The sequence below is a fragment of the Salvelinus fontinalis genome, chromosome 42, assembly GCF_029448725.1.
Source record: "Salvelinus fontinalis isolate EN_2023a chromosome 42, ASM2944872v1, whole genome shotgun sequence".
In the NCBI taxonomy this organism is placed as follows: domain Eukaryota; kingdom Metazoa; phylum Chordata; class Actinopteri; order Salmoniformes; family Salmonidae; genus Salvelinus; species Salvelinus fontinalis.
The window spans coordinates 14,941,636-15,013,724 of record NC_074706.1 but is presented as its reverse complement, the minus strand read 5'-3'; the positions used below and the strand labels follow the sequence as shown (position 1 = coordinate 15,013,724).

Genomic DNA, 72,089 nt, shown 5'->3' with positions numbered 1-72,089 from the left:
TTATTGTCTATGTCTAGTTGCCTGTGTCTGCACTTTTGTATGATAGCTTCACGTTCGTTTTGTTATTTTGTATAGTTTGTTTAGTGTTCATCTTCATACATAAATAGAAGACGTATTCATATCACGCTGCGCCTTGGTCCTCCTCTCTTCCACATTACGACGATTGTGACACTGACAGCATTTTAGCAACATGAAATCGTATTAAAACTTGTTTATATACACCCCCAGGAAGAATATGACGCTTAAAAAAGAAAATTCTGATAGTGACCACTGTCACACCCTGATCTGTTTCACCTGTCTTTGTGCTTGTCTTCACCCCCCTCCAGGTGTCGCCCATCTTCCCCATTATCCCCAGTGTATTTATACCTGTGTTCTATGTTTGTCTGTTGCCAGTTTGTTTTGTTCATTCATACCTAGCAGCGTTTTTCCCTGCTCCTCCCTGTTTTCCTGCTCCTGTTTTCTAGTCCGTCCCGGTTTTGACCGTTCTGCCTGCCCTGACCCTGAGATTGCCTGCCATTTTGTACCTTACCCCACCGTTTTGGATTATTGACCTCTGCCTGCACTGACCCTGAGACTGCCTGCCGTTCTGGACCCTTTATACCTTCTCCGGATTATTGACCCCTGCAATCCTTGACCTGTTGTTTGCCTGCCCCTGTTAGGAATAAACATTTGTTTCTTCAACGCTGTCTGCATCTGGGTCTTACCTTAAACGTGTTATCCACTTAGACATGGTTATTTTAACGTTTTCATAAATTCCTAGAATGTTTGGGAAGTGCCTATACTAAGGCATTTGTGAAAATTCTATAGCGATATAGAGTTGGAAAGTGTACGTGCACTTGGACAATTAATAGACACTGCAGTAAATAAAACCCGAATAATAACATCTGTCTTGTCCAGGACCGGAGTCTACACAGACCGGTGCACTATAGCCAATCAGAGCTACAGTAGACCTTTATACCTTTGTACAAACATGCCATTTTCCACACAGGCCTGCCATCATTCACCCCTACCGTTGTCTGCGGTGGTCTGCGAATCCACATCTTTCTGGCTACCTTCATTACAAAATGCTTACAAAATGAAGAACAGTTTCTAAAACTGCATATCTAAAGCTCTGGTCTGTCCTAGGAGTGAGGGTAAACGTAGGCACGTTCTCTGCTATACACTTTATGTTTTTATTATTATTTGGGGTATAGGAGAGGGTCACTTGTTTTTTCCCCCCAAGTGTTCATGGAGGTTCGGTTAAAAATATAGTTTATTGCCTCCCGAGTGGCGCAGCGGTCTAAGGCACTGCATTGCAGTGTTGCGGCGTCACTACAGCCTGGAGTTCGATCCCAGGCTGTGTCATTACTGGCCGTGACCGGGAGTCTCATAGGACGGTGCACAATTGGCCCAGCGTTGTCTGGGTTAGGGGAGGGTTTGGCCAGGGGGGCTTTACTTGGCTCATCGCGGCTCCTTGTGGTGGGCCGGGTGCCTACAGGCTGACTTGGGTCATCAGTTGAACGGTGTTTTCTCTGACACATTGGTGTGGCTGGCTTCTGGGTTAAGCGAGTGGAGGACGCATGACACTACCTTCGCCTCTCCTGAGGCCGTTGGGGATTTGCAGCAATGAGACAAGATCGTAATCACAAAAAGGGGGTGAAAATTAAATATATACATATACAGTACCAGTCAAAAGTTTATACACACCTACTTATTCAAGGTTTTTTCTTTCTTTTAACTATTTTCTACATTGTAGAATAATAGTGAAGACATCAACACTATAAAATAACACACATGGAATAATGTAGAAACCAAAAAAGTGTTAAACAAATCAAAATATATTCTATATGTAACGGTTTTCTTCCTGGGATGAAGGAGAGGACCAAAATGCAGCGCGGCTAGTGTTCAACATGTTTAATGAACAAAAGAGACGATAACGTGAACACTATACAAAATACAAAAACAACAAATGTGAAAACCGAGACAGTCCTATCTGGTGCAGAACACAAAGACAGAAGACAACCACCCACAAACCCCAACACAAAACAAGCCACCTAAATATGATTCCCAATCAGACACAACACAAAACACCTGCCTCTGATTGAGAACCATATTAGGCCAAACATAGAAACAGACAAACTAGACACACAACATAGAATGCCCACCCAGCTCACGTCCTGACCAACACTAAAACAAGTAAAACACACAAGAACTATGGTCAGAACGTGACACTATATTTGAGATTCTTCAAAGTAGCCATCCTTTACTTTGAGAGCTTTGCACACTCTTGGCATTCTCTCAACCAGAATGAGAGAATGCGGTAGTCACCTGGAATGCATATCCTTGTTAAAAGTACATTTTGTGGAATGTACAGTCCCTTACTGCTGAGCTACTGTAGGGCTGTTTGAAGTGATTGTCTCTACCTCGCCAATCTGTAGCAGCTTGGCACAGCTGTGTGTGTGTTACAGCTGTGCCTGAATTGGCTGGGCTTCCTTTATTTGTTCTCGTTTTAATCCAAGTTAAAGCCATCCACGCCCGCCCGCCCGCCCACCCACCCACCCACCCACACACACACACACACACACACACACACACACACACACACACACACACACACACACACACACACACACACACACACACACACACACACACACACACACACACACACACACACACACACACACACACACACACACACACAATTTGATCAATTTGAGGTGAACTTTGCCTCTGGTCTGTCTTATGTTGGCAATGAGCTGACCGTCAACATCACAGGGTTTGTATCCCAAATGGCACTATTCCCTATGTAGTGCACTACGTTTGACCAGGGTCAATAGGGTCCTGGTCAACAGAAGTGCACTATTAGTAAATTGGGTGCCATTTGGAACGCAAGCAGTGTCAATTTGTGGCCGTTGCATTTCGGAACTCAGCCAACTTCAGCAAATGATGGCTTGGAGTTCTAGTGAATAAAATCTTATGTCCAAGTTGTTGTAAGAGAGAATGGAGAATACTAACTGTGCCCTCTTCCTCATAACATAACGTAACACAAACTTAATAAGACATTTTTCTTCATAAAAGGGAAATATTAGAAAGTTTAATCCTCATGTTTGTTAGAACAATTCCAGTAGGCAGAACAGGTTGAAGTTACATTATTATAACCAGATTACAACTGGTTATACAACTGGTTATACAACTGGCTGTAATGTCATTTCAACTAGCTTTGCTCACTGCGTTTAAGAGACAATTGAATTTTAGACTGAAATAGAATAGCTTTGGTTTGTGCTTTTCTACTCCAGTTGGAATTTTGAGATATGCCAGCCTGTTCATCGTCAATGGGAGATTTGCGCAAGCAAATCGTATTAGGCAAGCAGATCTAAAGTAAGTCTTTGTTCCTCTGTTATTATCTGTCATGATTTTTGACCTACTTTTGTCGTTCTTACTGTATTGTACTGCCTTTTGACGGCTTGTCATCAAAGCCTACAGAATAGTCAATGATAACTCTGCCCTCAAATCATTTTAGAATTGCGATGACTCTTGTATCCCTCAACTTGGCAACCATGAAAAACACTTTATAATGACAAATAGTTACACATCGTACATGGTTTTGTTGATATTGATCTGTTCATCAATGATAAACCATAATGCAAGTCCTTTGTACTGCAAAACGTTATTCTGGAGTATAAAGGACCCCATATGGGCATTGGTCAAAAGTAGTGCACCATAGTGTGAATAGAGTGCCATTTGGGACGTACACTGATGTTCCCTGGTACGAGGATCACACTCTAAAAAGGCCCTTCCTGCCTGTCAACCAATGCTAATTACACAATAACAAACAGCCATCAAACACTGGCTCTCCGTCTGGTTCATTTCCATCCTTCCATGCGCCCTGATGGAGTTGGAAAAATGCCCAGGATTCACATCGGTTGGTGCTGGAGAATCGCTCGATGGGGCGTGTAAAATCCAGTTGTAGCCGGCTGACTGACTCCTCTTCCACCAAGTTCCTGTGCGTGGTCCAACCAACCCCCCCTTCCTCCACCCCACCCATGAAAAGGCACTTTCTTTCAGTCTTTTGTGTGTTGCGTGAGCATTTGAAAAGGAGGGAGGGAGGGATGGAGAGAACACAGTGTGTATCCAAACCGGGCCCGACGCACAATGCGTCGTCTATATATCCCACTGGAGACACAAACAGAGAGGCTATTGTACTGAATCAAAGGCTCGACCAATCCCAAGCCAGCAATCCTCTCTCTCTGTTCCTATTTATTCAGTGCAAATTCCCGTGCCAATCACGTAACACCGGCTAGCCCCACTTCCACGGACCAGACATGCATCCTGTGTACAATAATGAAGACAGCAAGGAAGCATTTGGTGCAAGAGGAAGGAAATAGGAAGGAGGAAAGACGAAGGAGATGTGTCACCAGTTAATTGCGTAACTGCTTCAATAAAATAATGGGCACAGGATGTTTCTAATGGTTTGAATATTGCTGTGGGAATACTCCAAAGCTCTATACGTAGTCCCTTACTATTTTAGCTGGGAATCCCCCAAGGCTCTGCACTGGGTCCCTTACTATTTTAGCTGATCTGAAATGAGACTAGGATACCCAGGCTCTATCTCATGTCAAACTGCTGATTGCATGAATAGTGATTCTCTACTACTGTATTACTGTGTATTACATCCTGCCCTTAGGCCCCTTTGATTAACTCACAGGTTGTGTCAGTCACGCAAATGGTTGTCCAAACAGTTAGAAGACAGGCTTCAAGCTTACATATCTGACAAAGATCATCCACACACCATGTCATTATATGATGGATCAAGTGTAGGACAGTCAGTCCGCCTCAGCAATCAAATAGTTGTAACACTCATGACTGGACATTACGACAGTGTACCACAGAGCACGGTATTATAACGTGATAGAGCCTTCATAAAAACCTTATCTTTCAATCATACTACAGTATACTGTTGTAGGCATGATGTTTCACTATAATTATCTCCTTGGAATTCCAATGCAATTTCCGACTAAGCCACGAGGTAAAATTATTTAGATTTAGCCTGAGTAACTAATTAACATATTTTTCCAACCATCTTAAACTTTAATACTCTTTGGGGGTAATGTAGAAAGCTGAATGTAGAATGCTGTTTTCCCATATGTAGACCCCATAGAGTGTATATAGGTTAGGTAACGGCTTTCTTCCTGGGATGAATGAGAGGACCAAAATGCAGCGCAGTTAGTGTTCAACATGTTTAATCAACAGAATAAACGGTGAACATTAACCAATAGCAAAATAACGAAACGTGAAAGCCGAAACAGTCCTATCTGGTGCAGAACACAAACACAGAGACAGGAAACAACCACCCACAATCCCCAACACAAAACAAGCCACCTTTATATGATTCTCAATCAGGGACAACGATTGACAGCTGTCTCTGATTGAGAACCACATTAGGCTGAACACAGAAACAGACGAACTAGACACACAACATAGAATACCCACCCCAACTCACGCCCTGACCAACTAAACACATACAAAACAAGAGAAAACAGGTCAGGAACGTGACAGGTTATTTTAATAAGTTGCCGTCATACTGTATGGCTGCCGTCTTAAGGGCACGAAATGTATCCTCTATCATTTCCTATGATCAACACAATCTTTTTAACATCAGATCAGCAGTTACTAACCTCAGCTTCAACTTTGACTTTGACTCATCTGCGGAGCTGTATAAAGCCATAAGCAAACAATAAAATGCTCATCGAGAAACAGCGCTCCGAGTGGCCGGGGACTATAATGCATGGAAACTTAAATCTCTTTTACCTAATGTCTAACAACATGTCACATGTGCAACCAGAGGGAAAAAACTCAAGACCTGACAGGTGGGGCTTGCAGGTGTCCACATCCCCAACAAACTATCATGGTCCAAACACGTCAAGAAAGTCATGAAGAGGGCACGACAACACCTTTTCCCCCTCAGGAGACTGAAAAGATTTGGCATGGGTCCCCAGATCCTCAAAAGGTTCTACAGCTGCACCATCGAGAGCATCCTTACCTGTTGCATCACCGCCTGGCATGGCAACTGCTCAGCATCCAACCATAAGTTGCTACAGATGATAATGCGTACGGCCCAGTACATCACTGGAGCCAAGCTTCTTGCCATCCAGGACCTATATAATAGGTGGTGTCAGAAGAAGGCCCAAAAAATGGTCAAAGACTCCAGTCACCCAAGTCATAGACTGTTCCGTCTGCTACCGCACGGCAAGTGGTACTGGAGCGTCAAGTCTAGTTCCAAAAGGCTCCTTAACTTAGGGCGCATGAACCGCTAGCGGGACACCTACGACAATCCAGTGAAATTGCAGAGCGCGAAATTCAAAATACAAAAATCGTAATATTAAACATTCATGAAAATACAAGTGTATTACATCATTTAAAAGCTTAACTTCTTGTTAACCCAACTGCGTTGTCAGATTTCAAAAAGGCTTTACGGCAAAAGCATACCATGCAATTATCTGAGGACAGCGCCCCACATTAAAATACTTTTCTGGCCTCCCGGGTGGCGCAGTGGTCTAGAGCACTGCATCGCAGTGCTAACTGCGCCACCAGAGTCTCTGGGTTCGCCCCCAGGCTCTGTCGCAGCCGGCCGCGACCGGGAGGTCCGTGGGGCGACGCACAATTGGGCTAGCGTCGTCCGGGTTAGGGAGGGTTTGGCCGGTAGGGATTTCCTTGTCTCATCGCGCTCCAGCGACTCCTGTGGCGGGCTGGGCGCAGTGCGTGCTAACCAAGGGGGCCAGGTGCACGGTTTTTCCTCCGACACATTGGTGCGGCTGGCTTCCGGGTTGGAGGCGCGCTGTGTTAAAGAAGCAGTGCGGCTTGGTTGGGTTGTGCTTCGGAGGACGCATGACTTTCGACCTTCGTCTCTCCCGAGCCCGTACGGGAGTTGTAGCGATGAGACAAGATAGTAATTACTAGCGATTGGATACCACGAAAATTGGGGAGAAAAGGGGATAAAATTTATTTAAAAAAAAAAAATTATATATATATACATATACTTTTCTACCAGCACAGGCGTCACAAAATCACAACTAGCGGTTAAATAAATCACTTACCTTTGAAGATCTTCCTCTGTTTCCAATCCCAAGGGTCCCAGCTACACAATGAATGGTTGTCTTGCTCGATAAAGTCCTTCTTTATATCCAACAAAGTCAGTTTAGTTGGCGTCAATGATCTCAGTAATCCACTCGTTCAACATAGCATACAAACGAATCCAAAAAGTTACCGGTAAAGTTCGTCCAAACAAGTCAAACGATGTTTCTAATTAATCCTCCGGTACTCTAATATCTAAATAAATGATAATATTTAAGATGGAGAATAGTATGTTCATTAGCGAGGATAAATAACGAAGAGCGCTCACCTCATTCACACGCGCAACAATAGTACTTTTCTAATGAGAGACACCTTTGAAAAACTACAAATACTTGTTCATTTTTCAAGAAACAAGCCTGAAACCCTGTCTAAAGACTGTTGACATCTAGTGGAAACCACAGGAACTGCAATCTGGGTCCTATCTATTTGTATATCCCATAGGCTAGCATTGAAATGGCCTGTGACCTCAAAAGTAAAGAATTCCAGATGGATTTTCCTCTGGTTTTTGCCTGCCATATCAGTTCTGTTATACTCACATACATTATTTTAACAGTTTTAGAAACGTCAGAGTGTTTTCCATCCAATGCTCCCAATTATATGGATAACCTAGCTTCTGGGCCTGAGTAACAGGCAGTTTATTTTGGGCACGTCAGTCATCCGAACTTCTAAACACTGGCCTGGATGCCGAAGAAACAGATTCTACTCCCAGGCCGCAAGACTGCTGAACATTTACATTTACATTTAAGTCATTTAGCAGACGCTCTTATCCAGAGCGACTTACAAATTGGTGCATTCCCCTTATGACATCCAGTGGAACAGCCACTGAACAATTAATCAAATAGCCATCCGGACTATTTGCAATGAACCACCATCACCTCTTAACTCTATTTTCTTAAAACTGCATTGATGATTAAGGGCTTGTAAGTAAGCATTTCACGGTAAGGTTGTATTTGGCGCATGTGACAAATAACATTTGATTTCATTTGATCTACCGTGGGTTCTTTGTGTACCTCCAATCAAATCTTCAGGATACCCAAGAGGAAACGCTGGCGACAAAAAGGCCAGAGAGCAGGTGTCCTGGTGAGACTAAAGGCCTTCCCACACTGTGCAACGCTACCAAATTAATATCAACCAGACTGTACAAGTTGCTTCAGTTTTGCCAACACATTCTGTGATTGGCTTGCAAGGCTACATCAGCCGACGTAGCCTACGCCAACTGCAGCTGTATTTGATCTTTGCATGTGCATGCACCAGCAGCGCAAGCCTCCCAAGTGACTTAGGAAAAACTGAAATTTTGCATTAGAAATAGTTTTCACATACAAACTTTATATGTGTCACACCCTGATCTTTCACCTGTCTTTGTGCTGGGGGTGGGTACACACCCCCATCCACATAGACGGGGCTGCAGTGTCCACACGGTTCCTCAGTGTCCACTAGGTCCTCTCACACAAGCACAGTAGTGAAGAAGGCACGGCAGTGCCTCTTCTCCCTCAGGAGGCTGAAACGATTTGGCATGGCCCCTCATCCTTCAGAACTTTTACAGCTGCACCATCAAGAGCATATTCACTGTCTTGTATGGCAACTGCACCACTTTCGACTGGAAGACCCTACAGAGGATGGTGCAGACGGCCCAATGCATCACTGGATGTGAGCTCCCAGCCATCCAGGACGTACATGCCAGGCGGTGTCTGAGAAAGGCCCCAAAAATTGCCAAAGACTCCAGCCACCGAGACATGGACTGTTCTCCATGCTCCCTACTGGCAGGCGGTGCCGGTGCATCAAGGCTCAGATCAACAGACTCCTAAACAGCTTCTATCCCCTGGCCATATGGCTGTTGAATGGCTAACAACTACTGCTCCCCCAGCACATCTACGCTGCTGCTAACATGATTATTGATTCGATTTATTACTGCCACTATGCTGCTGTTCATTGATAATTGATTGTGATTAGCATTAGTGTATATCTATTTATCCTACTACTGGTCACTGTTACTCCTGTTAATACCATTAGTATATTACCATAAGTATATATATATATTCCTGCTACCAGTCACATTTCAGGCCTGTTTACATGCATATCTGCCTTTCACGCCTACACTGACCCTCTTGCACACACACTCACACTCACACTAGCTTCTATCTCAAGGCCCATCAGACTGTTAAATAGCCACATTAGAGGCTTCTGCCCTATATACATAGACTTGAAATCACTGTCCACTTTAATAATGGAACGCAAGTCGGTTTTTTAATGTTTACATATTTTGCATTACTCATCTCATATGTATATACTGTATTATATCCTATTCTACTGTATCTTAGTCTATGCTGCTCTGACATTGCTCGTCCAAATATTTATATTTTCTTAATGCCATTCCTTTACTTTAGATTTGTGTGTATTGTGTGGTGTGTGTTGTTGTGAAATTGTTAGATATTACTGCACTGTCGGAGCTAGAAACACACCCACCCACCCACCACTTATGCTGCTGCCATACTCTTTACTATTATTATTATTGTTGTTATTATTATTATTTATCCTGCTACCCGTCACTTTCTCCTAATCTATGCCCACATGTACATACAGTATATACATACTCCAGCATCCCTGCACATTGTACATTTGGTACTGGCACTGACCCTGTATATAATGTAGCTTCCTTCCTTATTGATTTTTTCTCATGTTTTTGTATTTATTTATTCTTAGTAATTATACTTTTTTGATGTTGAATACTGCACTGTTGGGTAGGACTTGCAAGTTAAGCATTTCACTGTCTTTGTGCATGTGACACATAAAACTTGAACTATAGACTGTATATAAATAGGTAGCCACTGGTTTGGTGCCTGAGGTAATGAGGTTAGAAAGTGATGAAGTGTCCCTTTAAACAGACCATGGAAAAATGTAGACATGACAATGTGCTTTCCTGCTGATGTGGCGTGATGGAACCTCTACATTTTCCTTCACTGTAGCTTCACTATTTGAACACAGGAACATGATGTCCCAGTTACTCGCATGCCGTTATCCTCCTATCTTCCTATTCTGCCATGATCTACGAGTACTGTATCTTCAAGAGATAAGCAACAGCTCCATATGATTTTTTCCCCCTGGACTTGGTGTCACTGGTTATATACTGTAACATGAATATGAAAAGTCAAAAATGTACTTGCAATCGCATATTGACTCTTTAACAGAAAGATTTACCACAGAAAATGGAAGAGTTTCAACGGTCCTTTGTAGCTCAGTTGGAAGAGCATGGCTCTTGTAACACCAGGGTAGTGTTTTGCCCATACGTAAAATGTATGCACGTACGTAAAATGTATGCACGTACGTAAAATGTATGCACGTACGTAAAATGTATGCACGTACGTAAAATGTATGCACGTACGTAAAATGTATGCACATACGTAAAATGTATGCACATACGTAAAATGTATGCACATACGTAAAATGTATGCACACATGACTGTAGTTTGCTTTGGAAAACATACTTCTGATAAATGGTACGTCTTCTATTTTTATTTAAATGCTGTGAGAATTTTGATATTTCAGGATATCTTTGGCTCCAAAAAATGTCATTTAAGTCAATTATACAGGTTAAAGGAATGACAACTTAAGTGTGGTATAGTTCCTATCTACAAATGTTAGCAGCATTATAGCACAAGGGTGGGTAATGATATCAAAATCATTCAAGTTTTGCTGATGTGAAAGAAGGGTATTTTAAAACGGGCATGGTTTATGGCTATAAATAGAACACTTGAGCTATGATTATACTCAGCTATGTTTGGGGCATAAGTACAGGCATGAAAATGAAAGCTGTGTGAAAGTCTGAATGTCTGGAATGTACAAGCAAATCTTTTTGTTTCCTTCTGAAGCCTGACCAGAGAGTCTGCTTTCATCACATGACCCTGAATAAACCATAGGATTTATATCGAGTTTAGATTTTGCTGGTGTGTGTGTGTGTGTGTGTGTGTGTGTGTGTGTGTGTGTGTGTGTGTGTGTGTGTGTGTGTGTGTGTGTGTGTGTTCAAAACCACAGCTTTTGGACTCTCCTCTGTCAGCCTTGTTTGACAATCTGTGCCCCCTGTTACCACTGTCCACTACCCCTTTCTTCTTCCAGATCTACAGGAGACTTATCATGTGGTCATCATGTTGTTCCCTTCCCTCCTATACTACCCCATGAAACACACTTGACCTTTACAAAACCCAGTGCATGTACCCACTCTTTTAAGAAAACTCAGTGGCCAACCACTCAAACGGAGCCATACATGGGGATAAGTGTTCCGACACAGGGCTTTTGTGCAGATTTTGTTCAAGAAACGGCATCTATCATTTCGGACCACATTGTGTGAATGTTGTTTCTGGTTATTTTCTTTTGGTCTATTGGTACACAGACAAGGGGCTAGTACAGTCCACCTTCAGCCCCTTGCGAAAAACCCCATAGAAATAAAAATGGCATCCGCCAACCTGTACCGAGACAATTTTCAATAATATGATTTTTTTATTGAAGCCTTTGTTAGAAAATGGCGCAACTGATTTTCTTCAGAAACGAATCGTCTCGTTTGATAATAGCACACTTGGCTGTCACATTACATTTGAAGAAGTATTCAATTCTCACAGATTGTACCCTTTTGAAATTAAATTGTCCCTCTGAACGCATCCAGTGTTCTGACGAATGTCATCCGAGAAGAACAAAACAGGTTCAAATCATTCATTTTCATCCCAGACATTTCAATTTTCTTGTCTAACAGTGATTGTCGTTTGTTACAAGCTGCACAAATTGACGTTATCAAACACAATTGCATATACAGCTTCTAGATCTGCATTTTTTGGCTCCTATGAGCTATTTCTGTGGGTGACGGTGGACTGTTTCAACGCCTATGTTCTGGTCTCTGCCGTTTGCGCAGAACCACGAACAGATGAACACAGAAGGACAATAGATCACAAGTAACAAGACCAAAAATCTGTAGGAGAAGTGTAGTTAGCTTCTGCTCTGAGGCTGAACCTTCGCCATAATCAGAGGCCATGATGAGAGAGAAATCAAGAGAGGGAAACAGATTGAAGAAGAGGAAGAAAGAGGAAAAGAAAGGAAGAAAGAGGAAAAGAGAGTGATATAGCACGTGAATGACTGACACTTCTCAAGTCCCATTCTAGTTTTCAATGTTCAAAATCTGCTTTCCAAAATAAAAAAATAAAACCTTCTCTGCTCACAGTCAGCCTGTCTGCATGAGCTTCTTTTCACTACGAAAACAATGGAAATCAACTGTCATACCTGTGATGAATACTACCCCTTTAAATAAATATGTCTCCATTCTATGATAAACTCTGAACACAGGGACAAAACGAGGGCAGGATGGGAGTCGACCTGAGGGACCTGTTGGATGAAACCCACTGATTATTGGCTAATTCTCAGACAAATGCTGATGACGTCTCCATGGAAGTTCACCCTCTGATTTTAGTTTCCCCCCAAGTCTCCCTGTTGATTTATGCGCTATGACCTGCAGACAAAACAATTAGAAGAAGGGGCCTTTAGAAATGTTAAAGTGTCTATTAGCATAGGGCCCGTCCCCTACTGCCTGAAGGCCCCAAAGGGGAGTTTTCTTCTCATTCTCAGACACATGTACACACGCACACACACCCTAACCCTAAACATAATCCTAACCCCAAACCTAACCCTAATTCTACCTTAACCCTAAACATTCTAGAAATAGCATTTGACCTTGCTGGGACTAACAAAAGGTCCCCCAGTTGGTAAAAGTATAGTTAAACATGTACACACACACGCACGCACACACACACACACACACACACACACACACACACACACACACACACACACACACACACACACACACACACACACACACACACACACACACACACACACACACACACACACACACACACACACACACACACACACACACACACACACACACACACACACACACACACACACACACACACACACCTGTTTACCACAAATCAACTATTTTTAGGCCATGATGAATGCCGAACAAATTGAGTACACATGCAGTATTTCAACAGTACACAGTGCTACAATAGTTGTATTTTAGGAAATCTTCAAAAGCATTGGGTTATTATTATCAGGGCTGAGGACAATTCCTTTTTAATTGAGTCAATTCAAGAAGTAATCAGAAAATCTAAGTCCACATTTTCTACAATGCTTCTCTATAAGAAAACAGTGGAATAGGATTGTCAGGTTTCTGCCTGAATTGACTATATTGAAATCAAAATATGTAATTCATTGGTTTAATATGTTGGTAATCCGTTTTCTATAGCAATAAGGCACCTTGAGGGTTTGTGGTATATGGCCAATATACCACAGCTAAGGGCTGTTTCCAGGAACCTACAGAGGAAACACGTTGTTAAAGGGTCAGTATGCACAGGGCACACCAAAACAAACAACTCCCCTACTGCCTGAGGGGTTTCCGTGGAAAGTTGTGAACATAAAAGGACTGGTTTCCAGTGATGCTCATGTAGAAGACCCTGTAACACAAAGGCCCCTCATTTTAAATAGGTGTTGGAGCACTAAAAAAACAGACAGAGATGTACACTCCCCCTATGTACTGTACTTATTTGGAGAGTGAAGCTAAAACGTAATTTGTCTGTCACGCCCTGGCCTTTGTTATCTTTGTTTTCTGTAATAGTTTGGTTAGGTCAGGGTGTGACAGGGGGGATGTTTGTGTGTTTTTGTCTCGTCTTGGGTGGTTGTATGGTATGGGGGGTTTAGGTAGAGTAGATGGGTTTGTGTTTGAGTGTAGGTGTCTAGGTATGTCTATGGTTGCCTGAATGGTTCTCAATCAGAGACAGCTGTCATTCATTGTCTCTGGTTGGGAGCCATATTTAAGGCAGCCATAGGCAGTAGGCTTTTGTGGGTAGTTGTCTATGTTGCATGTTAGCACTTAGTCTTTCATAGCTTCACGTTCGTCTGTTTGTTGTTTTGTTTTCGTCTTCAAATAAAAGAAGATGTATTTTTCACACGCTGCGCCTTGGTCCACTCATTGTCCTCAAGATGATCGTGACATTGTCCCTAGCCTATACTCAAGCATTTTGGATTTGAGAGAAAATGTTTTATATGAGGCGACAGTACAGAATTTCACCTCTATTTGAGGCTATTTGAGGGTACCCTTTATTTGAGAGTATTTTCATACATATCTGTTTTACCGTTTAGAAATGAAAGCACTGTATGTACTGTATCTAGTCCTCCTAATTGAAGGTGTCGTAAGTATTTTGGAGTCACTTTTATTGGAAATAAGAATAGAATATGCTTCTGAACACTTTTACGTTGACGTGGATGCTACCATGATTACATACAGTATAATCATGAATGAATCGTGAATAATGATGAGTGAGAAAGTTACAGAGGAACAAAGATCATACCCCCAAGCAACAACAGCTCAGCTGGTAGTGGTAGGCTACACAAGCTCACAAAATGGGACCGCCGTGTAAAAATCATCTGTCCTCAGTTGCAACACTTACTACTGAGTTCCAAACTGCCTCTAGAAGCAACGTTAGCACAATAACTGTTTGTCGGGAGCTTCACAAGCCTAAGATCCCCATGCACAATGCCAAGTGTTGTCTGGAGTGGTGTAAAGCTCATCTCCATTGGACTCTGGAGCAGTAGAAATGCGTTCTCTGCAGTGTTGATCTTGGGTTTGGCAGATGCCAGGACAACACCACCTTCCCGAATGTATAGTGCCAACTGTAAAGTTTGGTGGTGGAGGAATAATGGTCTAGGGCTGTTTTTCATGGTTTGGGCTAGGCCCCTTAGTTCCAGTGAAGGGAAATCTTAACTTTACAGCAGACATTTACATTCTAGATGATTCTGTGCTTCCAACTTTGTTGCAACAGTTTGGGGAAGGCCTTTTCCTGTTTCAGCATGACAATTCCCTCGTGCACAAAGTGAGGTCCATACAGAAATGATTTGTCGAGATCGGTGTGGAAGAACTTAACTGGCCTGCACAGAGCCCTGACCTTAACCCCATCAAACACCTTTGGGATGAATTGGAATGCCGACTGCGAGCCAGGCCTAATAGCCCAACATCAGTGCCCGACCTCACTAATGCTCATGTGCCTGAATGAAAGCAATGTTCCAACATCTAGTGGAAAGCCTTCCCAGAAGAGTGCATGCTGTTATAGCAGCAAAAGGGGGAATAACTCCATATTAATGCCCATGATTTTGGAATGAGACGTTCGACGAGCAGGTGTCCACATACTTTGGGCCATGTAGTTTATTAGGTACACCACCCTGTTTCACGGAAATGGATTGCTCCTACAGATGGTGAGAAACGTTGCTGTAGATTTTTATATAAAACAGGCAGACGGGCAATGAGGCATTCAGTTACTGTTTGATTGAACGTTAGAATTGGCAAAAGAAGTGACCTAAGCGACATGGACCCATCCTGCCTGGTGTCAACAGTACAGGCTGGTGGTGGTGGTGTACCGCCATCCAATCTGCAGCAACTGCATGATACCATCGCGTCAGCATGGACTATCATCCCTGTGGAACGTTTTCGACTTGTGGAATCCATGCCCCAAATAATTATATATATATATATATATCTATATATATATATATAGAGTATACCAAACATTAGGAACACCTTCCTAATATTGTGTTGCAAGGCTTAAAAATCTTTCTTTAACCTGTCTCCTCCCCTTCGTCTACACTGATTGAAGTGGATTTAACAAGTGATATCAATAAGGGATCATAGACTTACCAGGTGAATCCAGGTGAAAGCTATGTCATGAAAAGAGGAGGTGTCTTCTGCAAACATCTGCAAACATCTGCAAATATCTGTATGCGACTAGTAAAATTTGATTTGTTTTTTATTTTATTTAATTCCTTCCTTATTCCAGGATTCTTCCAACCAGGATGGACTTCTATGGACAAGTCAGGGTTGCTTATATTAATTAAGCCCCAATGCAGTCTTTTTTATTGTATTTTTTTTAATCATCACTCTACGTCTAATAAATCACTGTGTGTGTTTATTTTTACGAAAATAACTCCAAATATATTTCAATTGCCATTGAAACGCTCAGTCTGATCGTGTGGGTGTGTTGATGCCGTTGCAAATATATTTACATACACAGCCCTGATTGGCGGATAGGATTGTCTGGACAAGCCTAGAGCATACCCGCATACCACTTCAAAGTAAGAGGATACATATTATACAAATAAAAGATGACTGGTGATTGGTCAGAATAATCAGGTCGTGATGTCATGGTCTAGGCCAAAAACTCCATGATCAGTGCTATCCGGGATCCTTGGGACATCCGTACCTTAACCATAACCATAACCACCTTACCCTTACCGTACCATTGTAAATATCAACTTCAATGGGGGGAGGGAAGTCCTAAGGATCCCAAATAACAAGGACCAAAACGCCATCCCACCTGAACAGGTTGAATTTTTAGCCGTTTTTTTTTTCTCTCCAAAAGCTCTTAAACTAAAAGCGCATTATCATAATTTCCCCAATTTCAGAATGTTATTGTGATCTCATAGCGCGGAAATACCATAACAATAAAAAAAATGAAATCACGTTTTTGCACTGCTCCTTTAAGCAGGGAGGCAGCGGCAACAGGGAACTGGCTGCTTCTGGTTTATAGGCACATATAAATACAAAGCGGAGCCGGGTACGAGGAAAACACAAAGGAAAAGAGGAGAATTCTCACGTTTAAAACTGAAGACTAACGGAGTCAGGTAATGAGCGCCTCCTGAAATCAAGCTTGTTTCCTAGAAGGTAAAACATCTAAAACGACATTTGTCGCAGGTTATAATATTCATCAACATTGTGGACAGCAAAGAAGTAAACAGCCGAGCTGCAGATGTCAGTAGGCTACGGTGTGTACTTGTTGTAGGCAAGTGTATTTATGCCAAATGTTGAATTATGTGCCGCTGTATTAGGCCAATAAAATATAACGCAAATGATCGTAATTATATTATTCACATCGCTTTGTAAAATTATGCGTTTAGATGTTCAAAACATTATGGCTATAGCCTAAGTTCCATTCTATGTAAAATGTGTATTCTATTGTATTTTCTATTCCGCTTTGACTAGATATTTCTCCCCATCGAATGGTTACAGTGAATCAGGATATCTCACAGGAAAATAACTAGTCGTTCTTCTTTGTTTCCAACTGTGGTCTGTGTTGCCACTTTGACTATTACGTGGCAGAGGATGAGATACACATAGCCGTGCATAGCCTGTCTGGAACTCAAGGCTACTTTCTCTGTGGTCAGCAAATTGAACTTGAGATCATTTCAATTACATTTTCTCTCTCTTTCCGTCTCTATCTTGCCTGTATATATCCCTCTTAATTTGTTATGAATCTAATAGAATATTAATGGAATGGAATATAATTTGATTCAATTGACTTGTTTTACAATGTTATTGTAATTCGATTAAATCCCAGCCCCTTATCTGTAACCCAACGAATAAGAAAATAGATGGAAAGAAATAACTACATCTGTACTTGCGAAATTCCACTAGTTTATGCATGAATAATTACCAGCATATGCACATTGCCTGAAGGTGTAATACCCTTGTTCTAGAAATCAAGTGAAGTATTATCATTATGTAAGGTAAATAATATGATCTGCCTGGACTCAATGCTGTCAGGGGGTATCCACATATCTTCACCATTCAGAATTACCGCTCTTTGTTTTTAACCTTTTCAAAAGGCACTACTGTCCATTGTGCAACCACCTGACTTGATAATCTCCCTTCCTGTCCCTGCCCTTTTTGCTTGTGAATGAGTTTATTGCAACCTGGGTCTTCACTAAGCACCAAATGTAAGAAAACAGACTGAAATAGGGAGGGGACTAATCTGAATTTGTCCAATAAGAAACACTCATTTTAGTTTTCGGTTGCAAAGTGTTTTGGTATGGTGTACACTAATGAATACTGCTGTGAAGGAGCGCATTCCAACCTGTTCCCCTGGCGGGCGGTACCCGTTTAACTGCTGCTTACCTTTGGCATTGCCACTCTAGTCCTAGGAGCACCACACTCCTGTTTATACGGCTCCAGAATGGATGACACCCAAGCATCAGTTCTAGCACTGCCAGCCAGAGGCCGTCCCCAAGCCCTAGCATCCCAGCTCTGGAACACTGGAGCTGGGAGAGAGGTGTGGAATTTCTGGGGCCTGTCTGGCACGGGGCCCGGGCCCCTAAGGCTAGAGTGCTCTTGTCCTTTTTGATGTCTGCGGTTTTGAGGAAGTGAGATGTCATGTTGCCACGCTAGCAAGCACTGTAGTGCACACTAGGGGTTTGATCCAGACCAGAGATGTTCCAGGGTTGTCGGATATGGCATGAAAGCAGCTGTGGACTGGACTGAAGTGCAGATGAGGAGGAGATGGATGGAGGAATGGTGTGTGTGTGTGTGTTTTAGGAAGGCTGGTATTTGGGAAGGAAAAGGGTGTTGTGGTGGCCTTACAACTCAACAATTGACGGGCAGACTTATTTTTTAACCTTACAGTCCTTTTTATGCCCTGGCCTGCCCCTGGAAAGAGAACTCGAGCGACGTCAGTCAATTGTAGGCTAGGTTGCTCATTTTCTAGGTCACACGTTGTAGAGTTCCCCACCCCGGGTCCAGCCCCCCTTAATCTGCATGCTGCGGCATGACGGGTGAGAGAGGAGTGGTGACATGTGGCGAGTGCGTTAACCAGCCAGGGATAATAGAATCACAGCGGATCTATGTCTAGGTCCAAGGAGAGAGGTGTGTGTGGGTGTGTACATGCACACGTGTGTGTGTGTGACAGAGAGTGTATGTGACCTGGGAAACAGCAACCCCATTCTGTGATCCTCTCTCTGCAAATCATACAGCTGTTTTGTAGTAAAATCATAGTATTACTGTAATAGAACTACAGTCGGCTGCTTTACTGTATATGCAACACTGTAAATACACTGTTCTGGGACGTTCAATATCTTTTTGCTCTCCTGTGATTCAGAAAGTAAGGCTGCGTGTGCGTGTTATGCCATTTTTTACACAGTGATTTATGGTAGTGCTTGCATACGGATCACAAATTGCTTCCCAAGTAAATGTGGATGCAGAAATACAGCTTTGGAGAAGCATATATCACGAGCAGGCTTTTCTGTCATTGCCTTCCTTTGTGATTGTAATCTTTCTTCAGAATCACTGATGGAATCCAGGGCTCACTAACAGTTTGTCCCAAATGGCACCCTATTCTCAATACAGTGCACTACTTTTGACCAGGGCCCTAGGTAGTGCGCAATTTGGGACTCTCTGTGTCCCATTTATTACATAGTCACAGGCCCTTCTAGCCTCTGGGAAAGGGGGATACTTAGTCGGTTGCACACTGTATGCATTCAACTGAAATGTGTATTCCGTATTTAAGGCCACCTCTCTGAATCAGAGGTGCGGGGGGGGGGGTGGGGGGCTGGCTTAATCAATGTCCACGGCACTCAAGGGAGCAGTTGTTGTTGGGGGTTAACTGCCTTGCTCAAGGGCAGAACTGCAGATTTTTCCACCCTTCCGCCTCAGGGTTTTGAACCAGCGACCTCTGAACCGCTATGCCTCTGTAGAGTGCCTGTAGTCTTAAGGATGAGTATGGGTACTTTGCTTGTTTAGACGTGTCACCGTGTGTTGTGGGTATGGGGAAGGAACAAAGGGAAATGTTGCTTGCTTAACCTTTTTCCTTGTATTTCCTCTCACTTGATGAGAAGCGGCCCTAACACCGATTGAGGACTCTGCCTTAACACTAATAACAAAAAAGATATCCACATCTTGTCATTATTTTAAGACTGTCGGTATCTCACCATTTTGATGGCCAAATGACAGCCTAACCCAGGACCCTTTCCTGGGTGGACATTTTGGTTTTTTGCCCTAGGACTACACAGCTGTATCAAGTAATCAAAGCATGATGATGAGTTGGTTATTTGGAAAAATTAGAAAAAAGCGGAAATAGTAGTGTTTGTTAATTTTGAGGCGTCTTAGCCAGTATACACTTCCTCAGAATAGTCCGAATTAATCAGGAGATCTTAGTGGCCAATTTTTTTTTTTTTATCTAACTAAGATATTTGATGCCGTAGTTATCAATGAAAAGATGTGCATGAAAATGAATCGTCTCTCGCCTCCCGGGTGGGGCAGTGGTCTAGGGCACTGCATCGCAGTGCTAACTGCGCCACCAGAGTCTCTGGGTTCGCGCCCAGGCTCTGTCGCAGCCGGCCGCGACCGGGAGGTCCGTGGGGCGACGCACAATTGGCATAGCGTCGTCCGGGGTAGGGAGGGTTTGGCCGGTAGGGATATCCTTGTCTCATCGCGCTCCAGCGACTCCTGTGGCGGGCCGGGCGCAGTGCGCGCCAACCAAGGGGGGCCAGGTACACGGTGTTTCCTCCGACACATTGGTGCGGCTGGCTTCCGGGTTGGAGGCGCGCTGTGTTAAGAAGCAGTACGGCTGGTTGGGTTGTGCTTCGGAGGACGCATGGCTTTCGACCTTCGTCTCTCCCGTGCCCGTACGGGAGTTGTAGCGATGAGACAGGGTAGTAATTACTAGCGATTGGATACCACGAAAATTGGGGAGAAAATGGGATAAAAAAAAAAGAAGAAGAAAAAAAAAAAGAAGAAAAAAAAATGAATCGTCTCTCGTTGAATGACGACAAAGACTTTATTGAAGAATCCCTACTGTTGACCGATCACCGACGAACGGGGGCGTAGACTTCGGCTCCAACCTCCCGCTGGCCTCTAGACAAAATGCCGTGTCAAAAACGAAGAAAAATGTCACAATGTCGTCATAATATATGCACAAACTCTTCTGAGCTGTTTCGGCTGGGAAGCGTTGCGGACGCCTTTGCCTTATCTTCCTTGGGTGAGCTCCACTGTGGGTCCTCCTCCCGGATCAACGGAAAATGTCTCTGTGACCTACAATAAGGTCACTGAGACATCACACCCCGCTGTATCCTCACAGAGGCCCACGGTGTGCTCGTGGCTTTTCTTACATGTGTCTGCCTGAACTTAGCAAGAGGTCCATTTCATCCCCCATTACCTCTCATTTCAATTACATTAAAACAACTTATTTTTGTATATATTTTTTTGTCCATGAAGCAAGCTGCACTACAAATGAGAAAAGCATAAGTGTTGGTGTGTGTCAACATTTCAAATAGATTAATATGTGACAGAAGGAAGGATTGAAAAAGACAATCGTGAGCAGTAAAAATACATTTTCATTGTTTCCTCAGCCCGCAGGCACTTAGTCAGCCGACTCTTAACTCCACCATCGTCTCAGTTCTGAGGTGACCCGGGGATGCCTATTAGCCCAAAGAAATGGATGAATGTTGTCATAATTAGGATCGTCATTATCGGGAGTATTATTTGTGTGTGTACCAGTGGAGGCTCCTCAGAGGAGGAAGTGGAGGACCATCCTCAGTTAATTTCATAAAAACAGTGAAACATTTAAAAAGTTATACTTTTTAGATAAAACTGAACTAAATACACTGCTCAAAAAAATAAAGGGAACACTAAAATAACATATCCTAGATCTGAATTAATGAAATATTCTTATTAAATACTTTTTTCTTTACATAGTTGAATGTGCTGACAACAAAATCACACAAAAATTATCAATGGAAATCAAATTTATCAACCCATGGAGGTCTGGATTTGGAGTCACACTCAAAATTAAAGTGAAAAACCACACGACAGGCTGATCCAACTTTGATGTGAAGTCCTTAAAACAAGTCAAAATGAGGCCCAGTAGTGTGTGTGGCCTCCACGTGCCTGTATGACCTCCCTACAACGCCTGGGCATGCTCCTGATGAGGTGGTGGATGGTCTCCTGAGGGATCTCCTCCCAGACCTGGACTAAAGCATCCGCCAACTCCTGGACAGTCTGTGGTGCAACGTGGCGTTGGTAGATGGAGCGAGACATGATGTCCCAGATGTGCTCAATTGAATTCAGGTCTGGGGAATGGGCGGGCCAGTCCATAGCATCAATGACTTCCTCTTGCAGGAACTGCTGACACACTCCAGCCACATGAGGTCTAGCATTGTCTTGCATTAGGAGGAACCCAGGGCCAACCGCACCAGCATATGGTCTCACAAGGGGTCTGAGGATCTCATCTCGGTACCTAATGGCAGTCAGGCTACCTCTGGCGAGCACATGGAGGGCTGTGCGGCCCCCCAAAGAAATGCCACCCCACACCATGACTGACCCACCGCCAAACCGGTCATGCTGGAGGATGTTGCAGGCAGCAGAACGTTCCCCACGGCGTCTCCAGACTCTGTCACGTCTGTCACATGTGCTCAGTGTGAACCTGCTTTCATCTGTGAAGAGCACAGGGCGCCAGTGGCGAATTTGCCAATCTTGGTGTTCTCTGGCAAATGCCAAACGTCCTGCACGGTGTTGGGCTGTAAGCACAACCCCCACCTGTGGACATCGGGCCCTCATACCACCCTCATGGAGTCTGTTTCTGACCGTTTGAGCAGACACATGCACATTTGTGGCCTGCTGGAGGTCATTTTGCAGGGCTCTGGCAGTGCTCCTCCTTGCACAAAGGCGGAGGTAGCGGTCCTGCTGCTGGGTTGTTGCCCTCCTGCGGCCTCCTCCACGTCTCCTGATGTACTGGCCTGTCTCCTGGTAGCGCCTCCATGCTCTGGACACTACGCTGACAGACACAGCAAACCTTTTTGCCACAGCTCGCATTGATGTGCCATCCTGGATGAGCTGCACTGCCTGAGCCACTTGTGTGGGTTGTAGACTCCGTCTCATGCTACCACTAGAGTGAAAGCACCGCCAGCATTCAAAAGTGACCAAAACATCAGCCAGGAAGCATAGGAACTGAGAAGTGGTCTGTGGTCACCACCTGCAGAACCACTCCTTTATTGGGGGTGTCTTGCTAATTGCCTATAATTTCCACCTGTTGTCTATTCCATTTGCACAACAGCATGTGAAATTTATTGTCAATCAGTGTTGCTTCCTAAGTGGACAGTTTGATTTCACAGAAGTGTGATTGACTTGGAGTTACATTGTGTTGTTTAAGTGTTCCCTTTTATTTTTTTGAGCAGTGTATATACACGTCACCCAATCATTTATTAAAACAGTGTTTTGCAATGAAGGTCTACAGTAGCCTCAACAGCACTCTGTAGGGTAGCACCGTGTTGTAGCCGGAGGACAGCTAGCGTCGGGCCTCCTCTGGGTACATTGACTTCAAAACATAGGAGGCTCATGGTTCTCACCCCCTCCAATAGACTTACACGGTAATTATGACAACTTCCGGAAGACATCTTCCAACCTATCAGAGCTCTTGCAGCATGAACTGACATGTTTTCCACCCAATCAAAGGATCAGAGAATGAATCTATTTTCTGAAAGCATCAGCTACAGCTAGCTGGCACTACAGTGCATACAATTGGGTGAGTCGTTGACTCAAAGAGAGAGAAAGACAATAGTTTTGAACAAATACATTTATTCCAAAATGAGGGAGGGAGGGAGAGATTCACTTACTTAGCTAGCTAATGCAGCTAGCTAGTTTAGCCTGCTCAAGCAGAGGGATATTACAGTATGTGTGTGTAGCCACTCAATTCTTGCTGATGAGGTCCCCCCCCCCCCCCCTTGCTGCTCAGTTGGCTATTCGTTCCAAGCCTCAAGGCCACAAGACTATTCCTCTGTTCCTAAACATGGCCTATATACGTAGAAACCGCCATTGCTATGCCAAATGAGAATCCATTATGAAATAATAAGTCATTTCACAGCATTATGTATTTTTTTTTAGTATTAAACGTTTGTCATCTGTGACAAATACCACAACTTTGTTGATAGAGTTAATTGAGATATGATCAGCACTTTTCAGGATCGTGTGAATATTCCAGTTAAGGCATCACAGACAATGAATGTGAAGAAATCGATGCAGACAGAGAACACATCCCAAAAGACAACCTATTCCCTATATATTACACTACTTTTGACCTTTAAAGTGCTACAAAACAGATGCAGAAAGAGGTTACATCCCAAATGGAACCCTATTCCCTACGTAGTGCACTATATAGGTAATATGGTGCCATTTGGGACGCACACAGAATCATTGAATGGTCTAGCCAGCTAGGACTTGTCCTGACATGTTTTGCTTCCTTCTCAGCCCGCTACTATTATAATTTCCCACTACTCAACACTCTTAGTCTTGTGATGCAGACAGCTGTGAGGTCAAAGGTGAACACAGCTGGGAAGAAGAAGGTTCTGTACTTGTAGTGTTGCAATCACTGCTGCTTGAGCTTGAAATGTATCTAACCTTTCTGCGACATACTGTGAACTATATTAGTTCCCATAGTCTGTACAGCATTTTGAATATGATCCACACTGCAGTTGGTGCCTGTAATGTTGGTGTCTAACTCTCCTGAGATATTTAGGCTGCGTTTACACAGGCAGCCCAATTCTGATAGTTTTTCCACTAATTGGTCTTTCGACCAATCACATGAGATCTTTTTACATCAGATCTTTTTCAGAGCTGATCTGATTAGTCAAAAGACAAAATAGTGAAAAAATGCCTGTGTAAACACACCCACTGTGTACTCTATTCAAGCCTTATTACACACGGCTAGTTTGAAACCGGTTTCGAAGAGACGTCTTACCCATGGCACATTACCCATGGCACATTACCCATGGCACATTGCCCATGGCACATAGTGTAAAGAGACAGTTAGTTCCCAGAGTCTCTACACCGCATGTGATATGATTAAGCAATAAGGCCCGAGAGGGTGTGGTATATGGCCATTATACTATGGCAACGCGGAGTGCCTAGTTACAGCCCTTAGCCGTGGTATATTGGCAATATACCACAAACACCCGAGGTGCCTTATTGCAACGATAAACTGGTTGCCAACGTAATTAAAGCAATAAAAAAAAAAATTTTTTTGTCATACCCATTGTATACGGTCTGATATACCACAGCTTTCAGCCAATCAGCATTCAAGGCTGAAACCGCCCAGTTTATAATCCACATTTTGGTCTGGGTGGTAGTAAGTGTACTCAAATTGGTTTGTTGTTTTGGCTCCGGAGCTGCAGTTCTAAATAGACGGGTAACCGGACTCACTGAACCGGTTTGACCACTTGACCCTGATTCCGGAGAAACCGCCTTTTTCTTGTGTGAGTGCGAGACGTTTCTCAGTATGGTACCGCAGCATTTCCATGTGCTGCAGCGTTGCCATGGTGACAGAGCAGGGAGGTTTTGTGGGGGAGAGGGGAGTGGAGAGCGTCACATGTAGGAACTGAAGGTAGCATATGGTCTCACCTCTGGGTGGGGGGGGGGGGGGTGCTCTCAGGGATGCAACAATTGAAAGATGGGGAAAATGGACCATGTTACTACTCTGTTTAGTCTGCTTCATAAATGCATTTTCCTCCCTGATCCTTCCATCCCCTCTTCATCTTTTTCCTTTCCATCCGACTCTTTACACCTTCCCCTCTTTCTTTCTCTCTCTTCTTCTCCTGTGTCCTTTCTTCCGCTGCCTGCTTTGTGTCAAATGTGCGTATTTTCCATTTGGCAAGGTGCTGGGGGTACAGCACTTCAGCTCACTTGCGTATACACACACTACATCAATGAGAGAAGTGGAAGGAAGTCTGTGAGGGAAAACGTGTTTCGTTTCACCTCGACATTTCAACCCTGCAATGCCCTGTCGCCACCAAAACAGTCAATTAAGGATCCGAATGGGCCTCGTTCATTTGGTGTTGCTTAGCGTTTTGTTTGGAGACTATTAGATTAGTATAATGGGATCAGCGAGATGCGCTTTAAATATGCTCCCTTTTGCATTTGTTTCCTCAGACACAGTTGTCTGTACGTTATGATAAACTGAGTGGTTCAAGACTGTATACCACGGGTATGGCAAAACATGTATTTTTTACTGCTCTAATTACGTTGGTAACCAGTTTATAATAGCAATAAGGCACCTCGGGGGTTTGTGGTATATGGCTAATATACAGGCGCATTGCGTCGTGCATAAGAACAGCCCTGAGCCATGGTATATTGGCCATATACTACACCTCCTCGGGCCTTATTGCTTAAATATAATAAGCCCCCACTACACAGCACAGCTACTTGTTAGCCATGTAACAGTAAGGTGTTTTAAGGTCTAGGGTAGATAGAAAGGTCTAGGATTTGTGTGTTTTCCAGAGACAGTGGCTTAGACAGCTAGGCCACACTAGGTCACAAAATAGCAAAGCCTGTTTTAATAACGCGATGAACCTGTTCCCCTTTCACACTCAAAGTATGCATACTTAGGAAAGCGTGATGAAATTCTATTTCCGGAATGGATTGATGTCGTAACGGGTATTTGATCTGAAAGAGGGTTTGTGTACATTCCTTTGTCCGGAGGCCTTTACTTTGAACTGAAAACACTCAATCGAGTACCCACTGATACCCAACGATGCTATTTTCCCCCGTGTGAGAAGATACTTTCTGTCCTCATCTTGCCTGAGGGAAACTGACTTGCTTATTTTCATTTTTTTGTGTGCGGTCCCATTCCATTCATGTTTATTGGAAAGGACAGTGAGGAAGAATGAGAGAGCAAGGAGTCCGATTCGAACCCGTACTGGCAGCGGTATGGGTTCCAAAGTCAGCGCTTTAGACCACCCAAGGCTCTCCTTGTTTTTAACTACTGCCTTCTCTGTTTCTGCTTCCCCCTCAGACCCCCTAGAAGAGGAGCTTGGACGGCATGCAAAGTTGTGAAATATCTTCAGACAGCACTGATGACCCCCTTAGTAGAGACCTACGCACTCGTCGACAGCCTCGAATAGTAGTGATCGGCGCGGGCTTGGCCGGTCTCGCAGCTACCAAGAGCCTCCTGGAAAGCGGCTTCACGGATGTCACAGTCCTAGAGGCGTCAGACCGCGTCGGAGGGAGAGTTCAAAGCATTCAGCACGGTAAGAAATGATGCTGTGAACCTTACTGTACAAACACACAAAGAGTGAGTGAGGAAACAACACATGTTGGAAATTATGCTAAACCAGACCTTGGAATTTCATGGGTTATGACTCAATGGGGTGTTTTTGTTTCTTAAATACTTTACATTTTCTGTAAGCTGAAAGGTCCAAACCTCACTTACCGAGACATTCGACATGTCTGTGTGAGTGTGTAATCATCAGGTTGTTCCCCCCCACACTCACATCTAGCTGTCAAAAAGTGCCCCCGTCTATTCTCTATGGGGCTACGCTATCAGTGCTAATGCTAAAAGCCTTCCCGAAATAACACTGGATCAGAATGAGTGCTTTGCAAAGCCCAATTAAGCTTTCCCAATTCAGAATGTGAAATGTGATTGGGGAATTTGTCTCTATCTCTCGGATGGATGTGTGGTTAGTCCTGCGAAATCCCCCTTTGAGCTGAACAAGTTAGAAGATTACTCCCATTGCCACACATGGCTTTAATTCAATATTTTAAAAAGTATATATTTATTCCTATTCCTCATTCTCTACAAAGTCGTTTCAATAACAAGTATTTCTCGAGTAGGTGGTTGTGGCCTCCTCAAAATGTCCTGTAGACTGCAGTCCCATTCATTGAATTGACTCCCTCTAATTGCAGTTCCTTTCACTTCCATTCAATTAAAACAACTTCCTGTTCTCATTTCTCTGTTTTATTTAATTCAATTCAAATTCCATTCAACTTATGCCCAAATGAACTGACACAATCAAGTTCTTTCCCTATATATTGCACTACTTTTGACCAGAGCCTAGGCCTGTCCCAATATCTCCACTACTTGCTATGCCAAAACATTGCTTCATATTGGGACAGAGACTAAGTCTATTATATATTTATATGCCATTTAGCAGATGCTTTTATCCAAAGCTTACATTTTGTATGTATGGTCCCAGGAATCAAACCCACTATCCTAGCATTGCAAACGGCATGCTCTACCAACTGAGCTAAAGAGAGGACTACATTCTTCTTCTTCATCTTATTCTCCTCTATCTGTTCCAGGACAAACGACTTTGGAGCTCGGAGCCACCTGGATCCATGGCGCTAACGGGAACCCGGTGTACCACCTGGCAGAGGACAATGGGCTGCTGGAGCACACCACGGACGGCGAGCGCAGCGTGGGCCGCATCAGCCTGTACACCAAGAACGGCGTGGCCCACTACCAGACCAACAGCGGTACCAGGATCCCCAAGGACCTGGTCGAGGAGTTCAGTGACCTCTACAATGAGGTGAGGGTAGAGCGGTGTGTGGGAGGTGTGAGGTGTGTGTGTGTGTCCAGATTACCACTGATGTGTGCACATGAAGGGAGCCACCCGTGACTGAATGTAGATACTTTACGTACACAGTGGCTCGTATGCAAAGGTGTGTGTAATACAGGTGTGCAGGGAAACTCACCATGGTCCAGTGAAGCGTGTCATTCCCTGTTCAGCTACCTCAGAGCGTTGTGTTACTCACACAACATTGGCTCCCCCCCCCACCACTACCATTCAGATCTGTGTAATTAGACACAGTGCCGAGGAAAGGGGGGGCACTTTCTACACACTTCCCTTTGTCTGTGTTCCTGAGTAATTCTCGCAATAGTTCCGTTCCATAAGTGTTGCAAGCACCAATAGAGAACACGTACCAGTCAGTTTTTTAAAGGATTCTCATTGGGCGGGCCAGAAAGAGGTGTAATCGAGCTCGTGGTGACTTCGGTTGTTCGGAACGCTTATGGAACTGGAACTATTTCCAGGCACTTGAATACAGAAGCACTTTCTCTATTATCCACCTTAACACAGCGTTCTCCACAGCCGCGCCCATTCCTTTGAGAACACACTGTACGAACAGGGATGATACACGGTAATAACGCAGAGTTTCTAAACCCAGAGGCGCAACATTGCGAGGCTTCCGAGAACGCGCTCGGCAGACCAGGGTTTGGGGTTTGAGCAGTTAATGAGAGAAGTGAAAAATTCTTCCTTTTAGCTGTTGATTTTCTGGATCTAAAAGCACGTCTTAGACTCGAGCAAATAAGTAACTGAACTTGTTATTACTCCAACATGGGGAAATGACACGTTTTCATTTCCGTCACAAACGACTTCATGTCTAAGGAGTGCACAGTTCGGCGTGAGTTAACCGCTATACCCGATAACGTGTTTCTGCGCGTGAGCTTAGCTAGCCAACGTCTCCATGACACCGCCTACAAGCGCGTTTGAGGATTTCTACTGGAAGCAGTTTCTACATATCTTCATACTAAAACCATCTTTGGTACTAACAAGGGAGCTGCAACGTACAGTTTGATCAATGCTTTTATCCTGATTGCTTGTGTGCCAGTCTGCACACCTCTATGCTGTATATCCCTTGTATGATCCATTTCCAAGATGCCAATCACTTTGCAGTGTAGCAGCAGCATCAACACAGCAGAGCATCGCTATGCATTAGGCTAACCCCCAACGTGCATCCTTACAGCAGCAGGAAATGGTTATCCCCACCATGTATCATTACAACTGCGCTAATCCCCACCGTGCCTCTGCCTGGAAATCAGCGTAATTAACTAAGCTGTAGGATTAGCATAACAAGGCTGACTTGTTTCGTTTCACACCAGGATGTGAGGTACATAGACATCCTGTTGGTTTAGATCTAGTGTTTCATGATTGTGAGGCAATGGACAATAAATAGCTTTACATTTATTAGTCTTTGAAAATGTGTTTCTTGAGGATCCCATCTCAACCGGAGGCTATTTTATATTGTCAACAAAGGTGTGCTGCGTACTGGGTCGCGTACTGGGTAGGGCATGCAACAGAAAAGGTTTTCAAGTTTTGCAAAGGAATTTAAAAAAATTCACTTTTCAGGTAGTCCCTCCCTGTTTCAGTCTGTTTTCTTCCGTTTGGTGCCTAATGAACACACGCCTGGTCTTTGTATGCAAAACATTCTACCAGGGAGGTAAGACAAGATGATAAGGTTATGGAATCGAATATCATGTCATATTATCACATGACCTTTGTGGCTACAATGTAACTTGGTGCAACAATGGTAAACATAAACATTCTGAGTCCATGGGATAAGAATGTGAACTTCACTCTGGGACAGCTAAAACAGTTATTTGAACTGCTCATTAATAAAATAAATATATATAATACTCTGATATTTTTAAAGTCATGCACCCCTCCGTCCTTGCCTTTTCCTATATAAGTCTATATCAAATCAAATTGTATTGGTCACATACACATGGTTAGCAGATGTTATTGCGAGTGTAGCGAAATGCTTGTGCTTCTAGTTCCGACAGTGCAGCAATATCTAACAAGTAATCTAACAAATTCCACAACAACGACCTAATACACACAAATCTACTGTAAGTAAAGGAATACATATATGGATGAGCAATGACAGAGCATAGGCAAGATGCAATATATGGTATAAAATACGAGATGAGATGAGTAATGCAAGATATGTAAACATTATTAAAGTGACAAGAGATCCATTTATTAAAGTAGCCAATGATTTCAAGTCTGTATGTAAGCAGCAGCCTCTCTGTGTTAGTGATGGCTTTTTAACAGTCTGATGGCCTTGAGATAGAATCTGTTTTTCAGTCTTTCGGTCCCAGTTTTGATGCACCTGTACTGACCTCGTCTTCTGGATGGAAGCGGGGTGAACAGTCAGTGGCTCGGGTGGTTGTTGTCCTTGATGATCTTTTTGTCCTTCCTGTTACATTGGGTGCTGTAGGTGTCCTGGAGGGCAGGTAGTTTGCCCCCGGTGATGTGTTGTGCAGACCGCACCACCTTCTGGAGAGCCTTGCGGTTGTGGGCGGTGCAGTTGCCGTACCAGGCGGCAGGATGCTCTCAATTGTGCATCTGTAAAGGTTTGTGAGCGTTTTAGGTGACAAAAATTATTTAGCCTTCTGGGGTTGACGGCCTGTCAAAGTCCAGGACCCAATTGCACAGGGTGGGGTTGAGATCCAGGGCCTCAAGCTTAATCATGAGCTTGGAGGGTACTATGGTGTTGAATGCTGAGCTATAGTCAATGAACAACATTCTTACATAGGTATTCATCTTGTCCAGATGGGATAGGGCAGTGTTATGGCAATTGCCTTGTCTGTGGACCTATTGGGGCGGTAAACAAATTGAAGTGGGTCTAGGGTGTCAGGTAGGGTGGAGGTGATATGATCCTTGACTAGCCTGTCAAACCACTTCATGATGACGGAAGTGAGTGCTACGGGACGCTAGTCATTTAGTTCAGTTACCTTTGCTTTCTTTGGTACAGGAACAATGGTGGCCATCTTGAAGCATGTGGGGACAGCAGACTGGGATAGGGAGAGATTGAATATGTCTGTAAACACAGCAGCCAGCGGGTCTGCGCATGCTTGAGGACGCGGCTAGGGATGCTCCTATGCACTTCCTTATAAACTCACTCACTGAATCAGCGTATACGTCAATATTAATCTTTAAGGCTACCTGGAACATGTCCCAGCCCGCGTGATCAAAACAATCTTGAAGCGTGGATTCCGATTGGTCAGACCAGCGTTGAATAATTCTTAACACGGGTACATCCTGTTTGAGTTTCTGTCTATAGGAAGGGAGGAGCAAAATGGAGTCGTGGTCAGATTTGCCAAAAGGAGGGCAGGGGAGGGCCTTGTATGCATTGCGGAAGTTAGAGTAGCAGTGATCCAGAGTTTTGCCAGCACGCGTACTACAGTCAATATGCTGATATAATTTAGGTAGCCTTGTTCTCAAATTTGCTTTGTTACAATACCCAGCTACAACAAATGCAGCCTCAGGATATATGGTTTCCAGTTTGCATAAAGTCCAGAGAAGTTCCTTGATGGCCGTCGTATTATCGGCTTGTGGGGGGATATACACGGCTGTGACAATACCGAGGAGAATTCTCTTGGGAGATGATATGGTCGGCATTTGATTGAGGAATTCTAGGTCAGGTGAACAAAAGGACTTGAATTCCTGTATGTTTAGGGGGCTCCCGAGTGGCGCAGCAGTCTAAGGCACTGCATCTCAGTGCAAGAAGCATCACTACAGTCCCTGGTTTGATTCCAGGCTGAGTCACATCCGGCTGTGATTGGGAGTCCCATAGGGCGGCGCACAATTGGCCCAGCGTCGTCCGCGTTTGGCCGGGGTAGGCCGTCTTTGTCAATAAGAATTTGTTCTTAACTGACTTGCCTAGTTAAAGTAAAAAAAATTACACCATGACTCGTTAATCATGAAACATACAACCCCGCCCTTCTTCCCTGAGATATGTTTCTTCCTGTCGGCGCGACGTACAAAGAATCCAGGTGGCTGTATCGACTCCGACAGCATATCACGAGAGAGTATGGTACAATCCCTGATGTCTCTCTGGATAGCAACCCTTGCCCTAATTTCATCTTTGTTATCTAGAGACTGGACATTAGTGAGTAATATACTCAGAAGCGGTGGATGTTCTGCGTGCCTTCGAAGTATGACCAGAAGACCGCTCCGTCTACCTCTTCTCTGGCGGCATTGTTTTGGGTCAGCCTCTGGAATTAGGTCAAAATGCCTTGGGTAGTTCGGGCTAAGGATCCATTTCGGGAAAGTCATATTCCTGGTCGAAGTGCTGGTAAGTTGAAGCTGCTCTGATATGTAATTGTTCTTCCCGGCTGTATGTAATAACACTTAAGATTTTCTGGGCAAACAATGTAAGAAATAATACATAAAAAAGCAAAATACTGCGAAGTTTCTTAAGGACTAGAAGCGAGGCAGCCCTCTCTGTTGGCGCCACTTTGTTTCTATATATCCACACCGTTTCATTTGGTGGTTGCTTGGACACCTGCTCAGTGCTCACCGTTCTAGCTTTTTTGTGCTTAGGCCTCGGCGGTGTACAGTATGTTCAGGCTGAGGCTCAGAATCAGAAGAATAATCATCAGAGATGACATGATTCATTTCTTCCCACTGTCTGAGTTGCCTAAGCACAAAGCTTGAACGGTGCGCACTGAGCAGGTGCCCGAGCCACCACCAGATGAAACGGTGAGACAGGAGAGAGGAAGGGACTGCACCGTTTGGGTAGAACAAGCCGGTGATAATGCTACGGGACAATTATCAGCACAAAATGTAATCACTGAGAGAGCAGGCCCTCAAGCAAAAAACAACATCAGTAACGCGTGACATGGACATGCTCCAACTGATGCAATTGCGTTAAGACACACCATGTAAGCAAGACCTGACAATAATTGACTATTTTTTACTATTGTCATATCGACGCTTATTCATTATAATGCCATTAATTGCTTTTGTGCTGATTTTCACCATTTATCAAGCACACTTGGCGCTTATGAGGATGTTTAGGCTACACTCTTAGAAAAAAAGGTTCCAAAACAGTTATTCAGCTGTCCCCATAAGAGCACCCTTTTAGTTCTACGGGCAACCCTTTTCCTCTGTGGAAACGGTTCTACCTGGAACCAAAAAGGGTTCTTCAAAGGGTTATCCTATGGGGACAGGTGAAAAACCCTTGGTTCTAGATAGCCACTATCTAAGTGTAACGGGCGGCAGGGAGCCTAGCGGTTAAGAGGTTGGGCCAGTAACTGAGAGGTTGCTGGTTCGAATCAGTGGTGAAAAATCTATCTGTGCCCTCACGCATGAAACTTAACCCTAATTGCTACTGGATAAGAGTGTCTGCAAAATTTTTGTTTTGTTGTTGTTATAAAAATGAGCTGTTACCACGTTCCAACACATGCTTTCTGTTTCATAGTTCAAGTTAAATATCCCAATCTTATTTGAACTTTTAACGTTTAAACGTTCACACCCCTACATGACACATGTATTTATACTTATCACGTTGCATAAGGATGGGAGACATGCGCAGGAATAAGTAATCGGGTTTTTAAATTCTCTACCCAAAACAAAAGAGCGACGTGTAAACCTCAAAATAATAATAAAAAAAACAGAAATAAAACCGAGCATAGGTACTCACAAGACCAACGGACCTAGGACAATGATTGACAAGGACAATGGTGAACAGAGGGCACATATATACACATACTAATCAGGGGGAATGGGAACCAGGTGTGCGTAATGAGACAAGACAGTCCGGGGTTGGGGGTAATGATCCAGTTCGGTGATGCCTAGAAGGCCCTCCGGAGCTGGTGAACGGAATGAGCAGCAGTACCGGGGGGGGGATCTGTGACAATACTGTATCAACCGTGACTTTGGGTCCTTGAATAGCGTCCTTGAAAAACATTTTTTTTTTTAGGTTTGGTGCTGTGTCAACCAAAGATATTCTGTGGTAGCCTACCCCCATCACCCTCATACTTGGGCAGAAAACCCACAGACTATTGAATAGGCGGACGCCTTTTGGCTACTTTGCGGTAGCTTAGCATAGATCTTATTTCCCAGTGCCAGTGGTGTCTACCTGTTGTAACCCGGCACTCCCTAGGAATGGCCCCCGGGCGATCACCAGTCCCGTGACTGATTGACGGCTCAGCTCCAGTTCCCTCCTGCCTCTTTTTTTTCAGCTCACTGTTTAACTTATTTAAATAAGACACCTTCACGGTTGCACTTTATTTTACGGCACAGAAACGGCTAGGGCTGCATCCCAAAGGGCACCATATTGCCTATACTGCATTACTTTTGACCAGAGCCCTATGGGTCAAAAGTAGTGCACTAAATATGGAATAGGCTGCCATTTGGCGTCATCCCAGGTATTTACTGAGAAATGACATGTGAAATGGTGCACAGTAATAATCTATGAATGACTTGTTTGTTTTTAAAACGGGAACGGGCACCAATTGGTACCAGGTCATTGCCAATTGTGTTGAATTGTTGGAACTAAGTACTAGAAAGTATTCATTAAAACAACATCATTTCCTAGTAAATACCAATGGATATAGTGCTACCCCCTTCACTGTGTGACCTCTCCTACACAATGATGCTCCCCCTATTGTGCAATGAGTGGGCAGTTCCTTCTAAAAGAGGTGTGTGCTTTGGATAAAGAGTTCTGTCATGCATGTTGCTATATATCCTGTACTGTAGAAGTCACGGACCTCGGAAGAAAGTGTTGAAAAATTAAAAACGATCCGTTGTTGAATAATGTTCTAAGTTCCACCCTCCCACGTAGTCATGCCAAGGTGTTAAATGATGTTATAAATTCTCTCCTGGCTGCACCCTTTCAACGGCAAATTTGGCATTCAAACAAAGCGATCACCTTACAGATTGCCCCTTTAACGTTTTAGAAGCACCCCAGTAGATTCTGAATGTTCCGTTATAGCCACAGTAGCAGGAACACTCGACGCTATTTTGGATTACTTGGCTGTTGGTTAAGGTAGTAGCAAAATACTGCCTGTCTATGACACTCTGGGTTGTCCAGTGTAGAACCAGAATGAAAACAGACTGGCACCCAGACAAAACCTGGCAACAAACCCTTTCGACCAGAGCCCTATTTGCCACGGTCAAAAGTAGTGCCCTATAAAGGGAATAGGGTGCCATTTGGGATGCAGACCCTCTGCACATTTCATTACTGCTTATACCATGGCCATCAAACTCACATTTCTCTACCCCTCTCCTCTCCTCCCCCCTCTCCTCCCTAGGTGTACGAGCTGACTCAGGAGTTTTTCCAGAGTGGGAAGCCTGTGTGTGCTGAAAGCCAGAACAGCGTTGGAGTGTTCACGAGGGACGTGGTGCGCAAGAAGATCATGCTGGACCCCGACGACTCGGAGAGCACCAAGAGACTCAAGCTGTCCATGCTCCAGCAGTACCTCAAGGTGTGTGTGTGTTTGTGGAGGGTGGGGGGTCCTTCTAAGAGACTATACAAGATGCTAGAGCTCTATTTTAAATGGTTGGAATGCAGTGATAAGCCTAGTCAAACATGCAAATCCAATAAGCTAGAGCAAATAATGGTTTCCTTCTCGGTATGTAAGTTTGCTCTGTGTTGCAAGAAAAACAGTTGTAAAAATCGCCACGGAAGGCATTACTTTCTTTCTACAGTGCTGTAATCTGAATCACTCATCGCTGGAGAGAATTGGTGCACCTCTATGGCCTCTCTCGCTGTTCTGATTCTAAACAGTTCTTTATACGCTGATAAATGACTGAAGTAGCACGTGATGCTCCTGCTATGTTTAGTTTCACACAATACAAGAGTTTACGGCATGTTTTATGACTCAACTGAACAAGCAGATCAGGAAATCAAGTGTAAAACTCTGACTTACATCGCCAAATGCTAATGTTGGCATTGCTGTTAGCTATAGCTACATTATCTTGTTCATGTTAGCAATAGCTTAATTAGCTTAATTTACTTGTTAATGTTATTGCTCCATCGGTGATCCTTGCTCCTTGTAATTATACCCAATGACTCATTGGTTACAATTGGCTCATTCATTCCCCTCCTCTCCCCTGTAACTATTCCCCAGGTCGTTGCTGCAAATGAGAACGTGTTCTCAGTCAACTTACCTGGTAAAATAACGGTAAATAAATAAATAAAAATTGGATTCAAGTTAGTGTTGATCACTTAAAGGTCAGTTTGCTAATGAAATAGAAAGACAGAGGACAACAAAATGGACGCCCTTTTTATTACACCTTGAGCCAACTGTGGTACAGCAGGGCATCCAACAATTTACCTCAGGAAATGTAGCTATTGCAAGCCTTATTATGTTTGTATATTTATTAAAATAATTTCTTGGTCCGCTGGCACATTTGGGCTACATCCCAACTGGCACCATATTATCAATGTAGTGCACTACCATTGACCAAAACCCTATGCACTATCTAGGGAATAATGTGACACTTAGGATGTATCCCCTGATGTCAAAGGTTTCCTTTAGTGGCAGCCAAGGCTACGATTAAAACTTTTCCTCAGGGAAACGTTAGGCTCTATTATTGAGGCTACAGATGACATCCTTAATGTCACTCCAGTTAGGTAAACAAACGATTGGGTTCATAGACTTGAGCCATAAAACGATATCCCAACGAAAGTTTAATAAGGCGTAATGGCCAATAAATAGGTCATTCAACTTTTACTAAGTAGCATTTTGTAGGAGGAGGTTCATTTGGCCTCAATTCAATACGGACTTTTAGCCAATCAGAGTAACAGAAAGAGAATCTACTTGAAACAAAGTAGATACATTTGACCAGAATTGAACAGACTTATTTGTCTGTGTTTCTATACGGTAAAGCCAGTTTTCTGCTTCCTCTTTAGGTTTCTTCCATCCAAGGAGTTTTTCAACTGTTCTGCTGCATGCTCTCTGGGCTTCTAGGCTGGGATATTACAAAGAGCTCAAATACATTTGACTGATTCTCTGATTGAGTTGATTGATAAAGGAGCTCAATTTGATCTTGAGTCAAACTGACTTTGTTTGTTTGTATGTGTGTGGTTCCCAAGGTGGAGAGTTGTGAGAGCTCGTCCCCCAGCATGGATGAGGTCTCGCTGAGTGAGTTCGGCGAGTGGACGGAGATCCCCGGGGCCCACCACGTCATCCCGGGAGGCTTCATGAAGATCGTGGACCTCTTGGCGCAGGACATTCCGTCCCGCATGATGCGCCTGGGGAAACCCGTCCGCTGCGTCCACTGGAACTACTCCGCCCAGCAACAGGAGGAGATCGCCCATGGCGACAACAACAACCGGCACGACGACGGCGACCATAACGACGACCGACGTTGCCATGGTGAGCCCAACCCCAATCCGGGTCACGCGTACCCCGTCAGCGTAGAGTGCGAGGACCTCGAGTCGCTCCCCGCCGACCACGTGATCGTAACCGCCTCTCTCGGCGTCCTCAAGAACCGCCATGAGGCGCTCTTCTCACCCTCGCTGCCCGAGGACAAAGTCCTCGCCATCGAGAAGCTCGGCATCAGCACCACTGACAAGATTTTCCTGGAGTTCGCCGATCCCTTCTGGAGCCCCGAGTGCAACAGCATCCAGTTTGTGTGGGAGGACGAGGCGCAGCTGGAGCAGCCGGTCTACCCCGAGGAGCTGTGGTACCGTAAGATCTGCTCGTTTGACGTGCTGTACCCGCCCGAGCGCTACGGCCACATGCTGAGCGGCTGGATCTGTGGCCAGGAGGCACTGCTCATGGAGCGCTGCGACGACGAGACGGTGGCCGAGACCTGCACCAAGCTGCTGCGACGCTTCACAGGTCAGTGTGCATGTCTGTGTGTTTGTCATTGTGACATTGACATAGGTCAGTTGACATTGTGTGTGTCATATGCAGTAACAATCAGAGTTTTCTGAATCGAACCGCAGCTTTTGCACTAACACTAGATTTCAGCTACTCAAGTTCTTAGTTGATTAATCAAATCATATGTTCTTGATGGAGTGAGGACCACTGACCTAAATAACTCGCTGAGATAGTGAGGGAATGCTGATGATGGCCTGAGTATGAATCAAGCTCTGTGCTTCAACTCATCAGTATAGGGCAGGAATACTGTTACACCCATCACACACACTGTTACGAGCACACTGTAACCTTGAGGGCTGAATGGGTGCATCACTACTGTGCTCCCAGTGAGTCACGGTGACGCACTGAAGAGTAATTCCACGTATTCAGCCCTAGTGGGCCTCTAGGTATACATTAGATACAGGAAATGACATCATCATGTGACATCATTCCGAGCCTTGAGGTATGGCCTTTCCCAGAAGGGGGTTTGGGGGGCTGATGCTGAATCAGTCAGATAGATGTCTGAGTGGAGGTGTTGAACACTTGTACATCCCGTAACAACTGGTCCAGGGTCATTTTTAGTCACTGTGCTCGTTATAGGTGGAATAAGGATTGGATGAAGAAATGCTGATCCCTACAAAAGTTGGTAGAGGAGTTGCCTGTGTCTCTGCGTCCCAGACACACTTTATGAATGACCCAATATTCTCACAGAAGAGATGAGTGAGTCAATGCCATAGCTGCTCGACTTTATCAAGTTGTTCATTTCTCTCTTTCACCCACGAACAGCCCCCTATTAAGAGTAACGATGACAAAAAGAGACGCAGCAAATTGAAATTGGCTGTAACTTTCGTCGAGGCTCATCAGCCTTTTTGTTTTAAGAAAACCTGACAGAAAATCAATTGTTCGATTCGAAACATTGCTCTCTTACGTTAAGGCCTTATTAAGGTTCTGCTCCCTTGAAAACACTGTAAATGATAGTGTAGACAAGACCCACACAGTCGTTCTTGGGATGCCCTACACCGGGAAGAAAATCATGACTATTGATAGAGATGAGCCTTGTGGCTCTGTATAGCTTCAGTCTGTTTCATATTGACAGAGGAAATAGGTTAAGAGGTATATAAGAACGCTGTCCTGGTTTAAATAGTTTAGATAAAGGTGTGTGTGTGTCTGTGGAATGAACATAAAATACTTCTGACAGGGTCACCATTACATTAATGTCATGAAAGAGCAAGGAGCAGGTCTCGAACCCTCGACCTTCTAGCCCGAGGTCCGGCGCGCTATCGACTGTGCCGCAAAAGCATGCTCAAACGGCAGAGTCGATTTCCGTGCATATAAACCCCGGGTCGTTACATTAGAATGGTTGGTTGTTTAGCAACAAAACCGACGCGTGCCCTACTATGGGGCAAAACAGACAGGGTTGGCATAGAATGTTGACAACATGTTAACAATATTTAGTCTCCAATGTTTATTGAAAACATAAATACATTTGCACAATGAGCACGTGTTGTCTCTCAAAAACATTGTTACAGTTGTTGTTTAGCTAGCTAGCGAATTTGAGCCATATTAGCATTGACATGAAATCAGTCAAACACCTGAATACAGGACATGGTATCAAGAACAAGAGAAAACTAGCTGAAATCAGCCACTTTCTATTCCCCACATGGCAGTTTATTGTCATTGTTGCTAGCCATTTGGCTATCTAGAATCGCAACAACTCACGGACTTCTGCCCCAATTAAAGCGTGCATATTGCTTTTGTGACGTTGTCCCATCTATTCTTGCGTCCCAAATGACACCCTAGTCCCTACAGAGTCCACTACCTTTGACCAGAGTCTGATGGGCCTTGCTCAAAAGTAATGCACTAGGGAATAGGTTGCCATTTGGGATGCGTCCCATCTCATGGGTGGACAAAGCTCGGTAATTATGGCAGACAGTAAGTGACTGTTGTCCTCCTTCAAGGACTAAGTTATCCTCTGGTCAAGCCAGTTAGCTGACAAATAGGTCATAGTAGAGTCACGTCTAAGCTTAGCGTATGTCTCCGACCCGGTTACCATCACTTAATGATGACGTCAGAGGCTTTCCTGGACACACACACAAACACATACACACCTCGCTGCAGTTACTCCTCCCTATACAGCCAAGCCAACGGACACAATAAACCCCAAACCCTGCCTTCCGCTCTGAGCAATACTCGCTTCCTGCCCTCACATTGTTTACTTCCATAGGGAGTGACTGACACACTCCCCTGATGTAGGTCAGTGCGGTTTAATCCCCTACGAAGCAGATTCATCACAGACAGACTAGAGTGTGTGAGTGTGTATGGCCTCAGAGGGACCGTAGCTTAATAGTACCGATACAGGAGATTGGATTGGATGTGTTGGAGGATCACCTATGGGAGATTGGTTGAGGATCACTCACCATGCATCGCCATTACCTTAGGAAGCTTTCAATGGCTTATTTCCACCTGCGGAAGAGTTGTAAGAGAGGGTGTGCCGGTGTTTGTGTGTGTGTGTGTGTGTGTTTGCGCGTGCGCACGCGCATGACTGTGTGAGAGAGAGAGTGTGTTGGTGTGCGTGGATGTTGATGTTTCCGTGTCCATCCAAAGAGTTTATATCGGACTGACCGTCCTCACCATCCACCTCACCCGTTCCTTTCTCTCCCTCCTTCAGGGAATCCCAACATTCCGAAGCCGAGGCGGATCCTGCGCTCGTCGTGGGGCAGTAACCCTTACATCCGGGGCTCCTACTCCTTCACCCGGGTGGGCTCCAGTGGGGGTGACGTGGAGAAGCTAGCCATGCCCCTGCCTTACACCAAGAGCACCAAGGCTCCGGTAAGAACCACATCTGGATCTGGATGCAGACTTGGGTTCAAATACTATTTATGGTATTTCAATTACTTTCTCAAGACATTTCAAAGTAAGTGTTTTGGAATGCATTTGGAAGTACACTTGGAAAGTATTGGCTTGTATTTGAAAATACTAAACTCGGCAGAAAAAAAGAAACGTCCCGTTTTCAGGACCCTGTCTTTCAAAGATAGTTTGTAAAAATCCGAATGACTTCACAGATCTTCATTGTAAAGGGTTTAAACACTGTTTCCCATGCTTGTTCAATAAACCATAAACAATTCAGGAACATGCACTTGTGGAACGGTCGTTCTGACACCAACAGCTTACAGACGGTAGGCAATTAAGGTCACAGTTATGAAAACTTAGGACACTAAAGAGGCCTTTCTACTGACACCAGAATAAAGATGGGACAGTTGATCGTCCTCGCAGTGGTAGACCACATGTAACAACACCTGCACAGGATAGGTACATCCGACCATCACACCTGCGGGACAGGTACAGGATGGCCACAACAACTGCCAGAGTTACACCAGGAACGCACAATCCCTCCATCAGCGCTCAAACTGTCCGCAATAGGCTAAGAGAGGCTGGACTGAGGGCTTGTAGGCCTGTTGTAAGGCAGGTCCTCACCAGACATCACCGGCAACAACATCGCCTATGGGCACAAACCCACCGTCGCTGGACTAGACAGGACTAGCAAAAAGTGCTCTTCACTGATGAGTCAGGGTTTTGTCTCACCAGGGGTGATGGTCAGATTTGCGTTTATCGTCGAAGGAATGAGCGTTACACCGAGGCCTGTACATTGATTTGGAGGTGGAGGGTCCATCATGGTCTGGGACGATGTGTCACAGCATCATCGCACAAGCTTGTTGTCATTGCAAGCAATCTCAACGCTGTGTGTTACAGGGAAGACATCCTCCTCCCTCATGTGGTACCCTTCCTTCAGGCTCATCCTGACATGACCCTCCAGCAGGACAATGCCACCAGCCATACTGCTCGTTTTGTGCGTGATTTCCTGCAAGACAGGAATGTCAGTGTTCTGCCATGGCCAGCGAAGAGCCCGGATCTCAATCCCATTGAGCACGCCTGGCACCTGTTGGATCGGAAGGTGAGGGCTGGGGCCATTCCCCCCAGAAATGTCCGGGAACTTGCAGGTGCCTTGGTGGAAGAGTGGGGTAACATCTCACAGCAAGAACTGGCAAATCTGGTGCAGTCTATGAGGAGGAGATGCACTGCAGTACTTAATGCAGCTGGTGGCCACACCAGATACTGACTAACTTTTGATTTTGACACCCCGTTTGTTCAGGGACACATTATTCCATTTCTGTTAGTCACATGTCTGTGGAACTTGTTCAGTTTATGTCTCAGTTGTTGAATCTTGTTATGTTCATACAAATATTTACACGTTAAGTTTGCTCAAAATAAACGCAGTTGACAGTGAGAGGACGTTTCTTTAAATTTTAAATAGTCCATGCATTTTAACCCAGGTCTGTTCGGTCCTAGGGCTCTTTGAAAATGGTTTTGTATATTTCATAGTAAGTTATTTGAAAATACTTTAAAAAAAATCAAATAGAAGAAGTTGATTTGGCCACATTATTTGAAAATAAGTATTTTAAATAACACATAGTTAAATATGCATGTATTTGAACCCAGACTGGATGTAGTATATATGAGCTGAGCCGTGTTAATTAGGGCACACCGTAGCAAGACGTTTTAAAACATTGTACAATGGAATGGAAACTTTATTGGACAAGTTCAGGTAGTGCCTCCTCGTTTCACTCAGTTTCCAAACATTTTCTCCTTACTGATCATGACTCTGATTAGCCAAGGTGCTGTGACAAGGAGCAATGTGTCAACCACGGTGGGTTACAGTGTGAAAAGCCTTCTCCAATGACTAAGTGTTGTTTGTGGAACTGCATGTTAATGACAGTGTATTGAGAATGTCTTTACTTTCATTGGTCTTTGGAGGCGTGATGCTTGTTTACAGCCACCGGAGGAACTCGTAGCATGTTGTCAAAGTGCCTGTGTCATCACTGTCACCTAATAAGGCAGTAAGGGACATGGCAGTCAGTGTTGGATCGATTATGAATCATGGGTCTTGGCCAGCAGCGTAGCCCCTGAAACTTAATGCATGTGTCCTTATCTTAGTGTGTGTGTGTGGTTCTGTGTGTGCGTGCGCGTGTCTACTGTGTGTGTGTGGCCATTTAAAGACTGCTAAATGAGCAGTGTGGCCTTTGAGAAATCCCCCTACCGTCAAAAGAGCGACAGATCGTCACACGCAGCCTTATTACATATAGACAGATACACTCTGTCTAGAGCCTAAAATAGCTCCCCATGCCTGTGTCTAAATGGCTCACTATTCCCTATATAGTGCACACATTTTGCCCAGGGACCATAGAGCTCTAGTCAAAGGTAGTGTGCTATGTAGAGTATAGAGGGCCATTTGGGATGCAGCCCATGGCTCGGAGGCAGTAATAGAGTACACATGTCATATGTTGGGTCATGCCGACATTCACTGGTTTGTTTAGATCTTGTCTTCTTTTCTCTCGCCTCTCTTCTCTATCTCTGCCCTCACCTCTATCCACCTATCTCCGTCTCTATTCTATTCTTTTGTATATCATATCTCTGCCCTCTCTATCCACCTATCTCCTTCTCTATTCTATTCTTCTGTATATCATATCTCTTCTCTATCCTCTCCTTTTTCCAACCTCTCTCCTCACCCTTCCTTTCCTCTTTACCCTCTCAGCCTCTACAGGTGTTATTCGCTGGGGAAGCCACCCACCGGAAATACTATTCCACTACCCATGGTGCATTGCTGTCGGGACAGAGAGAGGCCACTCGTCTTACAGAGATGTACCAGGACTTGCACAAAGAAACCATAAAGCCTAACATGTAAAAATGACAAATGAACCACTGACTAGTGATACAAAATAAACAACTTGTTTTATGCTTTCTATATTTTAAGTTTTTTAGATTAAGTTATACATGTAAAAGCATAATAGGGGCATTAACAATTATAACGATGATTATGAGGAATACTGTTTTTACTGTATTGCGCGGTAGATTTTACCACTTATATGAGATGTACTGTAAAAAGGCAAAGGGTGCCATCATCTCTGGTCCTTCATCAATCTGTACGTTTTTAAAAAAAGTCATTGATAAGTTAATGTTTATATAATAACACGTCTATAATTGAACTGTTTTTTTTGTAAGTGCCTTCTGTATTTAATGTCATGTTATTGAAAAACAAACAAAAAATAATGGCAAGAATTAATAAACTTGTATATTAATGTGAGAAATGGTCATGTTTAATTGTAAATGTAATTCCATTTGAACTTGTGCCAGTCGAGGACCGACATTGGCAGACGTTGACACTATGTTCCTTATCTCAACCAATCATAGACGAGGACACTGAAGCACACTGTGTAACTGTGCCAAGGTAGCAGATGGCAATGGAGCCTCAGTCAAGTCTCCCCACCTCTCAGATATGTTATCATGTGTGTTTGTTCTTTCCTTGTGGGTGAACTGAAACAACGTGTTGTGCGTGCTACATCAGGTATGTACAGTTGCAAAGAAATATTGTCTCAATTAGCAGAACTAGATCTGAGGGATGCAATGCAACAAAATTGGTTCAGTTCCTTCCAACAGGACTGATCTGTGGCCATATGTATCGAGCGTCTCGGAATAGTTTCAATGGCACATGCACAAGTACAGCGAAATGCCTTTCAAACTCAAAACCCGACAATACAATAATCAACGACAACGTTTCACAAGAAAAAAGCACACGAGAAATATGAAAGACACAAGTAAGTAAGCATACCATATACAGGATATATTTTAAAAAAGTCAGTTCCAATAGCATATTTACATGTGCATGGATACTGGAGTGATGGAGGTAGATATGTAATAGGGATGTAAACTAGTTACCTTTCGGCGTTATTACATTTCGGCGTTGGATGACTACTGGCTGTATGCAAACGAGTGATGCACGTATTTACGGCTCAGCCAATCTGTTCACATACATAACAACAGAATGGAGGACGCTACTGACGAGGGAAAAGACAACCAATTTGTAACAGTAGTTACAGCATCAGCTCTGGAAATACAGCGGGAGAGGGGAAAGGCAGTTTGTCATTTCATTTACAGCAGAGCGTCCCAGAGCGTTCATTAGCTTTAACCCGAAAAACAACTGGCTATTGGAAAGTTTGAGGTGAGGGAGAAAGTGTGGTGTGCCAGGTAATGTTCGCGTTAAGTATCTTGCTAGCTGGCTCGAATGATTTGTTAGCTAGCCAGAGAAATGATGAGCGTTGGCCAATTTAATTGATCAAATAATTGAGTTTATGACGTGAAAACTGCCTGGCTAATAAAGTCAGACAGCTAACGTTACAATAGATGTGCTAACGTTGGTAACCTAACCAATTCGCGACGACTCCTTGCCGTTCCTCAAGTTATAACGCGTTAATTACTTACTGGACCCTGGCATTCTGAAATGTTTACTAGTTATGGTTAGCTAGCGAACGAACTACTATCTGTAAACTAATGTTTTTCCTCTACGGTAACTTATGTGGTTAATTTTCAAAATGAGAGAATTAGGAGAAAACGAGGCGTTGCTTGTTCTTCAACAAGTGTAGCTGGAGCAGTACAATGCCACTGACACAGCCCGCCACCAAAACCTGCAGGCTCGCCTTCACAGCAGCCAACTTGAGTAAAACATTTAAACGTGTTAACCCTCGCAAGGCTGCCGGCCCAGATGACATCCCTAGCGCGTCCTCAGAGCATGCGCAGACCAGCTGGCTGGTGTTTTTACCACATATTCAATCAATCCCTATCCCAGTCAGCTGTTCCCACATGCTTCAAGAGGGCCACCATTGTTCTTGTTCCCAAGAAAGCTAAGGTAACTGAGCTAAACGACTAGCGCCCCGTAGCACTCACTTCCGTCATCATGAAGTGCTTTGAGAGACTTGTCAAGGATCATATCACCTCCACCCTACCTGACACCCTAGACCCACTCCAATTTGCTTACCGCCCCAAAGGTCCACAGATGGCGCAATCGCACTGCACACTGCCCTAAACCACCTGGACTAAAGGAATACCCATGTAAGAATGCGGGGTCGAGACCCTGGGTCTCAGGTGGTGAGGGTAGGAAACAACATCTTCACCCCGCTGATCCACAACACTGGGGCCCCACAAGGGTGCATTCTCAGCCCTCTCCTGTACTCCCTGTTTACCCATGACTGCGTGGCCATGCACGCTTCCAACTCAATCATCAAGTTTGCAGATGACACTACAGTGGTAGGCTTGATTACCAACAACGACGAGACGTCCTACAGGGAGGAGGTGTGGGCCCTCGGAGTGTGGTGTCAGGAAAATAACCTCACACTCAACGTCAACAAAACAAAGGAGATGATCGTGGACTTCAGGAAACAGTAGAGGGAGCACCCCCCTATCCACATCGACGGGACAGTAGTGGAGAAGGTGGAAAGTTTTAAGTTCCTTGGCATACACATCACGGACAAACTGAAATGGTCCACCCACATAGACAGCGTGGTGAAGAAGGTGCAACAGCGCCTCCTCAACCTCAGGAGGCTGAAGAAATTTGGCTTGTCACCAAAAACACTCAGAAACTTTTACAAATGCACAATCGAGAGCATCCTGTCGGGCTGTATCACCGCCTGGTACGGCAACTGCTCCGCTCACAACCGTAAGGCTCTCCAGAGGGTAGTGAGGTCTGCACAACGCATCACCGGGGGCAAACTACCTGCCCTCCAGGACACCTACACCACCCGATGTCACAGGAAGGCCAAAAAGATCATCAAGGACAACATCCACCCGAGCCACTGCATGTTCACCCCGCTATCATCCAGAAGACGAGGTCAGTACAGGTGCATCAAAGTAGGGACCGAGAGACTGAAAAACAGCTTCTATCTTAAAGCCATCAGACTGTTAAACAGCCATCACTAACATTGAGTGGCTGCTGCCAACATACTGACTCAAATCTCTAGCCACTTTAATAATAAAAAATTGGATGTAGTAAATGTATCCCTAGTCACTTTAAACAATGCCACTTTATATAATATTTACATACCCTACATTACTCTTCTCATATGTATATACTGTACCTGTCACGCCCTGGCCTTAGTTATCTTTATTTTCTGTATTATTTTAGTTAGGTCAGGGTGTGACAGGGGGGATGTTTGTGTGTATTTGTCTCGTCTTGGGTGGTTGTATTGTATAGGGGGTTTTGTAGAGTTTATGGGGTTGTGTTCAGTGTAGGTGTCTAGGTATGTCTATGGTTGCCTGAGTGGTTCTCAATCAGAGACAGCTGTCTTTCATTGTCTCTGATTGGGAGCCATATTTAAGGCAGCCATAGGCATTGGGCTGTTGTGGGTAATTGTCTATGTGTAAGTTGCCAGTGTCTGTACTTATTGTTTGAATAGCGTCACGGGTCGTCTGTTTGTTGTTTTGTTTAGTTTGTATAGTGTTCGTTTCGTTTTCGTCTTCTCGTCAATAAAGAAGTATGTATTGTTATCACGCTGCGCCTTGGTCCACTCTTCCTCATCAAGACGATCGTGACAGTACCCTATACCATCTACTGCATCTTGCCTATTCCGTTCGGCCATTGCTCATCCATGTATTTATATGTACATATTCTTATTCATTCCTTTACACTTGTGTGTATAAGGTAGTTGTTGTGAAATTGTTAGATTACTTGTTAGATATTATTGCACGGTCGGAACAAAGAAGCACAAGCATTTCGCTACACTCGCATTAACATCTGCTAACCATGTTCTTGTGACCAGGGTATCATGCTCTGCTGGCACATTGTAGAGTAGATGTCCACAGGCAGAAAGTGTACAATGTAATGATGTGCAGTGTAGCACAAAGATACTGCATTTGTGTTAACTTGACAGTAACACTTGTGTGTGAGCGAGGGGGGATTATTACATTTTTTCCTCAGTGAATGTTGTTTTTGCACAGATGTAGCCTTGTGCACTTGATCGATGTCTATAGTGGCCACTATAATAGAACAAAAATAGAATGCATGTTTGTTTCATTCTATTTCTACTTTAAGATATTTTTTTACCCCCAAGTGTAATATTTAGATGTGTGTGGTCACAAGCGTTCTATTATAAAGGCTGTCATGGCTAACTGCAATATTAGTGTACTGTATTGTTCTTTCTCATTTGCAGTATAGTCTAGGCAACAAATAACATTGGAGTGCTTTCTTTACATTTTTTTAGCTGTGAGTTCGGTTCACATGAACCACTTTTCATTTTACACACAGAGACTGATCATGTACAGTTCCTTGCGAAAGTATTCACTCCCCTTGCCATTTTTCCTATTTTGTTTTCTTACAACCTGGAATTAAAATGTTTTTTTTTGGGGGGAGGGGGGGGGTGTATCATTTGATTTACACAACATGCCTACCACTTTGAAGATGCAAAATATTTTTTATTGTGAAACAAACAAGACTATGATGCTGCCACAACCATGCTTCACTGTGGGGATGGTGTTCTCTGGGTGATGAGAGGTGTTGGGTTTGCGCCAGACATAGCATTTTCCTTGATGGACAAAACCTACATTTTTGTCTCATCTGACCAGAGTACCTTCTTCCATATGGTTGGGGAGTATCCCACATGCCTTTTGGCGAACACAAAATGTGTTTGCTTATTTTTTTCTTTAAACAATGGCTTTTTTTCTGGCCGCTCTTCCGTAAAGCCCAGCTCTGTGGAGTGTACGGCTTAAAGTGGTCCTATGGACAGATACTCCAATCTCCGGTGTGGAGCTTTGCAGCTGCTTCAGGGTTAACTTTGTTCTCATTGTTGCCTCTCTGATTAATGCCCTCCTTGCCTGTTCCATGAGTTTTGGTGGGCGGCCTTCTTTTGGCAGGTTTGTTGTGGTGCCATATTCGTTCCATTTTTTAATAATGGATTTAATGGTGCTCTGTGGGATGTTCAAAGTTCTTTTTATTTTTTATAACTCAACCCTGATCTGTAATTCTCCACAACTTCGTCCCTGACCTGTTTGGAGAGCTGCTTAGTCTTCATGGTGCCACTTGCTTGGTGGTGCCCCTTGCTTAGTGGTGTTACAGACTCTGCCTTTCAGAACAGGTGTATATATACTGAGATCATGTGACAGATCATGTGACACTTAGATTGCACACAGGTAGACTTTATTTAACTAATTATGTGACTTCTGAAGGCAATTGGTTGCACCAGATCTTATTTAGGGGCTTCATAGCAAAGGCGGTGAATACATATGCACGCACCACTTTTCCGTTTAGAATTTTTTGAAACAAGTTATTTTTTTCGTTTCACTTCACCAATTTGGACTATTTTGTGTATGTCCATTACATGAAATCCAAATATAAATCCATTTAAATTACAGGTTGTAATGCAACAAAATAGGTAAAACGCCAAGGGGGATGAATACTTTTGCAAGTTACTGTAGATAATATTATTTGTTGGTTAATTAGTTAAAACCTGCATTTCCCCCTAGCGGGGATTTTTTTGCATGTTTCAGTGCAAAAGAAAAAGTGTCACCTTTTTGGGCCCTCAGCTGTTTGCATCCCTGATGTATAGGGGTAAGGTGACTAGGCAACAGGATATTAGATAAACAGAGTAGCAGCAGCTTACATGTGAGTTGGTGTGTGGAGTCAGTATAAATGTATGTGCATATTATGTGTGAGTGAGCAAATGATGGAGTGAGTCTTTGTGTGTGTGTGTATGTGTGTGTGTTGGAGTGACAGTGTGTGTAGGGCCCTGTGAGTCGTTTTGTTTGGGGATAGAAGCTGTTCAAGAGCCTGTTGGTGTCAGACTTGATGCACTAGTACTTCTTGCCGTGGGGCAACAGAGAAAATAGTCTATGGCTTGGGTGGTTGGGGTCTTTGACGATTTTCTGGGCCTTCTTTTCACATCTCCTGATATAGAGGTCCTGGATGGCAGTGATGTACTGGGCTGTCCGCACAACCCTCTGTTGCGCCATGTGATTGAGGGCCGTGCTATTGCCGTACCAAGCAGTGATGCAGCCAGTCAATATGCTCTCAGTGGTACAGCTGTATAACCTTTTCGGGATTTGAGGGCCCATACCAAACTTTCTCAACCTCCTGAGGGGTGTCTTGCCTTTTTCATGACTGTGCGTGTGTGTTTGGACAATTTTAAGTCTAGTTATTTAGACACCGACGAACTTGAAGCTGTCTTCCTGCCCCACTGACGCCCGGTCGATGTGGATGGGGGGGTGCTCGCCCTCTGTTTCCTGTAGTCTACGATCAGCTCCTTGGCCTTGCTGACTTTGAGGGAGAGTTTTTATTTTCTTTTACCCCCTTTTCTCCTCATTTTGTGGTATCCAATTGGTAGTTACAGTCTTGTCTCATCACTGCAACTCCCATACGGACTCGGGAGAGGCGAAGGTTGAGAGCCATGCGTCCTCCGAAACACGACCCAACCAAGCTGCACTGCTTCTTGACACAATGCCCGCTTAACCCAGAAGCCAGCCACACCAATGTGTCGGAGGAAGCACCGTACACCTGGCGACCGTGTCAGCGTGCATGCGACCGGCCCGCCACAGGAGTCGCTAGAGCGCGATGTGACAAGGACATCCCTGCCGGCCAAACCCTCCCCTAACCCGGACGATGCTGGACCAATTGTGCGCCTTCCCATTGGTCCCCCGGGCCCCGGCCGGCTGCGACAGATCCTGTACTCCAACCAGGATCTCTAGTGGCACAGTTAGCAACTGCGATGCAGTTGAGATCAGGCTTACCACCGTCGTGTCGTTAAAGAAATAGATAATGGTCTTGGAGTCGAGTGTTGCTACACAGTTGTGGGTGAACAGGAAATACATGAGGGGACTAAGCACACACCTCTGTGGGGCCCCTGTGTTAAGGATCAGTGTGGTGAAGGTGATGTTGCCTACCCTCACCACCTGGGGTCGGCTTGTCAGGAACTCCAGGTTCCAGTTGCAGAGGGAGATGTTCAGACCCAGAGTCCTAAGCTTGGTGACGAGGATAGGGCTGCTGATTTAGGATTAGTTTTGCCTTTAAGATCACAAACAATATTACACAGACAGAGCGACCTGATCCCAGATCAGCACTCCTACTGTGAGACACTTTATGAATACAGGCCCAGAGTTTGATTCTATTTGCCTAGAGTTTACAAAGGATATGACTGCCATCTACTGCATAATATTATGTACTGTATATGGGACTCAAGTGTATGGTAGTCCCAGCAGTTTTTCCATCTGTTGTCTCTAGGTACTCGATAATGTTGACATGGCGGTTAACGTTAGGAATGCTGAGAACAACGTTAGCGAAGCTACCGTGACCCCCGCTGTCACTTCAACGTCCACTGTAGCCGGTGGAGGGAGAAATATATAGATTCAATGCGAATTGGCTCAAAATGTTCCCTGGCTAGAGTTCGGAAACAACGTCATGTTCTGCAAATATTGTGGAGGGCAGAAACAGGCGGGCAACTCGTCCTTCGTGTCAGGAAACCCGCATCTGAAAAGAGAGAGGGCAGCGAACCATAACATCTCGCGGCGGCATATCCAGTGCCGAGATCTGTACCTGTTGAGACAGAAACCATCAGGCACGGTGTCAGCATCCTTGAGGCGGCAAGTGCTGCTGTCTGAGGAGGAGAAAAGGAGGCATCTGAAAATAAAGATAAACTTCGCTTACTTCATTGCGAAAGAAGAAGAACCTTTCGTCAAATTTGGGCCGCTTATCAGACTCCACCACAAAAACGTAGTTGAAATTAATCCCACATACGACAATGATGTAAGATGTGCGGAGATGATCGGTCAAATTGCTGACATAATGAGAGAGCCTGTCAGCGACGCCGTATCTTGCCGTTCTAATAGACGGAGACACTGATATATCCAACACCGAATGCGAGATTTTCTACGTACGCTTGCTGGAGGATGGGAAGCCAGTCAATCTCCTGGTCGGACAACAGACCCTTGAGCACTCTCATGCCATTGGTAAGTTGTTCCTCTTTATAGGCTTTATTCTTGTGTAAAGTTTCATCATTATTCAGTTTGTCAGAAGTACTTTTGTATAATTGTTTTTTTTGTGTTGTCATTCGAGGTGTTTTGGATGCCACCAAAGCCACATTTCGTGCTGTTTGCCCAGAGGAGGATGGAGGGTCATGGATGAAGAGGTGCATCTCCTTCGGGGCAGATGGTGCCTCCGTGAACTTGGGCCACCGTGGGGGAGTGATTGACCACCTGCAGAGAGAGGCAGGGAGGCATATAATCCCAATCCACTGCATGCCACATAGAGAATGTATTAGTTACAAACCTATGATTTAGTTTTATTTGCTAGCAGAGAATGTCGAAGTGCAGCGCTAAGTGCTGGAATGGTAAATACCACAGAATTATTGTTTTCTGTTGGCACAAGAGACGGGAGGAAGGAGACGGTGAATTGTTAGGAAGATTCTGTTCTGACTTCCACAGACTAGAGCTGGCAATACTGACCATTCAGAAGAAAGAGCCAAAGGTGTCTGTCGTGTACGATCTTCTGAATCTGATATGGAAGACATATCACTTCAGCGGAAAATCCAAACGAGAGCTCTATGTACTCAGGCAAGAGCTCGGTGTGGATATTTGCACACCGTCTAGCGTCAAGGGAACTCGCTGGATCCACCATGTCCACAGAGCCGTCAAAGTGTTCCTACGACAAGGACAAGACATGGACCGTGCCGCTGACGGAAGATCCAGACCATGCTTGCTCAGCAGCAGGGTGATGAGAGGACATTCCATGTGTGTTAGGGTGAGAGCTTGTTAGGATCTAAGAGAAATCAAAATCGATGATTAAGACAGATTCTCAGTGTGAGAATCAATGTATTCGTTGCCCAATATAACAATTTGAGGATAAGGAGGGAAATGCAGTGGAGAAGTCTTTAATTTTGTTTTATGGGAGACAGAGAAATTGCCAGACATTTCATTGTGTGTTGGTGTGTGTGTCTCTGTGTGTGTGTGTGTGTGTGTGTGTGTGTGTGTGTGTGTGTGTGTGTGTGTGTGTGTGTGTGTGTGTGTGTGTGTGTGTGTGTGTGTGTGTGTGTGTGTGTGTGTGTGTGTGTGTGTTATTTCTGTTGACGGGAATAACACTGAAGGGGAATCTGAAAGGCTTCACGGACCTCACCAATCCCCAGCTGAAGTCGCACATGAAGGCGGCCATCAACATCGCCGTGGATGATCTCAAAGCCAGGTTCGGTGGTTTGCTGAAGAATGAGGGTGTCCAGACATATGGCCAGAAGACCAGGCCAGACTTCTCACCTTTGGTGATGATGGTGTGGCATACCTGATGAGGCATTTCAAGGAGCCTCTAGAAAGGTAACAATTTATTTGACACTGCATTGCCATGTGAGACAATGTAACGTTTGCATATTTGCAAACTCACTTGCTCTGTTCAATCCTGTAGATCGGGGTGCAACAAGGCTGCAATCCAGGAAGTGGATTGCAGCCATGTTGGCCTGTGGGAGACCATGTTGACAAAGGACCCCTACAGGCACGATTACAACGTAGATGTCAAGGGGTGAGTGTAGCTGGTGCGTGGAAGTCAGGCGCAGGAGAGCAGAGATGAGTGGACAAAGCACTTTACTTAGGCAATCATCTGAACAGAACGCAACCGCGTCACAAAAACAAATGCCCAAAGAACACGTAAGGCAGCACAAAGGACAAAACCCAAGTACAAAGTACCGGCTGCCACAAAGCACGGGTACTAAAACAAAACCCGGCGCTAACCAGCCGGAAGCGTTCCAACCTCGACAGTAAACAATTTCACACACAGACATGGGGGGGGAACAGAGGGTTAAATACACGACAAGTAATGAGGGAAAGGTAAACCAGGTGTGTGGGAAAACAAGACAAAACAAATTGAAAATGAAAGGTGGATCGGCGATGGCTAGAAGACCGGTGACGTCGACCGCCCGAACGCCGCCCGAACAAGGAGAGGAACCGACTTCGGTGGAAGTCGTGACAGTAGACTAACAGCCCTGAGTGGTAATATATGATATCCTATGGTTGGTTTAGATAAGTTAATGGTAAGAGTTTAAATAAGATTGAAAGATATAATCTTTTCCCTAGAACATGCTGGAGTTGGTGCAGCTTATGCTGGTGCTGCCCATTTCAGCCGCCCAGTGTGAGCTAGGCTTCTCTGCGCAGAACCGGATTAATAATTCGACAAGAAGCTGCCTTGGGGTCTCCACCACCGAAGACCTGATGAGGATCAGTCTGGAGGGGCCTTCTGTCGAGGAGTTTGATCCCACTTCTACCGTGGACCGCTGGCTGACCTCTAAGCGTGCCAGATGGCCAACATACAAAAGCAGCTGGACAACTGGTATCCTTTGAGTCTAGTAGGCATGGGTCAACGGGTGATTTTGGTGATATGTGATTTTGGTGATATGTGATTTTGGTGTGTGTCCCTTAGTACATGCACTCACACTCACACACGCAGTATAAATATGTATATAATAAGTTGTTTGTTAATAAACTCTGTGTTGCATTTTTCACTGTGCTCCTACATTTCTTTGTGTGCTCCTACATTTTTTCATTTAGGAGCGCATGTACTCCTTGGGGAAAAAGTTAGTGTAGAGCTCTGAAGTTAAGGCATGTTATGTCATGCTACAGTTGAAGTCGGAAGTTTACATACACTTAGGTTGGAGTCATTATAACTAGTTTTTCAACCATTCCACAAATTTCTTGTTTAACAAACTAGTTTTGGCAAGTCGGTTAGGACATCTACTTTGTGCATGACACAAGTCATTTTTCCAACAATTGTTTACAGACAGATTATTTCACTTATAATTCACTGTATCACAATTCCAGTGGGTCAAAAGTTTACATACTGTGTTAACTGTGCCTTGATGTCATGGCTTTAGAAGCTTTTGTTAGGCTGACATCAATTGAGTCAATTGGAGGTGTACCTTTGGATGTATTTCCAGGCCTACCTTCAAACTCAGTGCATCTTTGCTTGACATCGTGGGAAAATCAAAAGAAATCAGCCAAGTCTGGTTCATCCTATAGAACATTTGTGGGGAGAACTGAAAAGCGTGTGCGAGCAAGGAGGCCAACAAACCTGACTCAGTTACACCAGCTCTGTCAGGAGGATTGGGTCAAAATTCACCCAACTTATTGTGGGAAGCTTGTGGAAGGCTACCCGAAACGTTTGACCCAAGTTAAACAATTTAAAGGCAATGCTTCCAAATACTAATTGAGTGTATGTAAACTTCTGACCCACTGGGAATGTGATGAAAGAAATAAAAGCTGAAAGAAATCATTCTATTCATCATTCTAATCATACTATTATTCTGACATTTCACATTCTTAAAATAAAGTGGTGATCCTAACTGACCTAAGACAGGGCATTTTTTACGAGGATTAAATGTCAGGAATTGGGAAATACTGAGTTGAACTGTATTTGGCTAAGGTAAACTTCCGACTTCAACTGTATGTTATGACATTGGCAAAAAAAATGTAAATCCATCTCCACCATTTAGCTCAGCAGCCACCAGCACTAATGCCTGTCATGATCTTGTTGACAATAAATCACTGCAGCAAAGCAACAGTCCATGACCTGAAAGTAATGGAAGGTCACCTAGCACCACATCAACACCTCTCTATAGTAGGCCTACTGACACATTACTCGCTCGCACGCGTTCTCTCACGCTTTTCGCCCTCACTCACGCAGTTGCAGGCACACATGCAATATCAACAGTGACGGAGAGTAAATGGCTGACCGATATCTGACTAATGACCAACTCGTGTCAGGGGTTAGGGTTAAGGGGGTGAGATTGTCATTATTGAGTCAGAGGTCAAAGATGAGACTGAAAAGGGATGGAAGGTTAGAGTCTAAGCAAGCCTACTGATGGAACTGTTGGATAGGAAAAAACGGAAGTGTGTGTTTGTGCATGTAAGGGGACACTTTCCAGAGGGCCTTATTGTGTGATCATTATCTTTAGAGATAAGATTCAAGTATAACCCCCTCAAGTATAAATCTGGGTCAGGGGTTTACCTGACCCAGATTTTGTGCTCAGTGCTTTTTGGTCCAGATGTAGGTTTAATCCGGGTCAGGGACTCTGGCCCCTGTAATTTAATCTTATCTACTCAATGTGACAATTCAATATTTTGATGTTTCTTAATCCAGTTTCTCACTGGAACATCGCCACCATGACGTGCTACCATGTTGTTTTAACATTGACTTCTGAATAATTGCTACGACACTGACTTGGGTCCAGTCCTCAATATAAACATAAGTGTTTTTCTAAGAGGAAGCTACTCTTTACTTAAACTTCCATCTTCAGGCTGAGCAGATATAATTTGTCTTTATTTCTCGTACAGACGAGTGGTGTTGAGTCTATTTGCAGTAGCGATAGGCCTCCTTTGGCTTTCAGCCTGGTTGGAGCTTCAAACCATTTCCCACGATCCTGTTTTCTCACAGTTCATAGATAGGGGGACTTTTGTCAATACATTTTTTTTTTCTTTCATATATATATCTTGTGTTTTTCATAAACCTTTTGGCTATTTTACTTCCCAAATCCCCTGTGAAATAAGACAAATGAGAAAACAACCATTCTTAAAAAGGGAATAGTTTGAAACTGCACTTGGAGAAATCTATTAAATTCAATGTAACGTCCCAGTTAGGACTGTAGCCCCAAGGAGGAAGTAAACCTGAACAACTTAATTTAGTAAAAATTAACAATCTCAGGGTTGGGCAGGTTACTTTCTAAATGTAATCCATTACAGTTACTAGTTACCTGTTCAAAATTGTAATCAATCACTTAACCTTTAGATTACTCAAAATTCTGTAACATAATTTGATTACTTTCTGTTACTTTTGTACTGCTTTAAGAGGCATTAGAAGAAGACGGGTCCATTAAACATATTTGGTGTGTCATCATAGTGGTCTCTGACTTACGGTGAGATTCACTCAGGTGGAACAAACATAAACTTGCACCTTTTTTCAATTCTGAATTGAATGTCATTGCGAAAACAGAAAAGTGTCAATCTATTATTTTCGCAAACTTTTTTGAATTCAAAAGTAATCCAAGCAATAATCATGTAGTGGAAAAGAGGTAGGGTGTGTCCCAATTGGCACCCTACAATACAATACAATGCGACATGGGAATTTTGGGAATGCTACTGGAATTTTATAACCTTAGGGCGAATCAATGAATGGTGTTGATGTGTTGTAGGAGATGTGGATGACTCCGTGGCTAAGCAGGTCTACCAGGCTCTGTTTCTACTCTCTCTGTACAAACACAACGACCAGAGGTACTGGAACTTCTCCAATGACGTCATCCGCAGATCCAGAGAGGACTTTGGCTATACCTACGCACCCAATGAAAAAAGTGTGCTATAAAACACACACACACCTGTCAATTGACCCTGTCTGGAGTACCAGATGGGATGGCCTTTGTACTTTTGGGACTATTTCATTGGTTCCATTGTGCCAGGCAAGCTCAATTAAGCGCAGCTAAAAGATTTGACCGATTTCCAAATACTATTTTGAACCCGGGCCTGGTACTTAGCTACTATGTTTAACTGTATAAATACTGTACACTCTAAGAAAAAAAGGTGCAATCTAGAACCTAAAAGAGTGCTTCGGCTGTCCCTGTAGTATAACCCTTTGAAGAACCTTATTTGGTTCTACCTGGAACCAAAATGGGTTCTCCTATTTGGACAGCGAAGAATCCTTTTGGAACCCTTTTTTATAAGAGTGTATATACAGTATATGTAACTCTCGGTTTCTTAACTGTTTGTCCAATGGCAGGTGTCAGTCCTGGCAGCCATAGCCCATGACTCTGTATGGCTGTACGCTCAGGCTCTGAATGAAACCCTGGCGGAACGCGGAGACCCATACGATGGGCTCACCATAACTCGCAAGATGTGGAACCGAACCTTCACAGGTCAGCCATTTTGTATTATTCATTTCACCTGTATGTTATCAGGTAGGTAGTTATATCTTTAATGGTTAATGGTTGCAGTTAAAGGTCATTGAGGTTATATACAGATATTGTTTACAGTTATTTACAAGAGTAATTGTGTTTCATTTATAAAATACAATTATTTCACTTTATTTTTTAGGTTTTGCACAGCCCATTGAGGTCAGAATCCCTATTTTTCAATGGAGACCCGGCCAATAAGGCAGCTTCATTACCTCACAGAGAGATGTACAGGTAACTGAAAAAACAAAGAAAAAAACTTGAGTAGATGAGGAATACAAAGTATATTGAAAGCAATTGCTTCAACACAGGTGTGGTTCCTGAGTTAATTAAGCAATTTCCATTCCATCATGCTTTGGGTCTTGTATAAAAATAACCAGTAGCCTATTATTTTGGCCCAATGCCTTACTAAGACACTATGTTGGTGTTTCCTTTATTTTGGCAGTTACCTGTGTATGACTGTGTTTAAAACATAATGACACTTCAGGTGTGGTTAGCCCACGTGTTTGTTTTCTGGACGTTACCATGGAGACGGGGAGTCTGCCTATATGACGATACGCATCAAGGGCGGAGACAACGACAGGGAGCACAAAGTCAGACGCTAATACACTGTCACTCTTTCTCTCTGTCACTTGCTCACTTTTCTTTCTATCACTCTCTCTCTCTCGAACACTTTCTTTCTGTCTATTTCTATCACTCCGCCACGCTGTCTTTCAGTCCTTCTGTCGCTTACACCCCGCTCTCCATCTTTATCTTGCCATACCTCTGTCCCTCTGTCTCCCTATTTCTCTATTGAAAAAATAATAATATACTAATTTATACCTCTCTCTCTTGCTCTCTCTCCGTCTTTCTTTCTCCCTCCTGACCCCTTTTAAAAAGTCTCCTTCCCCCTCCCAATTGCCTCTCTCTCTCTCTCCCCCCCTCTCCCTCTCTCTCTCTCTATATATATACAGTGGGGAGAACAAGTATTTGATACACTGCCAATTTTGCAGGTTTTCCTACTTACAAAGCATGTAGAGGTCTGTAATTTCTATCATAGGTACATGTCAACTGTGAGAGAGAGAATCTAAAACAAAAATCCAGAAAATCACATTGTATGATTTTTAAGTAATTCATTTGCATTTTATTGCATGACATAAGTATTTGATACATCAGAAAAGCTGAACTTAATATTTGGTACAGAAACCTTTGTTTGCAATTACAGAGATCATACGTTTCCTGTAGTTCTTGACCAGGTTTGCACACACTACAGCAGGGATTTTGGACCACTCCTCCATACAGACCTTCTCCAGATCCTTCAGGTTTCGGGGCTGTCGCTGGGCAATACGGACTTTCAGCTCCCTCCAAAGATTTTCTATTGGGTTCAGGTCTGGAGACTGGCTAGGCCACTCCAGGACATTGAGATGCTTCTTATGGAGCCACTCCTTAGTTGCCCTAGCTGTGTGTTTCGGGTCGTTGTCATGCTGGAAGACCCAGCCACGACCCATCTTCAATGCTCTTACTGAGGGAAGGAGGTTGTTGGCCAAGATCTCGCGATACATGGCCCCATCCATCCTCCCCTCAATACGGTGCAGTCGTCCTGTCCCCTTTGCAGAAAAGCATCCCCAAAGAATGATGTTTCCACCTCCATGCTTCATGGTCGGGATGGTGTTCTTGAGGTTGTACTCATCCTTCTTCTTCCTCCAAACACGGCGAGTGGAGTTTAGACCAAAAAGCTCTATTTTTGTCTCATCAGACCACCACATGACCTTCTTCCATTCCTCCTCTGGATCATCCAGATGGTCATTGGCAAACTTCAGATGGGCCTGGACATGCGCTGGCTTGAGCAGGGGGACCTTGCGTGCGCTGCAGGATTTTAATCCATGATGGCAGAGTGTGTTACTAATGGTTTTCTTTGAGACTGTGGTCCCAGGTCTCTTCAGGTCATTGACCAGGTCCTGCCGTGTAGTTCTGGGCTGATCCCTCACCTTCCTCATGATCATTGATGCCCTACGAGGTGAGATCTTGCATGGAGCCCCAGACCGAGGGTGATTGACCGTCATCTTGAACTTCTTCCATTTACTAATAATTGCGCCAACAGTTGTTGCCTTCTCACCAAGCTGCTTGCCTATTGTCCTGTAGCCCATCCCAGCCTTGTGCAGGTCTACAATTTTATCCCTGATGTCCGTACACAGCTCTCTGATCTTGGCCATTGTGGAGAGGTTGGAGTCTGTTTGATTGAGTGTGTGGACAGGTGTCTTTTATACAGGTAACAAGTTCAAACAGGTGCAGTTAATACAGGTAATGAGTGGAGAACAGGAGGGCTTCTTAAAGAAAAACTAACAAGTCTGTGAGAGCCGGAATTCTTACTGGTTGGTAGGTGATCAAATACTTATGTCATGCAATACAATGCAAATTAATTACTTAATAATCATACAGTATGATTTTCTGGATTTTTGTTTTAGATTCCGTCTCTCACACTTGAACTGTACCTATGATAAAAATTACAGACCTCTACATGCGTTTGGAAGTAGGAAAACCTGCAAAATCGGCAGTGTATCAAATACTTGTTCTCCCCACTGTGTATATATATATATATATATATATATATCTCTTGCGCTCTCTCTCCCTCCCTCCCTCCCTGCTTTCCAACCCTCTGTTTTCAGTGTTCACATCCTAAGCCATCCCTTTTATCACAGCCTGTCCAAAAGTAAAACGCCCATGTCAACAGTCTCCTGAACAATTACTGTGCTGATTTAATGCCCTGCCACTGTATTTATTGTCGTTTTGCCTTTCAACCCGAATCTGTCTCCTTGGCCCACATTTCAGTTGTCTGATTTCAGTGTATTTCTGATCATGAACACCCACCCACCCACACATGCACACACACACGCACACGTAAATAGTCCCGCAATCTCCAACCATGCCCAACTGGCACTGCAGGCAGGCTTAATCAAATGCTCAGACAAATACTACTTGAACCCAGGTGCGGTAATTGAAAAGAACAACAGAGTTGCAGAGTGGCGGAGGCCCCGTTGTTAGGGATGGCCGACTCCCACTTGCAGTACGCAAAAGGGCGACATGACGGGCAGACTCCTGGGAGAGAAAGAGAGAAGAGAGACATGGACATGCAGTGGAACACACACACACACACACACACACACACACACACACACACACACACACACACACACACACACACACACACACACACACACACACACACACACACACACACACACACACACACTCTCCCTTACTCTTCTATCAAATACCCACCTAGGAGTAGCTTGGCAATCAGGGCCACTACTAAAAGCTCTGGAGAGTGCAGTTTTTTAGTTATCGCCTTGAAATGGCTCTGAAGATATAGTTATTTATACACTTATTTTGTTGCAACATTCTTCTCTGTGGCACCTTGCTGCTGGTTTCAAAACAAAATGAAGGACTTTCTTCCCATGTTATTTTGGTTTCTGTCAACGTGCTTTCATCCGACCATTCATCACCTTTCCCGACTCCTGTCTTCCCAGCAAACGAGTGATGTGGCAATAAAATGAGGGCATGCATACCGGGAAAACAATAATGATCATTAGCATGCACTGTAAGACATTCGGTATTACAGTAGATCTGGCTTGTATTTTGGAAAGCAGCTGGATGCTATCTTGATTACTATGGCAAATTAAGATCATGCCAGCAACTACATCCATAGGCCGTTTTTAAAAGGAAAATCACTTGTAAACTTCAACTTCCTGGCCCTCCTTCCTGTAACTGACATCCTTGAAATGGGCTGCGTTCAACACACAGCCTTTAATGTGCCAAAAATGTTAAGTATCTTCTCCCTTGGTAGGTTATTGCCTATTACTTTGGTACGAATAAGGCTTATGAGCCAGGGGTCCAAGTCTACTGGCCAGGAGGGAGGAAGAAGACTCCACCGAAGGACACACCCCACTTAGTCTCTGCAGTACTCAGATGATAATGTTGTGTTGGGTTGATAGCTGACCCTTAACAGACCTGCTTGGGTTAGGTAGATATGCCCAAAAATGCAGCTGCTGGTGAAGTTTTGTCCCATGCTCTCTGGTAATACTTTTTGTCAGTCTAATGCAACGATGTATATAAACCCTGGATTGCCGATGATATGTGCCATTGAGAGGCTTTGAAGCCATCGGTCGGCCATATTGGCACGCCCCAGTAGGTACAGTCATCCATAGGAATGAATGGAATTCTACAGTATTTTAATTAAATGTTTCAAGGACAAAATGTATTTAAGTATTTTGATGTTGTAGTGGGGACAGTACGATTATAAATAAAAAAAGATATACACTGCTCAAAAAAATAAAGGGAACACTAAAATAACACATCCTAGATCTGAATGAATGAAATATTCTTATTAAATACTTTTTTCTTTACATAGTTGAATGTGCTGACAACAAAATCACACAAAATCACACAAAAATTATCAATAGAAATCAAATCTATCAACCCATGGAGGTCTGGATTTGGAGTCACACTGAAAAAATTAAAGTGGAGAACCACACTACAGGCTGATCCAACTTTGATGTAATGTCCTTAAAACAAGTCAAAATGAGGCTCAGTAGTTTGTGTGGCCTCCACGTGCCTGTATGACCTCCCTACAACGCCTGGGCATGCTCCTGATGAGGATGGTCTCCTGAGGGATCTCCTCCCAGACCTGGACTAAAGCATCCGCCAACTCCTGGACAGTCTGTGGTGCAACGTGGCGTTGGTGGATGGAGCGAGACATGATGTCCCTGATGTGCTCAATTGGATTCAGGTCTGGGGAACGGGCGGGCCAGTCCATAGCATCAATGCCTTCCTCTTGCAGGAACTGCTGACACACTCCAGCCACATGAGGTCTAGCATTGTCTTGCATTAGGAGGAACCCAGGGCCAACCGCACCAGCATATGGTCTCACAAGGGGTCTGAGGATCTCATCTCGGTACCTAATGGCAGTCAGGCTACCTCTGGCGAGCACATGGAGGGCTGTTTGGCCCCCCAAAGAAATGCCACCCCACACCATGACTGACCCACCGCCAAACCGGTCATGCTGGAGGATGTTGCAGGCAGCAGAACGTTCTCCACGGCATCTCCAGACTCTGTCACGTCTGTCACATGTGCTCAGTGTGAACCTGCTTTCATCTGTGAAGAGCACAGGGCGCCAGTGGCGAATTTGCCAATCTTGGTGTTCTCTGGCAAATGCCAAACGTCCTGCACGGTGTTGGGCTGTAAGCACAACCCCCACCTGTGGACGTCGGGCCCTCATACCACCCTCATGGAGTCTGTTTCTGACCGTTTGAGCAGACACATGCACATTTGTGGCCTGCTGGAGGTCATTTTGCAGGGCTCTGGCAGTGCTCCTCCTTGCACAAAGGCGGAGGTAGCGGTCCTGCTGCTGGGTTGTTGCCCTCCTACGGCCTCCTCCACGTCTCCTGATGTACTGGCCTGTCTCCTGGTAGCGCCTCCATGCTCTGGACACTACGCTGACAGACACAGCAAACCTTCATGCCACAGCTCGCATTGATGTGCCATCCTGGATGAACTGCACTACCTGAGCCACTTGTGTGGGTTGTAGACTCCGTCTCATGCTACCACTAGAGTGAAAGCACCGCCAGCATTCAAAAGTGACCAGAACATCAGCCAGGAAGCATAGGAACTGAGAATTGGGGGTGTCTTGCTAATTGCCTATAATTTCCACCTGTTGTCTATTCCATTTGCACAACAGCATGTGGGATTTATTGTCAATCAGTGTTGCTTCCTAAGTGGACAGTTTGATTTCACAGAAGTGTGATTGATTTGGAGTTACATTGTGTTGTTTAAGTGTTCCCTTTATTTTTTTGAGCAGTGTACTTTAAATAAGGAAAATGTTGTGTATATGTTTCTATTTTTATGTTTAGCTCACGTAATATAATTTAAAAGTATGCATTAAAGTGTCTGTAATATAATAAATGTGACAAAAACGAATGTAGACATTAATAAATGCATTTCTATAGCTTCCAAAAATATTTTTTGAAACGGCGGGGGAGTGCCAAGATGGAGGCAAAGTGGCTTCAACACATCACCTCCTATCAGCCATCTAGTGTATATATACATCATTGGTCTCATGATATACATTTATAATTTAATTAGTCATAATTTATTTCCGATCTTTATTCATTCATCAAAATCCTTGAATTTGATTAGTTAATTTGTTTACTTGATGAAAAACAGCAGGCAGCAGGCATTGTGGTCTGTCCTCTCCAGGCTTGTATGTCCTTATATGTCATGTAAGTATTGTCACTCAACAGCACTTGCAGTGTGTTGCCACACCAACAGGGGGGGCCAGAGCCCCATATATCCTCTAAAGCTGTGTCTGTTCTTTTGCTGTCTGTCCCACTTCTCTGCTCTCTGATATTTTGTGTATGGACCTGATTGCTCCGGCTACACCATAGGTCACCCAACTCCATCAACCTCGGTACCGGCACTGTCTCCCCCAAGATTAACACAAGCAGGGAGGGAGAAAGAGAAAGGAGTGCGTCAGAGGGAGAATGACAGTGGCAGAGAGAGAGAGAACCAGAGAGAACATGAATTGACTCCCAAAAACAGTTACACATTGAATTATTCACTTATGCCTGCAGGACGAAAGGAAATCGTTATTTTTTCCCGCCCACTGAAATATTACTTCTTTTAATGCCGTTTTATTAAAGTCCCCTCAGCTACCTAGGTGGACCTCAGTCTACCTCATAACGGTCTAGCCGGGGTTATGTAACGGGTTACGTTACAAATGGCACCCTATTCCGTACACAGTCCTGGTCAAAAGTAGTGCACTGTGAAGGGAATAGGGTGCCATTTGAGAAGTAACCAAGGTTTGTATGCTTTGTTATCAATTGTGTTCTATCTGGAATTCTCTCTGGATGGATTTGATATATTGTCCGAAAATGTTTTCTTTGCCGTTGCTTCTAGCTTGCTTTGGCAGACGGACTCGTACATATGGCCCCTAGAAGAATGTGTGGAACTTATTGACGTTTGGGCTTTATTATATATACTTTTAAATTAGTGTTAAGACGGTATTCGTGTGGAAGAGATGCAAGAATGCAAATGAGAAAGTTTAGTTTGGCCACCTGCTTATGAAAATAACACTTTTGTGCATGTGTTGATAAATGAATCCCCTTAAAAGGATGATACAGATTAGAACGTGTAATCTACTACATTAGATACGCAGTACATTATTCATTTATTTCTCCTTTATTTATTCAGGAGTTTATATTGAGATGATTAAATCTTTTTTCCAAATGAGTCATGAAAAGCAATAAAATCAGTGTTTAATAAAAGGTTTGTTTGAAAATAGTCTATGCCGCCGCATATTTCGGGCAGTACCATTTGACATTGTTGACCTGTTATCGAAGCTTATGCTACAGTGTATATGCGTGTTTGTGTTGCAGAGAGGAGGTTTGCTTATAGGGGAACCTGTGGGAACCATTGGTGTTTTCCTGGCCATCGGGACACTTGACATTTGTCTACTCTACATGTACACACACACAGAGAGAAAGAGAATGGTACATTGTACCACTGTGAAGGCCCTATCTGCAGCTGACGTGTAGGCATTGTCTTCACAACACATGAAACACGTTTTGACATTGTTTATTATGTAGAGCAAGTTTGTAGATTTGAAATTGCGTCTAAGTCCCATACAATAGCTCTGCAGTGCTGTTGCAGACACTAAAATGATCTAAAAGCATGAAAGCAAGAATTGACAATTGTGTTCCCCTACCTGTAAATGAAGTAGATGAAATACATTTGACATTGTGTATAAAACCCCCATTGAACAGGTGCCAGTGTTGTGACCCAGGCACAAACATGTGCATGTGTGACAGAGTGGAAATTCCAACAATCACATATGCACTGAACCCCCTTGGAACAGGCTTTGACGTTGCTTGGGACTGTTATATGGGATTTACATACAATAGAAAACCTGCAGAGTTTCTCAAGAGAAACCCAATTCAATGTTGTTCCCCATGTCGTGTTAAGTTCAGGCTAAGTGCAGTAGGTCATCATGATGTTATTGACCCAGGAAGTGCTTCTCTTGTGACACAGGAAGCACAACCTCCAGAAGAAGGTGTCTGTGATCCTATGGAGGGTGAGCGCCAGGGATGTCACCCTGATGGAGCATAGCTTGTCGTCGGCAGGAAAGGTGAGGCAGGGGAGGAGGAGTGTGAGTCACTGGCCACGTTCCAGGCTGAATACACTGCCAGATCTCTGTTTAACGTATCAGCTAACATCTGATGCTTGACTGCACAGTTGATGACGTTGCACATTACCTTTGGTTGATGACAAACCCCCTCCAAAGCCTGTATTCTCTACCGTACCACCTTACTCTCCTTTCCCAAAAACTGTAACTGTAGCTTTACGACCGTACTGAAGCAAGCACTTCATTTTTCTATTCCTCTACTTTCTTTTACAGCATCATTTCATCATTATACATTTTTCATTTTGCCATGACCATACTACCTTTACCATTATGAATTGGTACTCAACTTTGCGCACCCACTCCTCTCAGTTAATATACCCTGTTTTTCCCGTTGTTTAACTCCTAAATGGGTGTCCCTATACCGGGACAGTTGAGCTAACGTGCGCTAATGTGATTAGCATGACAGTTGTAAGTAACAGCAAACTTTCCAGGACATAGACATGTCTTATATGGGCAGACAGCTTAAATTCTTGTTAATATAACTGCACTGTTAAATTTACAGTAGATATTACAGTGAAAAAAATACCATGCTATTGTTTGAGGAGAGTGCACAACAACAAAAAACTTTAACACGGCAACTGGTTTGATACATTCACCTCTGTATGTAAATAATGTACTTACATTCAGTAATCTTGCTCTGATTTGTCATCCTGAGGGTCCCAGAGATAAAATGTAGCATAGTATAGTTTTGTTTGATAAAATCCAATTTTATATTCAAATGTAGGAACTGGGTTCTACAGTTTGAACCCCTGCTGTCTCTGGCTCCACACCCACCCCGCTCGGCCATCTAGATTTATGAAAGTTAGTGTAGTGTAGTCACTTTAACTATACATTCATGTACATACTACCTCAATTGGTCCGACCAACCAGTGCTCCCGCACATTGGCTAACCGGGCTATCTACATTGTGTCCCGCCACCCACCACCCGCCAACCCCTCTTTTACGCTACTGCTACTCTCTGTTCATCATATATGCATAGTCACTTTAACCATATCTACATGTACATACTACCTCAATCAGCCTGACTAACCGGTGTCTGTATGTAGCCTCGCTACTTTTATAACCTCGCTACTGTATATAGCCTGTCTTTTTATTGTTGTTTTATTTCTTTACTTACCTATTGTTCACCTAACACCTTTTTTGCACTATTGGTTAGAGCCTGTAAGTAAGCATTTCACCTGTTGTATTCGGCGCACGTGACAAATAAACTTGGATTTGATTTGTATAAGCTAATGATCCATCATGTATTACATTCCTGGGAGTGTGTAAACTTAAATTTGTATTACCAGATCATTTTGTATGTTCTCTATGTTTATGAAAATGATGTAAAAATGTACTTGAAAATGTATCAATTGACCAACTCGGCACATTTGGGCAGACTTGCAAAATATTGTCCAGTATTGCCATGCTTCACTGGATCAATCTGAAACTTCGCACACACACTGCTGCCATCTAGTGGTATTATCTTTTACCAGATCTAATGTGTTATATTTTTCTACATTAATTTCACATTTCCACAAACTTCAAAGTGTTCCTTTCAAATGGTATCAAGAATATGCATATCCTTGCTTCAGGGCCTGAGCTACAGGCAGTTAGATTTGGGTATGTCATTTTAGGCGAAAATTGAAAGAAAGGGTACGATCGTAATGAAAGCCACAACTAAGGAGAAACAACAAACTATTCAGTTTGATGATCAACTAATAAAAGCAACTTACAGTTATGGATGCATACATTTTAAGTATATGAGAGAGAGAGAGAGAGAGAGGAGAGAGAGAGAAAGAGAGAGAGAGAGAGAGAGAGAGAGAGAGTGCGTCCATCCTGGGAAATATGAAGGTCAAACCATCCTCCCACAGAACGGCCGTCTATAAAGTGAGAATTGCTTGTCCTTATTGATAACTTTTATGATGTTGTATTTGGGCCTTTAAGTTTGAACTTCTGATTGGTTGTCCTTATTGGCAACACTTTACTTTTACAATGTTGCATTTAGGGCCTTGAGTTTTTCGTGACTGGAGGGGGAGAGAGAGGTGAGAGGGAGAATATAACTTGGGCCTAGAGTTTTTCCTGGCTGCAAACTCTAGGACTATGCCAAGAGTGTGAAAAGTCGTCATCAAGGCAAATGGTGGCTATTTGAATCATCTCAAATATACACTAATTTCATGATTTGGTCTTCCCTTAAAATTCTACAATGTAGAAAATAGTAAAAACCTTTTGACCGGGAGTGTATACTTTGAGACTTTTGACGCAGGTGTCCAAAGTCTGACACCTGGTCCTGTGAAATGACATCTAATTGAATGATCCTGCAGATTAGAAGCCAGGCTTCGTGATCATGATGGGGCTTTGGGTAATTTTACTTATTTAAAAAAAAAAATGTTTTGGCTCTGTCTTCCCCCCCGGTTTCTTTAGGGAGAACATCTGTTCTGTGCGACTGCTGAATGTGAAGAAGAGAAGAGTGTGTGTCTGAACAGAGAGCTGCTCACTGAACTGAAACAGGTGAGGCCCTCCTCGTTGTAGAGGAAGTGTTTGTGTCTGTTATCGAGTGTTAGTAGAGATGTGGAGTGCTTAATGTGCATGTTATGAATTCTGTATGTTTAGAATTTTGTCATATGTGTTTTGTATGAACTCCACTCTCTCTCTCGCACACACACGTGCGGGCACACGTGTACAGTGTAGAGATTTGAGCCACCCAACATCTGCAGCTTCATTGGTGCTTGTCTGGAGCCTCCACAGCTCTTTCTGCTGACTGAGCATTGTCCCAAAGGGAGCCTGCAGGTAGCGCACGCACGCACACACACACACACACACACACACCACTGCTGTAAACGCACATAACCCTATCTTCACTGCTTCTTCGATACGTCACAAGATAAATAAAGTCCAATTGCACCTCCCAAACTCCAAGACATTTTGAAGAATGGTTCCGTTAAGCTTGACTGGAGCTTCAAGTTCTCCCCGATGCTGGGCGTCGTCAAGGTACATTTTCTCACATCTCTAGGTTGTTCATGCCGTATGAGTTACATCATGTCTATGGCTGTCTCTATGAGCGGGATACAAGGCAGACAAAACTGGAGTGGAAGTTCATATCAGTGCAATTCCAGTCTGGGGGAATTGGTTCTGTCAAACTGAAATGTGTGTGTGTGTGTGTGTCTGCTCTAGGGGATGGACTACCTGCACCGCAGCCCCCTGGTCACCTGTCGTCATTTAACTGTCCTAAAGGTGACCGACCATGGCCTCAGTCTCCTCAGAAGACCCCCCAACCAGGACGAGGAGGGCTGGTCCAATGAACACTGGACATGTGAGTGTAGGGTTGCTAAAATCCCGGTAACTTACTCAGGTTTTTACCAGTTTCCCTGAATCAGGAGGGAATAGGCAGCAAGTCCAGAATCTTCCAATCAGGATTTCTGGAAAACCTTCCTAAAAAGGGAGGGTACAGCGAGAGGGGCGAGAAAGAAGAAAGGAGAAGAGGGAGAAAGAGAGACCGAGAGAAAGAGATTACAGATACAGAGTTATAAACAGCATAGCTAACAATATGCGCTTTTCATACATTAAGCCACTTTCTCTTGGGGTGTGTTCTCTCCTCCTCACTGTCTTATTCTACAGTCTCTCTCTTTCTCTCTCCCCCCCAGACATAGTGGGAAGGGGTCAAGGCCAGGGTGGGTGTGGGGGGCGGAAGTAGCCCCCTCAGGCCCCACACGGACAGGGCAGAGTGTCCAGAGGGTGGGGATGCTCTGCTGGGGGCGTGCTGAAAATGAAAGAAAGTAGCGAGGGGAGCGACAGATAAGGAGAGGGGAGGAGAGAAATGGGAGACATGTCAAATTCACACGCATATCCAGGTGACATCCAACCACACTTCCTTTGAGCGTCCAACTAATACCCTTTCCCATAGTGTGTGCGCCTGTGCCTATGAGCGTGCCTTCATCTGTGCCTTTGTGTGTGTTTGTTTGTGTGTGTTTGTCTGCGTGCATACTGTACGTGTGCATGTTTTTGTGTGTGCGTGCATGCACAGTGCATTCAGAAAGTATTCAGACCCCTTCCCTTTTCCCACTTTGTTACGTTACAGCCTTATTCTAAAATGGATCAAAGAAATACAAATCGTCATCAATCTACACACAATACCCCATAATGACAAAGCGAAAACAGGTTTTTAGATTTTTTTGCAAATTTATTCCACATAAAAAAACAGAAATACCTTAAGTATTCAGACCCTTTGCTTTGAGACTCAAAATTGAACGCAGGTGCATCCTGTTTCCATTGATCATCTTTGAGATGTTTCTACAACTTGATTGGAGTCCACCTGTGGTAAATACAATTGATTGGACATGATTTGGAAAGGCACAACCTGTCTATAAGGTTCCCATAGTTGACAGTGCATGTCAGAGCAAAAACCAAGTCATGAGGTTGAAGGAATTGTCCGTCTTCTCTTACACACCCACAACATCCTGCACTTAGTCCAACCTCTGAACTACTATCTCTGACATCAGCAAAATGAAATTATGGTTTCAAAAACACCATAATGGGTTGTCTTTTTAGCTTGTGACTTGTGCGCGAGCACAAGACACATTTCCTGTGAGTTAATGGACATTGAAGTACATCTTATCATACTTTATCTTATATAATTAGTGGTATAACCTGGGAATGTGTCCAAGTGAGGGGAGATAAATCTAAAAACTCTGATGTAATAACCTGTTACTAATGTTTCCCTTATAGCTTGGTGAGGTGGCTTTAGGTATATGCACTGGTTCTGTCCTCGTTATTGTCCCCACCCCCTCCAGGTGTCGCTGTTCAAGCCTTCCAGCGGTTTTTCCCGTTTTCCTGCTTTGCCTTTTCTCCTTTTGCTAGTCCCCCCGGTTTTGACCCTTGCCTGTTCTGGACTCTGTACCCGCATGCCAGACCATTCTGCCTGCCCTGACCTCGATCCTGCCTGCCACTCTGTACCTCCTGGACGCTGATCTGGTTATGACCTTTTGCTTGTCCACGACTATTCTCTTGTCTATTCCCTTTGAATTTATTAAACATCTTAAACTCCAACCATCTGCCTCCTGTGTCTGCATTTGGGTCTAGCCTACGAACTGGCCATGACAGACCCAGCAGACTTGGACCAGCTTCGCCACACTGTCTCCCTGCAGGGAGCCATCGTTGGGAGACATCAGGAGTTGCTACAGGGCCTTTTGGAAGGGCTCAGTTCCTTGACGGAACGCCACGACCATGGGTTAAAGGCTATTATGGAGCAAATCAGGGAGTTAGCTCAGAGACTATCTGGTACCTCTGAAAAAAAACAATCATCCAATCATCCATTTTTTCCTTATCTATGGTGAGTTTGTAGAGCCTACCCGACTCCCCGACACCTCCTCCAGAGCGATATTCAGGGAATCCTGGCACCTGCCGGGGTTTTCTTTCTCAGTGCTCGCTTATTTTTGAGCTACAGCCATCTTCAGTTTTCTTCATTACGCTAATGTCGGGAAGGGCGCTCTCCTGGACTATGGCAGTTTGGGAACAACAATCTGCCATTTGCGGTCATTTGGAGGAATTTATGGCAGAGGTGAGAGAAGTTTTTGAGTCGCCGGTATCCGGGAGAAAGGCAGCCAGAAAACTGCTTGACTTAAGTCAAAACTCCCGTAGTGTGGCAGACTACGCGGTGGACTTTTGCACGTTGGCCACCGAGAGTGCCTGGAATCCAGAGTCTCTTTTCGAAAGTTTTCTGCACGGATTATCTGAGGAGGTAAAGGATGAGCTAGCTGCTCGGGAACTGCCGGTGGAACTCGACTCCCTTATCGTTTCAAAATTGATGGACGCCTATGGGAATGCAAGAGTGAGAGGAGGTCTGGTCTCGGGCACACTCGTGCACCCGATATGGAGCGTTCACCTCCTATGGAATCCGGAAGTTTCCGAAGGCAGCTCTTCGGAGAGGAGTCGAAGCCACACGAGCTCTCTCGTCAATCTATGACGGGTGAGTTGGATACTCCTGAGCCTGTGCAG

General features: G+C 44.1%; 1 protein-coding gene across 2 annotated transcripts; it reads left to right on the top strand.

Annotated features, from left to right (window-relative positions):
* The first annotated feature begins 16,720 nt into the window (after nt 1-16,720).
* LOC129841376 (spermine oxidase-like) lies at nt 16,721-44,263 on the top strand. 2 transcript variants are annotated; one of them, XM_055909622.1, is made up of 7 exons: nt 16,721-16,830; nt 26,757-26,991; nt 28,043-28,269; nt 35,562-35,735; nt 37,349-38,099; nt 40,789-40,949; nt 43,711-44,263. In XM_055909622.1, the coding sequence occupies exons 2-7, from the start codon at nt 26,784-26,786 to the stop codon at nt 43,858-43,860; spliced, it is 1,671 nt and encodes a 556-aa protein (XP_055765597.1). In that variant the 5' UTR covers nt 16,721-16,830; nt 26,757-26,783; the 3' UTR covers nt 43,861-44,263. The 2 variants fall into 2 exon arrangements, with proteins under 2 accessions (XP_055765597.1, XP_055765598.1); XM_055909623.1 differs by lacking the exon at nt 16,721-16,830 and adding an exon at nt 16,865-16,971.
* Nucleotides 44,264-72,089: the final 27,826 nt, after the last annotated feature.

Coding starts and splice junctions, on each gene's coding strand:
- LOC129841376 (XM_055909622.1), top strand. CDS start 26,784: ATGCAAAGTTGTGAAATATCTTCAGACAGCACTGATGACCCCCTTAGT. Junction 35,736..37,348: donor TGCTCCAGCAGTACCTCAAG/GTGTGTGTGTGT, acceptor GTGGTTCCCAAG/GTGGAGAGTTGTGAGAGCTC. Junction 38,100..40,788: donor GCTGCTGCGACGCTTCACAG/GTCAGTGTGCAT, acceptor TCCCTCCTTCAG/GGAATCCCAACATTCCGAAG.